Source organism: Chrysemys picta, chromosome 14 (genome assembly GCF_011386835.1).
Source record: "Chrysemys picta bellii isolate R12L10 chromosome 14, ASM1138683v2, whole genome shotgun sequence".
In the NCBI taxonomy this organism is placed as follows: domain Eukaryota; kingdom Metazoa; phylum Chordata; order Testudines; family Emydidae; genus Chrysemys; species Chrysemys picta.
In genome coordinates this window covers 8,445,776-8,500,655 of record NC_088804.1, presented here as the reverse complement: position 1 = coordinate 8,500,655, position 54,880 = coordinate 8,445,776, and the positions used below count along the sequence as shown (strand labels likewise).

Below are 54,880 nucleotides of genomic sequence, written 5' to 3'. Positions count from 1 at the left end.
GACTGCAGGGTGGGGCTGGGTATAAGGGGTTCATGGTGCAGGAGGGGGCTCTGGGGTGGGGCAGAGGGTTGCGGTGTGGGAGGGTGAGAGCTCTGGCTGCAGGTGCAGGCTCTGGGGTGGGGCGGGGATGAGGAGTTTGGATTTCCTGACTAGGGAAAGAGAGAAGGACACGCACCATCACTGCACGTGCTCCTAGGGCCCCTCTCAGGTCCAGGAAGCCCCCTCCAGTCCCCTGTGGTGGGTGCGGGGGGAGCTGCCATCACATGTGCGCCTCCCCCCTGCTGCTGCCCCTCACTGTAGCCTCACTGGGGGTGGGGATGGGGCTGCCCCTTGCCCAGCGTGGGGCAGGAGCAGTGACTGCAGGTGGGGGCCCTGTGCTGGTGGAGTCCTGCTGGAAAAGGGAAGGGTCCGTCTGAGGCGGAAGGGCAGGGTCAGGGTCAGGGTCAGCCTGGGTCAGCCTGCCCTGGCACTAGTGGTTGGGGGATGCACTAGGACCCTGTGATGCCAGGAGCCGGCAGAGCAGAGTGGGGGGGGGGGGGGAGACTGCTGAAGGACGGACAAAACTGACCCAGAGGTGATGCTCAGAATATGCAGCCAACGCTGAAGCTTAGATAGAGACTTTAGGGCGATGTCTAATTACCCCTCTCTGAGCAGTCGCCGCTACTTGTCAGTCTCCCGTTCTTGTACCGACGGCCCAAAAGGAGATGGAACAAAAGCAGAGCTCAGGGGCAGCGGAAACTGACTCCTGGAGTTTTGGGCACTAAGGGAAATGGATTCAAATATCTGAGCAAACACCCTGGAATTCTAGATCTTTCTCCTGTCCCTCCAAGCCTCAGACCTGGATGCACAATGGGGGAAATCCTGACCTCATTGAAGTCCGTTGGAATTTTTGCATGGCACTCGCTCCACAACATTTGTGAGGGTAAAGTGGCTCCGTACAAGTCAAGTTTATAAACTCTGTACAGACAGCCGGATCCCCCCATGTGCACACGGGCCCTGGTTCCCAGCATGCAAGGGAAATCGGGGATGCCATATCTGGATGCATCTTGGCACAGCAGGGAGGCAAAGGATGACATCTGCTTGTGCCAAGGGCACCGTCACACCCTGTCCAGCTGCTGGAAAAGCTCCTGAGGGAACATTGGCACATCCCCGGGGGCTACAGAGCTTCGGGAGGGTGTTCATTCCTGTGACAATTCAAACACTCAAGAGTTTTAACAAGGCAACTCCACTATGTTAACACCTTTTTAGGCCGGGGAGGGTGGCGGCTGAGTTGTAATACAGTCATTGTGCGATTCTTTTGTCTTAGCTGTTCACACACCTCTTATCAGCAGTGCTCAGTCACTCAACCACCTTAGCACCATTTGCTTTGGGGAAGTGGGGGGTGGGGACATTTTTTAACCTTTCTTTGTCGGCAGTGCTAAGTGCGCTTAGTGGCTCTTACGGAGCACTAATCGCTACTAAGTCTGAAACTGGTCAAGGTTGGGAAGTGGGGGCTAGGAAGGGTCTTTTAATCACAGGGTGGGGGCAGCTGCCTGTATTGTTACTTGAATTGTGTTTCATTTTTCTGCACATCAACCAAGCCGCAAAGACATTTATCTACATGTAAGCAGGGGAATGGTCCCGCTATTGTGGCGAACCTTCCTGGCTTATACACTACCCTGGTGAAGTGGGCGAGTGAAAGGATTTGAGTCCTCGCTCCCACTTCCTTTACCCAGAGCCCTGCCTGACCTCGAGGACTCTCCTTCCACTCTCCTGTGTGGCAGAGTCCTCATAACCCCGACAAGGCTGGGCCCAGGATTCCTGGGGGGCTCGACCCCCAACCATGTCATGGTCACTTAGGCAGGGGTTTGGGTGTCCCCACTCCGGGGTTCTCTCTCTGCACTGGATGCTTCCCTGACCCACTGATCATTACATACAGTACAAAGCAAATACAATTTATTAAACAGCAATCAATTAAAAAAATAAGGAAAACATGGGAAAGATTAAAGGAAAACACGTCACCCCGCTGTGTGGCACGGGGACATCACAACTAGTGTCTCTGGAATGTCAGAATGTCAGTCTGTTCCTCACACGTCCCAGGCCTCCTGCCCAGGCCTGGCTGTGCTGCAGGGATGTTGCTGCTCAGACACTTGCTCTGGCGGTGGCCACACGCCCTCAGGGTCTTCTGGTTGGGTGTGTCTGCGATCTTTAAATAGTCCCAGCCCTGGTATCAGGCCATACCCCCAAGGCTTCCTCCCTGGAGGCAAAGGTTTCGCCCTCTTGGTCTACTCTGGTCCCAGCTGGGCCACAAAGTAGCTCAGTTCCCCTTCTGGGGGTTTCTCGCTGTCTGATTGTAAAGCAGTTCTTCAGTGGCCTATTGGAGGAGTGGGGGAGATCCAGGCCCACCCATTACTCTGGATCCCAGTCCAGGGATCTTAAGAATAGCAACCACATGCCACCGTGTCCTTTTAATTACACAGCTTTCAGTTCCCTGGGCCACTTTCCCATGGCCCCAGCCTTTGCCAAAGCTTCACCCTCACCTCAGGGTTCATGTAAGTTCAGGCCCAGCAGCCAGCCAGGAGCCCTTTTCGCTCCCCCAGTCCCTGCCAGCACTGAGCTGTCTGTGGTGGTGCAGTTCCCTTTGGCCAGCCAGGAGCAACATGTGCCCTCCTCTAGCTCCAGCAATCTTGCCTCTGTGCCTGCCTAACAACAGGGAAAAGTCCAGGGAAAGAAAGAAACTCTGCCCCTTTATATGGTTCCCTGGAGTTTCAGAGCAGCATCACAAGCCCCTCAGCTCTCCATAGCAAAGGGACATCGCACTGTGTTTATCCAGCTGACAGACCGGCTTCCTTATGCACCCTCATTTCCGACCTTGTGCCGCATGGCTCAGTGCGGGGAGAAGCCAGACCCCAGGGACGGGGAAAGGAGAATTTTGTCATCTTCCAAGGAAGAGCGGACTGCTGGGACTAATCTTTTTCTCAGATAACTAGTGTCCACTTCCCCTTCTGGGACCTAACCCGCAAACTCCACCCCAGTTCTGTGCAGCTCCTCTTTGTAAGTGGATAGTAAAGGGGACCGGGGGGGTGGGGGGAGGGTGAAAACGAGAAGCACTGAAACTGAAGGGACAACGAAAACAGCTATTAGACAAACAACTGTACATTTTCTACAACGGTCCCACCCTCAACGGGAACTCTTCTAAACCCGCCCCCTTTGTCCAGTCTGTGCGGCACCAGGACTGGGATTGTTCGTTAATAATCTGTTTTATGGTTTCTGCCAAAGGTATAATAATGGTTGATTGGAAATCAATAAAATCATTGATCTCTAGCCGCGTCTTGCTCAGGGGCCATTTAAGGACTGAAGTGGAGTCGGGTTTACAACCAGGAATGTAGCACCAGAGCGAGAGGGATATTGGGGTGGGGGGGGTCCACTGAAACTTACCAGTTCTAGGTTCTCCTTGGGCTTGTTGCGGGGGTGGGGCGGGTTCCTCAACCACCTTCTCTGGGTAGCTCCTCATCCTCCGGCTCTTCTGGGGCATCCTCTGCAGTTCCCGCTGCCTCCTCGCCCTGGCCCCCATCAGCATCCCGTCAGCCAATGAGGCCGCAGGGCTGAGGAAGGGGTCGTGAGCTCCAGACTCGGAGCCCTTGACAGCGCCCGGTCCAGCTCGTCATAGAAGGGGCATGGACGATGATGAGGTCTCCCACAGCAACTGCTGGAGTCTTCTGCTCTCCACTGCAGGAGCCTCAAGTGTTTGATGTGCTCCACGGCCCGCTCAATGCCCACCGGCTCCAGCCTCCCTGGAGATTCCTGATACAGGTGAATGTTCCTGCTGCTCCGGGCAGTCGGGGAGGAAGGTGTTCTCCAGCCACACACTGATCAGCAGCACCCACGCGTGGCCCGTGAGCCAGGGGGCTGCTCTTGGAGCAGGATCCACATTCCCCTGTACTGACCAAAGAGTGCAGCCGAAAGCTGTTCTGATGTGGTCAGCGCAGTTCATGTCTACAGGTTTAGTTTTGCAGAAGGGAACGGACCCTGATGAGATTTTCAAAAGCAAAGTTAAAACTGCCCCTCCATTTTGCTCACTCTTTGTAGTACAACCCCATTGCACCGCTCTTTGGGAATGACACCTCTATTTTACATGGTATAGTTGTTATTCTGGACCCCAATCCATGCCCCCTCTGAGAGGATACAACTAGAATAGAAACGACTCAGACCTTGCCGAGGGAGATTCAGGGCCATGGGCATTGCTGGTCTGATACTTTCAAACGTTGAGAAGGCCGGGTTAGTGTAGAGTTTTACAGATAAGATCTGTGTGATCTGAGAACATTCAGTGTGACAGAATAGGGAACTGGGCAGGGGACACTGGCAGCAAACTCACATGTGGAACAAAGAGTCAGCAGATAAAAATACCATCGAGCAGAGGAGAGTTCGTAAGGGACAGCGCGGAAAGGGGACGGGGAGAGAGAGTGCAACAATGGCTCTGGGGTTACCTCAGCCAATGAACTGCAAGAACTAAGAGCACGGGCTGTTGTCGCAGCAGATCTGACACCTCCTCAGTTAGGGCCCCTGACAGCGCTGCTAGGGAAAGGTTCTCGAAGGAACATGAGAGCCCGGCTGGAAAGGCTCTCTCTGCTTTGGCCACTTCTCCTGTCTCCGTGGCTGGGTGAGTTTGGGGGTTTGGCTCTTTCAGAGAAGCGAGTGTTTCGGGGGGAGGAGGGAGGAACTGGAACAAATCTTTCTGTGGAATGAAAGGGCGTAGAGCGGTAACGACTGTGTTATTGGTTTTGATCTGAGCATCATCATTGAAAATCAATTTACAGCATTTACTTCTTATGTCATGTGTACACTGGAAACTCCTGCCAGCAGAGCACTGTCACTGAGAGGAGTGATTTTTGTGAAGACGTTCTGTATCAGCAAAAGCCCCAGTGTAGATGCTCTACCAGCCAGAAAGTGCTGTGGCCAGTGTAGCTTATTTTGCTGAAGGAGCTGGTGGAAGCTGTACTAGCAAGAGCACTTTCCCCCTGCTATGAGCGGTGTCTCCTCTAGGAGGGTTTGCCGGTGTAGTTAGAGTAGCAAAGCTTTTCTAGCATAGACCTGGCCATAGATTAAAAACAATGGACTGATCTGAATTCACGGCTGGCAGAACTCCACTGACGTCTGTGGGAACAAATCAGTGGAGATGTTGGCCGCTGTGTCAGCAAAGCTGGTAAAGAAGCTGTTTTACGATCGCCCTAGATTCTGCCCCCCTGCTCGTGCTGAGTAGCCCCATTGTGAACGAATCCCCTTGCCCAGCCTCCTTTTGCAGCTAACTCCAGCGTTCCCATCCCACTTCCCCTGCCAGCGCTCTAAGGCGGGTCCCCAAACTTTTTCCATCGTGTCCCCCCTCCTTTCCCATAATGGAACGTGTCTGCGCCCTCTCTGGGAACCGTGGTTGGGAGCCGCAGCTGGGAGCGGAGAGCAGAGTTGCAGGCGTGGTCAGGAGCTGAGGCCAGGGTCAGAGCTGCGGCTGGGGCCGTGGCTGGGAGTGGAGTCATGGCTGTGGCCGGGGCCGCAGCCAGGAGCAGTGCTGGGAGTTGGGTGCAGGAGTTGGGGGCTGAAGTCAGGGCTAGGGATGAGGGTAGGAGTGGACCCGCCACCGGGGGTCCACTCCCTGACTCCCTCCCTGACCCCCATGGGGGCTGGCCTTAGCTCCCCAGTAACCTCCTCCAACGGTCCTGTACAGTTTGGGGACCCCTGCCCTAAGGACTCCATCACTGGCTCCCTGACCTCAATACCGCCCCTCCTTGGGACTAGTTTATATCACAGACATTGGGCATTGACCTGCAGGGGCGGCCCTAGACTAGCTGCCAGCAACTGGTGCCCTAGGCGAACCATGCAATCGGCGCCCCCCCCACAAACCCCAAGGGCAGATCTAGGCTGAGGTTTTTGGTAAACTGGGAAACATTTTGCCCCTTTTTTCCTTTTTATGTTTTTTAACCAATGTTTCTGAGATCAGATACAATAGAGACATGAAATTTTCAGAATAGATTTGTACACGACAGCTAGATGATATTCCAGTCCAATTCCAAATAAAAATGCATTAAAATGTTAATAAGTTTTATTATTACAAATCCAAAATCATCCATTACGCTATCCTGCTTTAACCGCCATTACCACCACATCCAATATAGAAAGAAATAAGAAATAAGTAAACTCTTCAATGAACTTTAACATGTACAGAAGCTCCCTGACTTACGCAAGCGTTCCATTCCGGAATGCCTTGCATAAGTCGGGAACATATCTCTGACAATTACGCCAAAGTGCAGATTTCCGTAGGTTGGGTTTGCGTAACCCAGGGGGCGTCTGTATTTACACTCCAAATAAAAAACACTCTGTGTTCTTAAAACATGACTTTTCTCGCTTTAGGTTTTGAAAATTCAGTCACTAGTTCTTTTAGATCCAGTTTTCCAGCTATTTCATGCTCTATTGACATTGTGGCACCATTGTTGAATGCAAATATGTTTTTATTAATTTTAACTTCAAGAAGCTATGTTCCCCACTAACTATGGAAACTGGCAAAGTTAAAAGAATGCGTAGAGCTATAAAAATGTTTGGAAAACTGTCTGTGAGTTTATTTTCCCAAACTTCAGTACTTCTTCAGGAGTGGAATGTTTTTTAAGTCATCTTAAAAAAGCCTGAAGCTCACTACACAAATCTGTAGCATCAATATGTTTTGAATGCCAACTCCAGTTTTATACAAAAGTCTCTTATCTGTTTTGCTGTTTTCTTTTGCAAGCTGTGGATATCATATAGAAAGCCAAATACTGACTCTAGCTGCTGCATCTGTTGAAATCTTTCGTCAACTGAGTGAATAGCAGTATCTAGATGTGCAAAGTAGAAATTTACTTTGAACCTGGAATGGGTTATCTAGGGAGGTGGTGGAATCTCCTTCCTTGGAGGTTTTTAAGGTCAGGCTTGACAAAGCCCTGGCTTGGATGATTTAGTTGGGAATTGGTTCTGCTTTGAGCAGGGGGTTGGACGAGATGACCTCCTGAGGTCCCTTCCAACCCTGATAGTCTATGATTCTCTGAACCTTTCATAGATTCATAGATTATAGGACTGGAAGGGACCTCGAGAGGTCATCGAGTCCAGTCCCCTGCCCGCATGGCAGGACCAAATACTGTCTAGACCATCCCTGATAGACATTTATCTAACCTCCTCTTAAATATCTCCAGAGACGGAGATTCCACAACCTCCCTAGGCAATTTGTTCCAGTGTTTAACCACCCTGACAGTTAGGAACTTTTTCCTAATGTCCAACCTAGACCTCCCTTGCTGCAGTTTAAACCCATTGTTTCTGGTTCTATCCTTGGAGGCTAAGGTGAACAAGTTCTCTCCCTCCTCCTCATGACACCCTTTTAGATACCTGAAAACTGCTATCATGTCCCCTCTCAGTCTTCTCTTCTCCAAACTAAACAAACCCAGTTCTTTCAGCCTTCCTTCATAGGTCATGTTCTCAAGACCTTTAATCATTCTTGTTGCTCTTCTTTGGACCCTTTCCAATTTCTCCACATCTTTTTTAAAATGCGGCGCCCAGAACTGGACACAATACTCCAGCTGAGGCCTAACCAGAGCAGAGTAGAGCGAAGAATGACTTCTCGTGTCTTGCTCACAACACACCTGTTAATGCATCCCAGAATCATGTTTGCTTTTTTTGCAACAGCATCACACTGTTGACTCATATTTAGCTTGTGGTCCACTATAACCCCTAGATCCCTTTCTGCCGTACTCCTTCCTAGACAGTCTTTTCCCATTCTGTATGTGTGAAATTGATTTTTCCTTCCTAAGTGGAGCACTTTGCATTTGTTTTTGTTAAACTTCATCCTGTTTAACTCAGACCATTTCCCCAATTTGTCCAGATCATTTTGAATTATGACCCTGTCCTCCAAAGTAGTTGCAATCCCTCCCAGTTTGGTATCATCCGCAAACTTAATAAGCGTACTTTCTATGCCAATATCTAAGTCGTTGATGAAGATATTGAACAGAGCCGGTCCCAAAACAGACCCCTGCGGAACCCCACTCGTTACGCCTTTCCAGCAGGATTGGGAACCATTAATAACAACTCTCTGAGTACGGTTATCCAGCCAGTTATGCACCCACCTTATAGTAGCCCCATCTAATTTGTATTTGCCTAGTTTATCGATAAGAATATCATGCGAGACCGTATCAAATGCCTTACTAAAGTCGAGGTATACCACATCCACCGCTTCACCCTTATCCACAAGGCTCGTTATTCTATCAAAGAAAGCTATCAGATTGGTTTGACATGATTTGTTCTTCACAAATCCATGCTGGCTGTTCCCTATCACCTTACCACCTTCCAAGTGTTTGCAGATGATTTCCTTAATTACTTGCTCCATTATCTTCCCTGGCACAGAAGTTAAACTAACTGGTCTGTAGTTACCTGGGTTGTTTTTATTTCCCTTTTTATAGATGGGCACTATATTTGCCCTTTTCCAGTCTTCTGGAATCTCTCCCGTCTCCCATGACTTTCCAAAGATAATAGCTAGAGGCTCAGATACCTCCTCTATTAGCTCCTTGAGTATTCTAGGATGCATTTCATCAGGCCCTGGTGACTTGCAGGCATCTAACTTTTCTAAGTTTTGTTTTGGGTTCTATGGGTGTGTCTCGTCCTTCTTACAAAAACTGCTGTTTCTTTTGCCGAATGCGAACTGGCTCTGGTTCAAATTCTGTCAGAAAGTCTATTTCTTCAGCAAGCTCGAGAGAATCTACCGGTGTTCTCTCAAACCCTTCATCACTTCTGAATTCCTCCAGAATATTTTTAGTTTGCTGCAGTTTTTGAATAGCCGGATGTATGTTCTAGTTCTTTCCCTGAAGCTGCTTACTAGTGAGGTGAATCCCAAAAAGGATATTATACCACAAAATGAGTGAAGTCACAAATTTGAACTTGGAAAGGCCATTTGCAAGAGCCTCTGCATCTGAACATGCCGTATTGCCAGATGATCCAGTAAAGGTAGTATCAGAAATTTCAATTAGGGCATCATAAATGTAACCCTTCTGCCCATCTGAGTTGGCAGCAACAAGGGCTGGGTTCAGTATCTAGGAGTTTTGTTTCAATAAAACCGGCTCCCAGTGACCTGGGACAATAACATACCACCCCCTGGGCCCCTCTAAGAGGCAATACTTCCCCTCTCGCAAGCACGGAGTCTGAGTGTAGCAGAAAATGTTTAACAACATGAGGTAAATGCCTTCAGCATTAAATTGGAAAAACACCACAAACAGGATTTATAACACAAACCATGAGCAAAAGACCCACCCCAGCAAATTGGGCCGTGCCCTTTCCCTTTGGTTCTTGAATCCAGCAACCCAAAAATCACCCAAAGTCCCCAAAGTCCAACGCCCCAAAAGTCTCTTGAGTCCAGCAACCCACGAATTACCCAAAGTCCCAAAAGTCCAACAAGCCAAAAGTCTCTGCCCCTGGTCAGTGCAGCCCCAGAGTTCAAAAGTTTATCTGCAGGGTTTTACACCCCCAGCCTGGGTGGAAATGGAGGGGGGGGAAGAGGGGCAGGCAGGGTGTTAAGGGGCACCATACGTGGTTCGAGGCCGACTGACCACCTCTCCGTGGGGTTCCGCTGCAGCCTTCACCACGAGCCACTCCTGCCGCCTCACGAACTGCTCTGCTCTACCAGCCGCTCCGCTCCACTCTGTTCCTCCAGCCATCCCCGCAAACTGCTCAGCTCCATTCTGCTCCGCTCGCCGTTCCATGGGCTGCTCCACCAGCCATCCCACGAACTGCTCCACTCTGCCAGTCGCTTAGCAATATAGCTTCAGGCTCCCCCACTACTTAACACAGCACTCAGTGATCTCAGCTCTTAGTAACTTTAGTTCTTTAGTGATTTCAGCCTGTAGTAGGGGAGCCCCAGTGCTAGTGCACCATTGGCCCAAAGTGAATTCCACATAGCAGCCTGTAACTAGACTCTCAATAGAATCAAAATTAGCTCCGCTATTCAACAGTGGAGAGGAGATGGTGCAATTGGTGTTTCAGGCCCTCGGGGAAAGGGAGGGGGAGCATAAAATCAGGTACAAATACCTGTCCCCATCCTCTCTCAATTCACTGGGTTTTGGAACCCATGCCCCTTGTCTAGCGAGTGCTACTTAGTTAATGGTGAGTCCTCTGTCATACAACAGTTCCACTGGCCTTGATTCATATAATCAGGGTAAGAACACTTTATTCTTCCTGCCCCAATAACAGAGAAACTGGGGATCCCACACCAGCCAAAGTAACCACTTTTGGTTGCTGTGGGCTCATGCTAGGCGGGTGGGTGTGCCTATGCAAACAAGATCAGCCCCGAAGTTCTGTTTCCACACTCGCCATAATTCACCACCAGACGTCAGGGTAGAGCTCATTCTGACTCTGCATACATAAATGTTTCCAAGTTCATAACAAAGAGGTTTCAAAGCATCAATACGACTCTCCATCTTGTCTGACTAAGTGGTTTCACAGTTAAAGAATTCACATGGCGAGTCAGAATCTCCCAACGGCATGTTGAGCCTGAGAAAAACAGATAAACACGTTGCACCAGGTCAAAGACACTGCTTGCCTTCAAACAGCATCTAGCAGCATCATTGACAACCAAATTCAGAGAATGTGCATTGCAAGGAATGAAAAAGGCCCTAGGATTGATTTCCATCATTCTCCTTTGCACACCATTGTCTTTACCCTTCATATTACTACCATTATAATGGCCTTGGACACGTAAGTTTTCAACAGATAATGACATTGTTTCAAGCTCTTGTAGAATAGTTTCAGTCATAAATGCTCCAGTCGTCTCCTTCAGTGGTACGAAACCCAAAAAAGGTTCCTTTATGAGCACTTCAACATCATCTTCATCTGCAGGCTTTTCCATATCCACGAAACGAATGATCATCGTCATTTGTTCAACATGACTCACATCTGGTGTACAGTCCAGTATTACTGAAAACTATTGTGCACAATGGGTGGCTTCTACAATTTTATTTTTAATGGCATTTGCTAGGATTTGAATCAGTTCATTGTGCATATTTTTTCCTAAGTAATGAACCTGTGTTTCATGATCAGTTATTTTATGTAGATGCTCCTTCATGACTGGATAAAACAAAGGTAGGTACTCAACAAATTTTAAAAAGTTTCCATTACCTGGAGTCTATAATTTTTCATTTCTACTTCGGCTGCAGAATGCTAAATTTTGCCCACCGAGAACTCTCACTAAAGTAATCAGACGCTCTAACCATAGAATTATAGAATATCAAGGTTGGAAGGGACCTCAGGAGGTCATCTAGTCCAACCCCCTCCTCAAAGCAGGACCAATTCCCAACTAAATCATCCCAGCCAGGGCTTTGTCAAGCCTGACCTTAAAAACCTCTAAGAAAGGAGATTCTACCACCTCCCTAGGTAACCCATTCCAGTGCTTCACCACCCTCCTAGTGAAAAAGTTTTTCCTAATATCCAACCTAAACCTCCCCCACTGCAACTTGAGACCATTACTCTTTGTTCTGTCATCTGGTACCACTGAGAACAGTCTAGATCCACCCTCTTTGGAACCCCCTTTCAGATAGATGAAAGCAGCTATCAAATCCTCCCTCATTCTTCTCTTCTGCAGACTAAACAATCCCAGTTCCCTCAGCCTCTCCTCATAAGTCATGTGCTCCAGACCCCTAATTATTTTTGTTGCCCTCCGCTGGATTCTTTCCAATTTTTCCACATCCTTTTTGTAGTTTGTGGCCCAAAACTGGACATAGTACTCCAGATGAGGCCTCACCAATGTCGAATAGAGGGGAATGATCACGTCCCTCGATCTGCTGGCAATGCCCCTACTTATACAGCCCAAAATGCCATTAGCCTTCTTGGCAACAAGGGCACACTGTTGACTCATATCCAGCTTCTCGTCCACTGTAACCGCTAGGTCCTTTTCTGCAGAACTGCTGCCTAGCCATTCGGTCCCTAGTCTGTAGCAGTGCATGGGATTCTTCCGTCCTAAGTGCAGGACTCTGCATTTGTCCTTGTTGAACCTCATCAGGTTTCTTTTGGCCCAATCCTCTAATTTGTCTAGGTCCCTCAGTATCCTATCCCTACCCTCCAGTGTATCTACCACTCCTCCCAGTTTAGTGTCATCTGCAAACTTGCTGAGAATGCAATCCACACCATCCTCCAGATCATTAAAGAAGACATTGAACAAAACCGGCCCCAGGACCAACCCTTGGGGCACTCCGCTTGATACCGGCTGCCAACTAGACATTGAGCCATTGATCACTACCTGTTGAGCCTGATGATCTAGCCAGCTTTCTATCCACCCTGTAGTCCATTCATCCAGCCCATATTCTTTAACCTGCCGGCAAGAATACTGTGGGAGACCGTATCAAAAGCTTTGCTAAAGTCAAGGAATAACACATCCACTGCTTTCCCCTCATCCACAGACCCAGTTATCTCCTCATAGAAGGCAATTCGTTGCCAATAGTCTTCTTTTTCCTGGATCACATATACATTTTCTGCATTGATAGTTTTTCAAGTTTGTAATTCAAGTTCTTTCCAATTTTGAAAACATTCCAAATGTTCTGTACTTCTTTCATGTGAAGAGAGAATTGAAGATATGTTTTTCCAGTCCTTCGAACCATTTTCAGTAAGTGATGTACCAACTGCTTGATTTCTAAACAACTTGTAGCAAAAGCAAAAACACAGAATCCTTCCACACTGAATATTGTAACCAGTTTCAATGAATTTCTTCCCCATTAATGAGTTTCCTCTTGTAATGCTGCGCAGAGAATTTTCTTTTATTTCCATCCTTAGGGAAGGGAAATTCATAAACTTGTTTGAGTCCATGTTCCATGAGAATTTGCCGCACACTATCAGAGCATTTGGGCTATAAAGCTGGGTCCCCATACTGTAACTTGTTTGTAACTTCCTCATCCTTTCTTCCTTCTACTTCATTTACTTCAATTTCTGCATAGAATCATAGTCTGAGCCGCTGAAGTCCTCAAATCATGGTTTAAAGACTTCAAGGTGCAGAGAATCTTCCAGCAAGTGACCCGTGCCCCACGCTGCAGAGAAAGGCGAAAAACCCCCAGGGCTTCTGCCAATCTGCCCTGGAGGAAAATTCCTTCCCGACCCCAAATATGGTGAGCAGCTAAACCCTGAGCATGTGGGCAAGACTCACCATCCAGACACCCAGGAAAGAATTCTCTGTAGTAATTCAGATCCCACCCCACTAACATCCCATCACAGGTCATTGGGCATATTTACCACTAATAGTCAAAGACCAATTAATTGCCAGAATTAGGCTATTCCATCATACCATCCCTTCCATAAACTTATCAAGCTTAGTCTTGAAGCCAGATATGTCTTTTGCCCCCACTGCTCCCCTTGGAAGGCTGTTCCAGAACTTCACTCCACTGATGGTTAGAAACCTTCATCTAATTTCAAGACTAAACTTCCTGATGGCCAGTTTATATCCATTTATTCTTGTGTCCACATTGGTACTGAGCTTAAATAATTTCTCTCCCTCCCTGGTATTTATTCCTTTGATATATTTATAGAGAGCAATCATATCTCCCCTCAGCTCTCTTTTGGTTAGGCTAAACAAGCCGAGCTCTTTGAGTCTCCTTTCATAAGACAGGTTTTCCATTTCTCGGATCATCCTAGTAGCCCTTCTCTGTACCTGTTCCAGTTTGAATTCATCCTTCTTAAACATGGGAGACCAGAACTGCACACAATATTCCAGATGAGGTCTCACCAGTGCCTTGTATAACAGTACTAACACCTCCTTATCTCTACTGGAAATACCTTGCCTGATGCATCCAGTTCCCTCAGCCTCTCTTCAAAAGTCATGTGCTCCAGCCCGCTAATCATTTTTTTGCCCTCCGCTGGACTCTTTCCAATTTTTCCACATCCTTCTTGTAGTGAGGGGCCCAAAACTGGACATAGTACTCCAGATGCGTATAAGGGCTCAGGGAGGAGCTGGGTCAGAGACTCTCTCCAGCCTTGGAGAGAGAAGGACGTAGCTGCCTGGGAATAGGGTCCTTGATGCAGAGCAGTGCTGGGGAAAGGGAGGAGGAGCTAGGGAGCTCCAGCCTGGCAACTCCCCAGGCTGAGGCCTTGACAGAGGCCTATGCAGGTACTGGGGCTGGGAGGTGCAGCCCAGGGTTAGGCAGAGGCAGCTGGTCCAATCTCCTTGCCAATGATGAGTGACCTCTACAGACTGCAGTTTGCCCCAGTGAACGGGAGCTAGATGATGACTGGCAGTAGCCACTGAGGCAAGGGGGGTGTAGTGAGTTGGGGGTTCCCCTGGGAGGGGAGATCCAGAGCGTGGGGACTGATGGGGTGGGCAGAACACCAAGGTAAGGGGCGCTGAGATCCAGGAGGGACACGGGGGCCTGGCAGGCGAGACACCGGCCACCAGGCGGCACTCCAAGTGCTGGACGAGGTAATTCCCAAATGACCAGCAGGAAGTGCCACACCGGTGTGTCTCGACCCTGTTACAGGTCCCACAGGGATCAGTTCTGGGTCCAGTTCTGTTCAATATCTTCATCAATGATTTAAATAATGGCATAGAGAGTACACGTATAAAGCTTGCAGATGATACCTCTCTGGGAGGGGTTGCAACTGCTTTGGAGGATAGGATCAAAATTTAAAATGATTTGGACAAATTGGAGAAATAGCATGAAATTCAATAAGGACACTTAGGAAGGAACAATCAGTTGCACACATACAAAATGGGAAATGACTGCCTAGGAAGGAGTACTGCAGAAAGGGATCTGGGGGTCATAGTGGACCATAAGCTAAATATGACTCGACAGTGTAACGCTGTTGCAAAACAAGTGAACATCATTCTGGGATGTATTAGCAGGAGTGCTGTAAGCAAGACAGAAGAAGTAATTTTTCCACTGTACTCTGCGCTGATTAGGCCTCAACTGGAGTATTGGGTCCAGTTCTGGGTGCCACATTTCAGGAAGGCTGTGGACAAATTGGAGAAAGTCCAGAGAAGAGCAACAAAAATGATTAAAGGTCTAGAAAATATGACCTATGAGGGAAGATTGAAAAACTTGGCTTTGCTTAGTCTGGACAAGAGAAGACTGAGGTGGGGGAACATATGATAACAGTTTTCAAGGACATAAAAGGTTGTTACAAGGAGGAGGAAGTAAATTGTTCTCCTTAACCTCTGAGGATAGGACAGGAAGCAATGGGCTTAAATTGCAGCAAGGGCAGTTTAGGTTGGAGATTAGGAAAAACTTCCTAACTGTGAGTGGTTAAGCACTGGAATAAATTGCCTAAGGAGGTTGTGGAATCTCCATCATTGGGGATTTAAGAGCATGTTAGACAAACACCTGTTATGGATGGTCTGGATAATACTTAGTCCTGCCATGAGTGCAGGGGACTGGACTAGATGACCTCCTGAGGTGCCTTACAGTTCTGTGATTCTGTGAGAGGCTTGGGGAGCCTTCATGTAGTTTAGCTGGGTGTGGGTCTCCACATGCTGATGACTAAGTGATCACAGTCCCTGGAGGGGTTTGCTGCTGCTCACTGGCATAGCTCTGTGAGAGAGACGGCCCAGGCTGGAGAGTCAAGGTGGGACAGCAGTCCCAGAGTTCCAGGACCTTTATCAACCAAATTCGTCATCCAAAATATTATATCAAGTTTGTTTGTCTGGGATTAAAGTCAGACTAACCAGCTGAGAGTTTTCCAAGTCAACCCATTTACCGTTTTAAATACTGGCACAACATTAGCTTTCCCCCCATGTCCTCTGGAACTTCCCCATTGTACCAGGATTTATTAAAAACAATACAGTTCAGCAAGCTCCTCAGCCAATTCTTTTAATACTCTTGGGTGCAAGTTATCCAGTCCTGCCGGTTAAAGAAGTGCTTCCCTGTAACATTGCTAGTGTACATCCTGCCTAGTTACTGATCGAATAGAAAGTATTTAATCAGCACTGTAAGATAGGAATACATCGTCCTGCTCGTTGTTCTGCAGAGTGCTGTGCTCGTTAGCAGTACTGCTTAATAATAAATAATACTAATTAGGGGGAGGTAATATAGTCTAATGCATAGGTAGGACCAGCACTGGGGTGGGCTTTCAGGGGTTGTAGCCACACCCATAGCAGGTGCTGCTCTCCAGCTGCCCAGCTCTGAAGGCAGAGTGGAGAGAGCAGTGACTGCTGGCCAGGCGCCCAGCTCCAGCAGCAGCACAGAAATAAGCCTGAGAGAGGGACCGGGGGGGCCTGACAGCAAGCCCCTGGCCATGTCCTCGCTCGCCAGGGCGCACTGCCCAGGGCAGGTGGAGGGTTCAGGGCTCCCCTCAGCAGACCAGACTGACCTGCTCCAGTCCAGGATCCTGGGCCCCAGCCCCACAGTCACTGCTCCCCAAGGACTCTGCTGGCCCTGGAGTCAGATCCCCCACCTGGGCAGCTCTTACTGGCTGCAAACAGCCAGCGCCCCACACTGCCCGATTCCTGCTTCCAACCTGGCCAGTGGGGCTCTACGGGTGGTTGAGGACGCTAGCTGCAATGGGAATAAATAATAATGTGAATTGTCCTTTCCTTCCCTCTCAGATTTTTTCCTCACCTCACCTCACTTCCTTTTTCTCTGTCTATTTTACTTCCCATTTCCTTAGACCCCTACATCTTTCTATCCCTCTCCCCTGCTTTGCACACACTCTCTCTCTTTCCCTCAGTCTTCTCCCCCCTACACCTTCCTTTTGTCTCATGTCTCCCATCTCTAGCTCCCTTCTTTGAACCCTCCCCCCAAGTCTCTGGTTGGCCCATTGTTGTTGAGATTTGCCTCCCTGGAGCAGACACTCCACCGTGGGATCTGCAGACCCAATTCCCTGCATCTGGGTTTCTCTCTAGATCCCTAGGAGCCACCCAGTGCTCTCTCGCTGGCACTTAGGGAGAGGCCCCCTGGAGCCCGTACGGCAGGCTGGAGCCAGTGGGGCAGGCCGGCTAACAGTGCCAGTCAGACACCCCCTTCTATCCGTGCAATGGAAGGGTCAGAGTTCACCATTGAGTGTACATTCAACACAAGCAGTAATTCAACCAAGTGGTTTGCTGAATGGTATAAAACCAGAAACTATGTAACAGAAAAGTTGTCCAGGGGAACAGATCGAATCAGATTATCAGAAGATACAGAAAAGAGATGTCTTTCACTCACCGTGAAGAAAGCCAATGTCACTGATTCTGGAACCTATGTATGCTGGGTTGGGTGCAAAGATGGGACATCTCCTGGGAATGGAACCCAAGTGACCATCGATGGTAAGTACCAGCATTTCCTTCTCAGTTCTACAAAACCCTTCTGGGGGAGCTCAGGACACTGGCCTGGTTCCAGAGATCTGGGGCAGGTGGTGCTGGGGGAGGTGGAGCAGCACCAAGTGTAGAGGGCAGAGCTGTGGGGAAAACTGGGGGACATTCTGTGGTAAGTACAATGGTCCTGACCCTGCATTCCACTGATTTCTGTGGGGGTTTTGTCTGCACAAGGAATGCAGGGTCAAGCTCCAGATATTCAAAAACTGTTTTGAGATGGGGCGTGAGAGGAGGTTTCTAATTGGCTAAACCTGTGAGGCCTTACACGCAACTGGAGAGACTAGGAGGGTGAGGAAATAATCTTCTATTGAACCAACTTCTGTCGGTGAGAGAGAGACAAGCTTTCAAGCTTACACAGAGCTCTTCTTCAGCTCTTGGAAACTTAGGTCTGGTCTACACTACAGACCTATGTTGCCATAACTATGTTGCTCCCGGGTGTGAAAAATCCACATGCCTGAGGGACGTAGTTAGTTACACCGACCGAACCTCCTGTGTAGACAGTGGTGCAGCTGGGTCGATGCCGTGTTTTAAGTATAGACGGGCCCTTACTCAGAGTGTCACCGGGAAATACAAGGTAGAACGTCTGGTTTAGATAAGCAGTTAACACCTATTTCAAGGGACCATTCAAGGTAGGGTGGCCCGTTAACACTTCTGCAGTCATAGGACAAAAATGGGGGTTAGTGGGTTACAGATTGTTGTAATAAGCCATAAATCCAGTGTCTGTTCAGTCCATGATTTTTAGTGTCTAGCAGAGTTATGAATTTAAGCTCCCAGGCTCGTTGTTTGAAAGTGTTGTGCAGGCTTCCTTTGAGGATGATTCATAGATTCAAGGACTGGAAGGGACCTCGAGAGGTCATCGAGTCTAGTCCCCTGCCCCCAGGGCAGGACCAAATACTGTCTAGACCATCCCTGATAGACATTTCTCTAACCTACTCTTAAATATCTCCAGAGATGGAGATTCCACAACCTCCCTAGGCAATTTATTCCAGGGGTTTACCACCCTGACAGTTAGGAACTTTTTCCTAATGTCCAACCTAAACCTCCCTTGCTGCAGTTTAAGCCCATTGCTTCCTGTTCTATCCTTAGAGGCTAAGGTGAACAAGTTTTCTCCCTCATCCTTATGACACCCTTCTAGATACCTGAAAACTGCTATCATGTTCCCTCTCAGTCTTCTCTTTTCCAAACTAAACAAACCCAATTCTTTCAGCCTTCCTTCATAGGTCATGTTCTCAAGACCTCTAATCATTCTTGTTGCTCTTCTCTGGACCTTCTATAATTTCTCCACATCTTTCTTGAAATGCGGTGCCCAGAACTGGACATAATACTCCAGCTGAGGCCTAACCAGCGCAGAGTAGAGCGGAAGAATGACTTTTCGTGTCTTGATTACAACACACCTCTTAATGCATCCCAGAATCATGTTTGCTTTTTTTGCAACAGCATCACACTGTTGACTCATATTTAGCTTGTGGTCCACTATAACCGCTAGATCCCTTTCTGCCATACTCCTTCCTAGGCAGTCTCTTCCCATTCCGTATGTGTGAAACTGATGGAGTGATGAGGACCACTCTGTATCTGACCTGTGAGATGTGTTCCCCACTGGAGACAGGGTGGTTTTGTCTTGTATCATTTTCCTGTGTGAGTTCATTCAAGAGCATAGTGATTCTCTGATTTCACCCACATCATTGTTATTGGGACATTTAGTGCACTGGATGAGGTACCCCACACGTTGTGATAGGCCTGTGTAGGATCTGTGGCTCTTGAAAGGTGAGTTGTCGGGGGTGTTGATCATTGTAGCAGTGGAGATATGTAGCAGATTTTGCATCTGTTGTTCTGGCAGGATCTGGTGCTGCTTTGAGTTGGTGTGTCCTTGTCTGTGGGGACCTTGCTTCTGATGATGCCCTTGGAGAGGCTGGGGGGTTGTTTGAAGGTCAGAAGTGGGGGTTCAGGGAAGACTTGTTTCAGGATGTGGTCCCTATCGAGTATTGGTCATAGTTGTTTGATGATAGCCCGTAGGGGTTCCAGTGTAGTGTGGTAGGTAGCAACTGGTGTGCAGTCAGAGGAGGTTTTCTTTCTTTATTCAAGCATGTTCTCTCAGGGTATTTGGACAGTCAATTCCATGAAGCAATCTACTTCTCTAGTAGGATGTCCTTGTTTGGTGCAGGCAGTTTTGAGTGCGTTAAGGTGTGTATCCCAGACTGTCTCCTAGGAGCATATTCTGTGCTATATGAGTGCTGGGCTGTGGATTACAGATTATTTTGGTTGTTTGGGGTGGTTACTGGGTTTATGACGTGAGGTGTGGTGATCTGTGGGTTTCTTGTCTAGGGTTGTCTGTAGGGTTCCATTGTTGAAACTGATGGTGGTGTCCAGGAAGTTGATGCTAGTGTGGGAGTGTTCCACAGAGAGTTTAATGTCTGGCTGGGTGGGTAGTGGTTGTTGAAGTTGGGGTGGAAATCCATGAATATGGAGTCAAATCTGAAGTAGATTTGGTGAATCAGTTCTCTTCAGCGCATTGGCATTTTCAGTCTAAGGTAAGTTTTGCCGGAGCATTTGCAATTAGCTCTACTGTACATGGACATAGTGCGAGAGCCCCTGAGCCAAAGAATTTACACTCTAAATAGAAAAGACAGACAAAAGGGGGAGAACGGGCAGACGTCCTATCAGAAGATTGGGAAGTGAGACACACAGAGATTAAAGGACTAAATCCACACAGGGCTTTAGGCCCTTAAATCCAACTTCTGGGGGCCATGGAGATCCTCAAAACCTCTGCTCAGCTGCCGCCTAGCTCTGGAGCTGCTGATGTTTCCACCAGTAAAACCATTGCTAAAGACTTGCTGACAGTCTCTTGCTATCCTGTAAGCACAGCCCTGCCCAGAATAATGGTTGCACCCTTATCCTCACTCCCCTGCCATTGCCAGCAGAAGTGCATCACTTCTCAGAACTGCCCATTGCACGTCCTTCAGGGAATCCCATTTTTCTGTAACCAAGGAGAATTGGCCACCCTCTCTCTTGCCCTGCATTGGGCTGGTGGAGGGAAATAGGTCTCAAGAAGGGTTTGAATGTAAGGAATTTGGCAGGCATGTCAGGCGTACACAAGGTTCGGGTAAGAAGTCATATTGTTGGAGGGGGTTTGTCTAGACTGAAGCTTCTGGGGTTATCTGCTCACTAAACAGAGCAGAAAAGTCTTGACATGCACGATACAGCTCTACATGGGGCCTAATAAAAGAACATCCATTTAAACTCTTAACAATCAGGGGAAACTAAACGGCAGGACTGGCGAGATTCGTTTTATACATCTGCTCTTGTTTGCTGGCACATTGAACTGTTTCTCAATGAAGGTGCCATCATCTGTGTTTCTCTTTCTGCAGAAATTACCCACCTCATGGTGAATCAAACCCCAACCAGTGTCAGTGATTTAGAAGGCTCAGAACTTACCATGAATTGTACATTCAAGACAGTCAATAACCACAGCACCATGTATGTGCGATGGTATAACTATGGGACTGAGGGACTAAAGAAAGAGCTGGTGAATGACAGCGATGTGATCACAACCCTGCATTTGGACAATGGTTTTGCCTCTCTCACTTTGAAGAATGTGAATTCATCTGATACAGGAACCTATGTGTGTGAGGTGGGGATCACAGCAAGGAACCTCTCTGGGAATGGAACAGGAACCCAAGTGACCATCAAGAGTAAGTGCTGGATTTTTCTACCTGATCTTCTTGGGGAAATGGAGACGAGCAAGTGAGAACAAGAACACAAGTCTCCTGGAAGGTGTTGAGTGTCTTCAGTTCCACCTTCAATGGGAGCTGAGGGTGCTCTACGCCTGACCACAAGCACTAAAATCCTTGCAAGATAGAGCCCTGCAGGACGGTAGGACAGTATTAAGGGGGAACAATGTTTCCATTTTAGGTCCTTTACAGCCAAATGTTTCACATGGCCTCAAATTAGTCTCTGAATGTACGCTTGCCCATGTTGCATGCACACCCTTTGGTACGGTCCAAGCCTGCCTGCGTGCCTGGAATCTGGAAATTGTGAGAGATAACAGGGTAGTTAGACATGAATTCATGTCTGATTTGTGGATGGGTGAAACTGGGGCTGCTTCTTATGTAAGATCTGGTTCCCATAAGAATCCATATTGCAGGAGGCAACTTCTCCAGGCTGAACATTCAGGGTGGGGGGCTGGTTTGCTGGTGTTGCCAGGCATCATAAAGCTATGAATGGAACTAAGTGAAAGCATCACGTTAACCTCTGATAAGCAGGGAATGTTAAATGGCCAGGCTGGGAAAAGGACACAAAATACTGGAGGGGGAGACATTTATTTTAATATATTCCCAGTCAACACTGTGACTTTGGTAAAAATGGTGGTGGAAATGGAACCAGAGTGACCATCCATGGTAAATAGCAGCATTGTCCTCTCAGATCTTCACTGTATTTCCTAGGGAAGAATAAGGACTAGGAAAGGAAGAGCTAATGCCAATACTTTGCATGGGGTGATATTGATGGGACAGGAGTTGCTGGCAAACAGAAGGAGAAGGCAAAGCTATGGAGAGATTTGCAGTGTGAAGTCAGTGATTCCCGGTGGCTTTCCAGATCCTGCCCATCTTTTTTTTTCTCTGTCATCCAAGTACTTGCAACCTCCCCCCCCACACACACACACCGATGTCCCTCGCACAGCAGCACAGCGTTGCTGCCCACCAGAATTCTCGAAGCCACTGGATGATGGGTGAATCACAAAGGGTTCGGAGGTTCGGAGAAGCACCTCCAGGTTCAGAAGCTCTTCTCGCCCGTATTGAACAGTCAGTTTCACCATGACAGGCTCTCGCGTAAGAAGATTTCCAGGACTTCCCCATTTTGAGCAGGAAGGAAATGCCTCTTGGTATATTGCTGATTCTGCTTTCAGTCTTGAACAAAAACAAGACGTGTCTAGAGGACAGCCATAAAAACCCACTCACGGCAGCACCACTATTGTTAGCTGCAGTGTTTTGGACCATAACTGTAGAATACTGTCTTTTTTTTAAATGAGGGAAATCTTTTTGAACCTTAGCACAGGTTCCAGTTTGATTCTGGGTGAGGGGGTAAGCTACTCCTTATTTGATCCTAACTGATTAGCCCATTGCAAATACCATCTTCTGACAAATGAATCCAGCAGGTTGGTGTTGGTTATACTTCAAGTAGTGGTCTAGCAGCAACCCAGTTTGTCTTTTCTCCTTCGGCTGTTCTGCTGCGGGACCCCTTGGGTGGTGGTGGTGGTGGTCTAGTGACCTAGCTCACAGCATCGTCCCCTGCCCCTATCCAGCAGGACTCCTCTAGAGGTGGTAATGCCTGACCCAACCTATGTTGTCTTTCCCTAGAACTAGTGGTGATGGGAGTGTAATAACTCAACTTCCCCTGCCTCTGTAGCCCCTGTCTAGAAGGACAGTGGCGAATTAACATTTCTTTCAACAGCACTTGACCAAAGGCCAATGAGCTCTTACATTGTGTCTGGGGCTGTGGCTGGGACACTTCTCTTCTTGCTGGTGCTTGGTATCCTTTTGTGGAGATGGAGACAGAGCTCCAAAGGTAAGGTTTACTTGGACAATAAATGTAAGCAATTTCTGCATGAGGGGAGCTCATACAATGCCGATAGATTCTTTTTTGTGTCCTTCCTTTAGCTGAATAAAGAGTAAATTGGGGAATTTTTGTCAGTGAACGTACAGCAGCGGTGGTGAACTGGCAGCCCTAGTTAGTGAAGTCTCATACCTAAGCACAGATGCCGCCTGGGCAATGGTAGGACTATTCTATGTCTCTTCCCTGACCTGAGGAAGCACCTCAAGGTGTGAAAGGTGGATTCAGTCTCCACGTCTATTCCACCTTTGGCTGGATTGCCAACAAAGCCACCAATTATTGGCAATTGCTAGGGTGGGAACGTGTGGGCTGTAGATACTGCTCCACTATGAACTAACGAGACTGACAACTAACTCCTTCAGTTAAGTGACCCAAAGGTCATCAGAGAATAACCAGCTTGGCCACAACTTCATTTTTTTTCCAGAACCACTTCAAAGCAGGTCAGAGGCAGAGATGAATCAGATGGAGACGGTGAGTTGGAGAGCTTATCGTAAAAGCCTCATTTAATTTTTCTCTCGGGCATAGGGGAACTGGGTGTTGAGCATCAACTCCGGGAATACAAGGTAATAAAGAAATTGGTTCTGCTTTTACAGACTGCAGCTCCAAGAACTTCAGGGTAACAGAAAATGCAGCACTAGTCCGGAATAGGATCGGGGTGGTACGACATTTAAAAGTCAGAGGGGATCAAGAATTAATTAGCCTTAGAGCAAAGATAAAGAGACATAAATTAGTGATTGCACAGGATCTTCAGTGATAATAGAGAATGCAGCATTGGTTCTAGGCAGCGGGACTGGGAAGTTCAAGGCAGGGGGAATCTTATGCAGCTCCAGAAATCTCAAAACACTGGAGAATGCAGCATATGCTCCAGGAACTTTAGAGGTGTTTCAGAATATAGCTTCCTAAAAAGTCAGCACACTCTTTTACAGTGCCTGTGTCAATGGAAGATGGTCTAGCATTATAACAGTATGATATGGGCATGAAAAGAACAAGCAGTCTTCACTCATTTTCCTCTTGCTTTGCAGTCTTCTCCTCCACCAGCTGATCTGGTGACTTACGTTGACTTGAACTCCCACAAAAGGGACAAAAAAGCAGAGGAAGAGGTTGTTTACACGGAAGTGAAGATACGGCCAAAACAGAGAGATGACAATGACATCTACGCAAAAGTCAACCCTCGTCATCGCTAGGGGAAGAGCCAGTGGGAATTAACAGAGGAGTGACCAGCATTTCACATGTCCATGAAATGCAAATCTCCATGAAAAAATGAATTAGCTCTTAGTAAAAGATGTCCTTGAAGATCAAAGTCCTCTAGTTATGAACAGAGCAGGTAGCAGTGCAAGATTCCCTCATTTCCTGCTCCACCAACATGCCTCAACTGTGATCTGGAGAGACCAATTCTGTGGGTAAACGGAGAGTTCTGCTAACCCATATACTCTTGGCCTATGTGCTGTGATTGCAGCCAGGAAACGGGTTGTGCAGTGGACAGTGTTTCAATAGGAACTGAGTCGAGACCAGAAATTCATTTAACAAACTCACCAGTCATCAGAGGGTCCTGTGGCACCTTTAAGACTAACAGAAGTATTGGGAACATAAGCTTTCGTGGGTAAGAACCTCACTTCTTCAGATGCAAGTAATGGAAATTTCCAGAGGCAGGTATAAATCAGTATGGAGATAATGAGCCTGGCTGAAGTCATTAAGGTTTTCAACCATTTACACCAAGACTGTACATGTGCCTTACAATATCGATAAGAATGGCCAGGCTGGGTCAGATCAATGGTTCATCTCGCCCAGTATCCTGTCTTTGACCAGTGCCAGATACTTCAGAGGGAATGAACAGTACAGGGCAATTTCAAGTGATCTATCCCCTGTTGTCTAGTCCCCCCTTATGACAGTTGGGGGTTGAGAGACACCACACTGAATGACTAAGCTGTGTACAAAATACACAGCGGTTGCCCTAAACACTACATCTTACAGCAGAATTACTGCTAGTGGTTTAGGACATTACTATACAGTACTGCATCTACTTCTTACCACACCAAATACTTCCATTCATCCAGCCCATACTTCTTTAACTTGCTGGCAAGAATACTGTGGGAGACCGTATCAAGAGCTTTGCTAAAGTCAAGAAATAACACATCCACTGCTTTCCCCTCATCCACAGAGCCAGTTATCTCATCATAGAAGGCAATTAGCTTAGTCAGGGATGACTTGCCTTTGGTGAATCCATGCTGACTGTTCCTGATCACTTTCCTCTTCCTCTATATGACCTCACCTGCCTTGTCTCTGATATCCTGGGACCCACATGGCTACAACACCCCTGCATACACATGTAGGCAGAGACATCGTGTTTGTGTAGCACTCGGGTAAAAGGGGAGCACGGAGCTAAGTGTACAACTTGCTGCTGCAGCTGGGTAGGAAGAACTCGGCAGCTGCAGAGCGGCTCTTCCAGGAAGGCAGGCTCAAGTTCTCCTGTCCCGTTACACGTGCAGCGCCCTGCACCGGGAGGGCATTAAGCACAGATCCTCAAAGGGATTTAGGCACCTAATGCCCAGAGCAATCGATGGGAGTTAGACACCTACAACCTTTGAGGATCTGGGCCTGAATGCTTGAGAGCAGGCTTTGCCCGGCTGGCACAGGTTCTGCTTTGGAGTGACACGGTTGCAGTGATATTACCGCTGTAATTAAGGCTGGTTGGCTATTCACATTCTCTCTCTTACCGACATAGCTTAGGCTGTGCCCGTGGACCCATTTTGTTCCTTATCCAGCAAGTTTATGAAACTTCATTGACATTTGTTCCATTGCACTTTTCTTTGTTAGAGAACAGACGTCAACAGGCTCTGAGTGCTAAATTGCTAATATTTCCTGTGTGCAAATAAACATTAAAAAAAACCTATTGGGTTAATTTTCTGATCAGCAGATACAGTAGAAGAAGTAAAAAGAAGAAATGTTTGTGATTTCCCCTAAAGGCTTCTTTCAAGCAGTAATCTATTGGGAGTAGGAGGATGAGGATACAGGCCTCATAGGGGACTTCAGCAGGATCCACCCCGCAGGACCATGTTTTGAAAATGCCTAGGGCAAGTTGGCACCAGGGGTAACAGGTTTGTATAATTTTTGGTGGTGCCCCGAACGGGATCAAGTCCCACCCCCCCGACACTTGCTTTGTAAGCCAATATATATTTTTTAAAATAATGTAAAAATGTGAGGCCTCTGGGGTGGTACTGGGGATGAGCGGTTTGGGGTGTGGGAGGGGCTAGGGCAGAGTTGTGCGGGTGAGGGGTGCGGGGTGGGGCTGGGGGGTTCATGGTGCAGGAGGGGGCTCAGGGCTGGGGCAGAGGATTGGGGTGTGTGGGGGGGTGAGAGCTCTGGCTGGGGGTGCGGGGTGTGGGATGGGGCAGGGCCGGGGATGAGGAGTTTGGGGTGCAGGCAGGCTGCCCCTGGCTGGGGAAAAAGAGGAGGACACTCACCTCACACCACTGGGAAATCAGGGATGCCATATCTGGATGCATCTTGACACAGCAGGGAGGCCAAGGATGACATCTGCTTGTGCCAGGGGACACCGTCACACCCTGTCCAGCTGCTGGAGGAGCTCCCAAGGGAACATTGGCACTTCCCTGGGGGCTAAAGAGTTTCGGGAGGGTGTTCATTCCTGTGACAATTCACACATTAAAGAATTTTAACAGGGCAACTCCACTGGGTTAACACCTTTTTAGGCTATCTCATCATAGAAGGCAATTAGCTTAGTCAGGGATGACTTGCCTTTGGTGAATCCATGCTGACTGTTCCTGATCACTTTCCTCTTCCTCTATATGACCTCACCAGCCTTGTGTCTGATATTCTGGGACCCATGTGACTACAACCAGGGCCGGCCAGCATTTCTGCCGCCCGAAGCAAAAAAAAAAAAAAAAAAAAGCCGCGATCGGCAGCGGCAGTTCAGCGGCAGGTCCTTCGCTCCTAGAGGGAGTGAGGGACCTGCCGCCCCGAATTGCAGGTGCCGCCCCTCTCCTTTGGCTGCCCCAAACACCTGCTTGTTAAGCTGGTGCCTGGAGCCGGCACTGGCTACAACACCCCTGCATACACATGTGGGCAGAGACATCGTGTTTGTGTAGCACTCGGGTGAAAGGGGAGCACGGAGCTAAGTGTACAACTTGCTGCTGCAGCTGGGTAGGAAGAACTCGGCAGCTGCAGAGCGGCTCTTGCAGGAAGGCAGGCTCAAGTTCTCCTGTCCCATTACACGTGCAGCGCCCTGCACCAGGAGGGCATTAAGCACAGATCCTCAAAAGTATTTAGGCACCTAATGCCCAGCACAATCAATGGGAGTTAGGCACCTACAACCTTTGAGGATCTGGGCCTGACTGCTTGAGAGCAGGCTTTGCCCGGCTGGCACAGGTTCTGCTTTGGAGTGACACGGTCGCAGTGATATTACCGCTGGAATTAAGGCTGGTTGGCTATTCGCATTCTCTCTCTTACCGACAGAGCTTAGGCTGTGCCCGTGGAGCCATTTTGTTCCTTATCCAGCAAGTTTATGAAACTTCATTGACGTTATTTGTTCAATTGCACTTTTCTTTGTTAGAGAACAGACGTCAAGGGGCTCTGAGTGCTGAATTGCTAATATTTCCTGTGTGCAAATAAACATTAAAAAAACCTATTGGGTTAATTTTCTGATCAGCAGATACAGTAGAAGTAAAAAGAAGAAATGTTTGTGATTTTCCCTAAAGGCTTCGTTCAAGCAGTAATCTATTGGGAGTAGGAGGATGAGGATACAGGCCTCATAGGGGACTTCAGCAGGATCCACCCCCCAGGACCATGTTTTGAAAATGCCTAGGGCAAGTTGGCACCAGGGGTGACAGGTTTGTATAATTTTTGGTGATGCCCCGAACGGGATCAAGTCCAACCCCCCCGACACCTGCTTTGTAAGCCGATATATATATTTTTAAATAATGTAAAAATATGAGGCCTCTGGGGTGGTAGTGGGGATGAGGGTTTTGGGGTGTGGGAGGGGCTTAGGGCTAGGGCAGAGGTGCGCGGGTGAGGGCTGCGGGGTGGGGCTGGGGATGAGGGGTTCATGGTGCAGGAGGGGGTCAGGGCTGGAGCAGAGGGTTGGGGTGTGTGTGCGGGGGTGAGAGCTCTGGCTGGGGGTGCAGGGTCTGGGATGTGGCAGGGCCGGGGATGAGGTGTTTGGGGTGCAGGTAGGCTGCCCCTGGCTGGGGAAAAAGAGGAGGACACTCACCTCACACCACTGGGAAATCAGGGATGCCATATCTGGATGCATCTTGACACAGCAGGGAGGCAAAGGATGACATCTGCTTGTGCCAGGGGACACCATCACACCTTGTCCAGCTGCTGGAGGAGCTCCCAAGGGAACATTGGCACTTCCCTGGGGGCTAAAGAGTTTCGGGAGGGTGTTCATTCCTGTGACAATTCACACATTAAAGAATTTTAACAGGGCAACTCCACTGGGTTAACACCTTTTTAGGCTGAGGAGGATGGTGGCTGAGTTGTAATACAATCATTGTGCGATTCTGTTTTCTTATCTGTCCACACACCTCTTATCAGCAGTGCTCAGTCACACTTAACCACCTTAGCTACATTTGCTTTGGGGAAGAGCAGGGTGGGGACAGGCACCCATTTTTTTTAACTGTTCTTTGTCGGCAGTGCTAACTGCGCTTAGTGGCTATTATGGAGCACTAATCACTACTAAGTCTGAAACCGGTTAAGGTTGGGAAATGGGGGCTAGGAAGCGACTTTTAATCACAGGGTGATGGCAGCTGACTGTATTGGTGCTTGAATTGCATTTCGTTTTTTTGCACATCAACCAAGCCGCAAAGACGTTTCTCTACCCATTGTCTGTGTTGGGAGTTCCGCTACATGTGGAGGTAGCGGTGGGTTCTGTAAGCACATCACACTAGCTGCACTTTCCCCATCCTTGGGACTTTGGATATTTCCTAACCCATGTGGGGAGGGGAAGTGGGTGTGGGACAGACAGAAAAGCATTTGCAGTAAGATACAGTATTGCCAACCCCAAATATTCAACAATCATGAGTCCTGCTCACCAAAAGTCATGAGATTGGCTTTAAAACAATGTGATTATGTAAAAGTTAGTAAATTTTCTGTTGTTTTTATTTCCCTTCTGCTTTTTGAGTCTTTAGGGTGCACTGGGGTCACATGAGGGCCAGAAACTTATTTTTCTTTAAGAATGAAGGCTGAACTCAACACCGATCGTCTTGACTCCAGAAGCCGGGGCTGTAAGGAAAACAATAATTTTCACAAGACACATGTCAAACTAGTTACACCATTTCAATTCCTGTGCTGTGAATTCTGGGCCCCAATCCTGAGCCTGAAAACATCTTATGTTCATCATGGCTAGGAAGGAGGGACCTCACACAGGTCAAGGAAATGATAACATTTAATAAAAGGACTAAGTGGAATGTGTAAGGTTTTGGGTGCCAGTGGAGGGTGTGGTCCTGGGAGTCCTGCAGATCCCTCCCGGTCAGGAGCAGCGAGTTAGCAGATGGACCTCAAACTTGTTTGGCCACCCGTTCTATCAGTCTCTCCATTAGGGAATGCCCTCTTCCCTATAACAGCACTCCCAGCTATGTTCGAGACACCACTGACTTCCTGAGGAAACTACAATCCATTGGTGATCTTCCAGAAAACACCATCCTGGCCACTATGGATGTAGAAGCTCTCTACGCTAACATTCCTCACAAAGATGGACTACAAGCCATCAGGAATAGCATCCCCGATACCATCATGGTAAATCTGTTGGCTGAACTTTGTGACTTTGTCCTCACCCACAACTATTTCAGATTTGGGGACAATTTATACCTTCAAGTCAGCGGGACTGCTATGGGTACCCGCATGGCCCCACAGTATGCCAACATTTTTATGGCTGACTTAGAACAACGCTTCCTCAGCTCTCATCCCCTTACGCCCCTACTCTACTTGTGCTACATTGATGACATCTTCATCATCTGGACCCATGGGAAGGAGGCCCTTGAGGAATTCAACCAAGATTTCAACGATTTCCACCCTACCATCAACCTCAGCCTGGACCAGTCTACACAAGAGATCCACTTCCTAGACACTAGAGTGCTAATAAGCAATGGTCACATAAACACCACCCTATATCAGAAACCTACTGACTGCTATACTTACCTACATGCCTCCAGCTTTCCTCCAGACCACAACACACGATCCATTGTCTACAGCCAAGCTCTAAGATACAACTGCATTTGCTCCGATCCCTCAGACAGAGACAAACACCTACAGAATCTCTATCAAGCATTCTTACAACTACAATACCCACCTGGTGAAGTGAAGAAACAGATTGTCAGAGCCAGAAGGGTTCCAAGAAGTCACCTACTACAGGACAGGCCCAACAAAGAAAGTAACCGAATGCCAATAGCTGACACCAATAGCCCCCAACTATAACCTCTCCAGTACATCATCAAGGATGTACAACCTATCCTGAAGGACGATCCCTCACTCTCACAGACTTTGGGAGACACTTGGGAGACAGGCCAGTCCTCACCTACAGACAGCCCCCTAACCTGAAGCAAATACTCACCAGCAACTATACACCACACAACAAAAACACCAACCCAAGAACCAAATCCTGCTACCAACCCCGGTGCCAACTCTGTCAACATATCTATTCAAGGGACACCATCACTGCTCCTGATTCCTTCTGTCCATGGCAATAACCACAGAGTGCTACAGAGTCCTGCTCTGTCTGCCTCTGCTGTCTCTGGGTGCCGCTCCGGCCCTTCTAGCAGAATGGTTTCCCTCCCGGGAGCCGAAGGTCCTGCCATTTCAAAGACAAGGGTAGCATTATATGTTTTTTTCCCTGTGGAAAAAAACAAGAAATCTTCCCCCTTATCATAATTTGCTGAAGGAGGCCACAATATTGATACTTTTCAGCATTCCAGGAATGTGACTGTTAGACCATCCTTGGATCCCAGACAGCTTTTGCAGCCCATGAGGAAGGAGCAGAGGCTACTGATACTAAGATACATGTACTAAGGGTTTTAAACATTTAGAATTTTCATAGACTCTCAGGAGCCCAGGGAGTGGCAATACATTCCAGGGGCAACGCTACCAGCTTACAATTTCTTCTTTAAAGGCCGGTCAACATTTGGAGAAAATAGAGGTTGTCAAGGTACCAGCATGGAACAGGGACATGGCTTTCCAGTCCTGTGGAGGAGATCCGGCACTCTATGCCAGAGAGATGTTTCTGCAAATGGTCACCCCTCTACCTGTCACTGAATGGAGGGGTTTGATCGGCTGTGAAGGTGGACTAAGCAGATATGTTCTGCCCTTGACCATCAAGACCCAGCTTCAGTTTCTGCTACACTACAAATATGTTGAAATGTACTTACAGGCCTGGGAGGCAATTTGACTGGAGATTGACTATATTGTCATCAAGCACATGGAGTTGTCGTGCAAAGGAAAATGTGAACTATGACCCTCCTCTGCCCCACCCTGCCCCGGCATCACCAGAGAATCCTGCCTCTGTGCCTGCCTAACAACAGGGAAAAGTCCAGGGAAAGAAAGAGACTCGGCCCCTTTATTTGGTTCCCTGGCGATTCAGAGCAGCACCACAAGCCCCTCAGCTCTCCATAGCAAAGGGACATCACACTGTGTTTATCCAGCTGCCAGACCGGCTTCCTTACGCACCCTCATTTCCGACCTTGCGCAGCATGGCTCAGTGCGGGGAGAAGCCAGACCCCAGGGACAGGGAGAGGAGAATGTTGTCATCTTTCAAGGGAGAGAAGACTGCTGGGACTAACTTTTTCTCGATAACTAGTGTCCACTTCCCCTCCCTGGACCTAAGCCCCAAACTCCACCCCTGTTCTGTGCAGCTCCTCTTTGTAGTAAGATTGGAGTCAGGGGGGAGAAGAGAAGCACTGAAACTGAAGGGACAATGAAAACAGCTATTGGACAAACAACTGTACATTTTCTACAACGGTCCCACCCTCAACGGGAACTCTTCTAAACCCGCCCCCTCCCTTCGCCCGGTCAGGGGGGCACAAAGTCGGGGAGGATGGTGTACTCCGACGACACACTGATCACGCCCCCTCTGAGAGGATACAACTGGAATAGAAATGTCTCAGACCTTGCAGAGGGAGATTCTGGGCCATGGACATTGCTGGTCGGATACTTTCAAACTCGGAGAAGGCCGGGTTAGTGTAGAGTTTGATAGAGAAGAGAGGAAGTTTTAAAAATTAATTCAACAGCAATATTTTTAAATTCACTGTGTGATCTGAGAACATTCAGTGTGACAGAATAAGGAAGTTGGCAGGGGATACTGGCAGGAAACTCACGCATGGAACAAAGAATCAGCAGATAAAAATACCATCGAGCAGAGGAGAGTTCGTAAGGGACAGCGCAGAAAGGGGCCGGGGAGAGAGAGTGCAGCAACGGCTCTGGGGTTACCTCAGCCAATGAGCTGCAAGAACTAAGAGCACCGGCTGTTTTAGCAGCAGATCTGACACCTCCTCAATTAGGGCCCCTGACAGCGCTGCCAGGGAAAGGTTCTTGAAGGAACATGAGAACCCAACTGGAAAGGCTCTCTCTGCTTTGGGCGCTTCTCCTGTCTCCGTGGCTGGGTGAGTTTGTGGGGTTTGGCTCTTTCAGAGAAGCGAGTGTTTCGGGGGAAGGAGGGATGAACAAATCTTGTTACAAAGATTGTAACAAATCTTTCTGTGGAATTAAAGGTCATAGAGAGGTAACGACTGTGTTATGGATTTTGATCTGAGCATCATCATTGAAAATCAATTTACAGCATTTACTTGTTATGCCAGGTCTACACTAGAAACTCCTGCCCGTACAGCACTGTCACTGAGAGGTGTGATTTTTATGAAGACGTTCAGTATCAGCAAAAGGCCCAGTGTAGATGCTCTACCAGCCAGAAAGTGCTGTGGGCAGTGTAGCTTATTTTGCTGAAGGAGCTGGTGGAAGCTGTACTAGCAAGAGCACTTTCCCCCCTGCTATGAGCTGTGTCTCCTCTAGGAGGGTTTGCCGGTGTAGTTAGAGTAGCAAAGCTTTTCTAGCACAGACCTGGCCATAGATTAAAAACAATGGACTGATCTGAATTCACGGCTGGCAGAACTCCACTGACGTCTGTGGGAACAAATCAGTGGAAATGTTGGCCGCTGTGTCAGCAAAGCTGTTAAAGATTCTGCCACCCCTGCTCGTGCTGAGTAGCCCCATTGTGACCGATTCCACCTTGCCCAGCCCCCTTTTGCAGCTAACTCCAGCGTTCCCATCCCACTTCCCCTGCCAGCTCCCTGAGGCGGGTCCCCAAACTTTTTCTGTCACACCCCCCCTTACCCGTAATGGAACGTGTCTGCACCCTCTCTGGGAACTGTGGTTGGGAGCCGCAGCTGGGAGCGGAGAGCGGAGCTGCAATCGGGGCTGAGAGCTGAGGCTGGGGTCGGAGCTGCGGCTGGGAGTGGAGCCATGGCTGTGGCCAGAGCTGAGGCCAGGAGCAGGGCTGGGAGTTGGGGGCAGGAGTTGGGGGATGATGCCGGGGCTGCGGCTGGGGGATGAGGCTAAGAGTGGACCCACCACTGGGGCTGCGAGTGAGGCGCGCTCCCTCCCTGACCCCCATGGGGCCTGGCCTTGGGCCCACCATGCCCCCACCCCCAATGTTCCTGTACAGTTTGGGGCCCACTGCCCTAAGGTCTCCATGACAGGCTCCTTGGCCTCAGTACCGCCCCTTCTTGAGACCAGTTTATAGCACAGACATCAGGCATTGACCTGTAACAAACACCCCAACACATGGTCCATTGATCACCCCCAGTGCACACAGTCCTTAAAATCCCGCACCGTCTCGTCTAGTGACAGAGCACACATCCTGCTCTGGTATCTTCCACCACACCCAGCCTCTCCTGTCCTTCAGCCTGGACAGCCACCCCGGCCCCTCCAGCTGGAGGGGAACCCCGCTCTGCCCAGTGGGAACACCCACCCACCCCTCCAGCCTCCAGTGCAGCCCTCACTGCCCTTGGTCCGTTAACCGTTCCTCTCAGCCAGGCCAGCAGCAACTCCCTGCCGCCGCTCCACTGGCCCTCAGCAGACACAGCGGCAGAAACTTCCCAGGCTCCGGCTCCAGTTCCGGCGCTTGCTGTGAGGCTGGTTCTGCAGTGCGCTGCTCCCCAAGGCCGTCCCCAAACAGCCCCTCTGAGTGCGGACCCAGGAGGTGCTGTAGCTGCTCTGGCAGCATCACCTCTTTCAGTTACCGGCCTCACCCCCAGGGTCACCTCTTGCCCTTCATCCAGCAGCTGGGTCTCCTCCTGCTGTGGGGAGTGCCAATCCCCACTCAGCAGATCCTCATGCAGCGCTGTGAGCTCTGCACTCGCTGCGGCTCCCACAACCTGGTCAAATTCCTCGTAAGAGAAGCAGGGAGATGGGGCGTCCCCTGAGGTGCAGTTAAAATCCTTGACTTTGCAGTCGTCTGTTTTTGGCCTCTTGGTTCCCTCTCCGCATTGTTCTGCAGTCCAGTCGATCCCCAGTGCCGCCAGCTACTCACACTGTTTTGTTGACACCATCTGTGACGCATGGCTAGAAAGGGTTAAACATCCTGCAAAATAAATAACCCACAGAAGACATGTGTGGAGATCATGTTTGTATTTTTGTGTATTTACATATGTATGTGTAGGGCCAACAATGAAATCAACAGTCCCAGTCTATGCTGTATTCTGATCATTCAGAGGTCAAAAGAACATCTTAGCATTTAAATTAATTGTAAATATGGGATATCTCGGTATTCATCACTTTTTCAAATGTATAGTAAATAATCTGTGAATGGTGGAGGAACAAGCAAATGGCCTTATGTTAATTCGTATAACTAAGTGCCAGTGATAGACCTCCTTCAAATTCATCCTAATGACCTTTTGTTCCCTGAGGAACTCCCAACTTGTCAAAGAGGACATGAAATTGTATAAAAGATCCTTGGGTCCTGATTCTATCAGATCTTCTTAGGCTTCATCAGGGGAAGTTTGAGTCACACGACTGAGGTCCCAGTTATGCTGGGATGTTCTGAATATCAAATTTGGACATTGGACTGGGACCTATGAACTGAATTCTAAAGGAACTCTCTGCAACTACAAAACTCACTATCTCTGCTATGAATCTGAACCTCAATGGATTGAAGTCATGTCTGTATGTACATTGATTTTTAACCATATTGTCTCATTTTTTAATGAATTTTAGTTTAGTGAATAAGAATTGGCTGTAGCGTGTATTTGGGTAAGATCTGAAACATTCATTAACCTGGGAGGTAATGTGTCCGATCCTTTGGGATTGGTAGAACCTTTTCTTTTATAGGATGAAATAAGATTTACAAAAATTGTCATCATATTTGACGCGGGTACCTGGATGGAGGCCTGAGGCTGGATCACTTTAAGGGAACTGTGTTGTTTGGATTTCACCCTAATTGAGTGACCATAGCTGGCTCCCCACTGGGACCCCGGTCACAGTGGCGTAGTCATGCTGGGATACACATTACCACAGGTTAATTGGGGTTTTTGGATGAGAATCACACGCTTGTCAAAAAAATTAATTTTGATATTGGAGAGTTTAAGGGTTAAAAATCAGTTACAGTAAGAGACCCATGATCAAGTTCCTGACAGAAAAAGCCTAGAGGGTGTTGTCTTAAGAAAAAGGCCCCAGAGCAGGAACTGAAAAAATCTGTTAATGACCAGTGCTAAGGAAGCAGACCCAGCGAAAATGCTTGTAGTGAGAAACCAGCAGCTAGCACTTGAACAAAAGCAAAACATAGCTGATATGGAAGGAGAAGCTGCTGAAAGAGAACGCCTGTGGTTTGACCATGAACAAAGAATGGCAGATATTCAACTGCAGGAACTAGAAGCTAAGGAAAAAGTGGACAGACTTAAGCTCCAACTCAAGGGAATATAGGAACAAACGGAACTGTATCATCCTGGAAAGCCAGCTCCTCTCAACAGCAAGGATGGGGACAGAATCTATCCAGTTTGTAACAATGTTGGTATGTTGTTTGACTCTAAGCAGTTGTCTGTGTGTAACCAAATTTACCCCAACACTGCCACTTTTTATGTAAATGCTTTTACTGTGAGCTCAGGTGAAGGTAATCCCATAACTTGTGCAAGGCATCTGGTTGGCCCATTTTTGAGATTTGCCTCCCTGGAGCAGACACTCCACCGTGGGGCCTGCAGGCCCAATTCCCTGCATCTGGGCTTCTCTCTAGAGCCCTAGGAGCCACCCAGTGCTCTCTCGCTGACACTTAGGGAGAGGCCCCCTGGAGCCCGTACGGCAGGCTGGAGCCAGTGGGACAGGCCGGCTAACAGTGCCAGTGGGGCCTGTGCAAACTGCCCAGCTGAGCCCTCCCCACTCACCGCTCTGAACTTCATACCGTGACCTTCAGCAGAGAGTTCCTGCTCGGGCACTTGGCTTCCTGCTAGAGAAATGGAAACATTCTGCAGTGGATCATTTGCAAACAATTTTCTTTGATTTAATTCTTCCTCCTGTTGCAATAATTTCAAATAGTGACACTGAACTTTGTGTTTCAGGAGCCGCAGAAAATACTGCTGCTGTCTTTGTGGTGAATCAGACACCCCCTTCTATCCGTGCAATGGAAGGGTCAGAGTTCACCATCGAGTGTACATTCAACACAAGCAATAATTCAACCAAGTGGTTTGCTGCATGGTATAAAACCAGAAACAATGTAACAGAAAAGTTATCCAATGGAACAGATCGAATCAGATTATCAGAAGTTAAAGAAAAGAGGTCTCTTTCCCTCACTGTGAGGAAAGCTGACATTACTGATTCTGGAACCTACGTATGTTGGGTTGGGAGCAAAGATGGGACATCTCGTGGGAATGGAACCCAAGTGACCATCGATGGTAAGTACCAGCATTTCCTTCTCTGTTCTACAAAACCCTTCCGGGGAGCTCAGGACACTGGCCTGGTTCCAGAGAGCTGGGGCAGGTGGTGCTGGGGGAGATGGAGCAGCACGAAGTGTAAAGGGCAGAGCTGTGGGGAAAACTGGGGGACATTCTGTGGTACATACAATGGTCCTGATCCTGCATTCCACTAATTTCTGTGGGGGGTTTGTTTGCACAAGGAATGCAGGGTCCAGCCCCAGATATTCAAAAACTGTTTTGAGATGGGGTGTGAGGGGAGGTTTCCAATTGGCTAAACCTGTGAGCCCTTACACACCATTTGAGAGACAAGGTTGGTGAGGGAATATCTTCTATTGGACCAACTTCTGTCAGTGAGAGAGACAAGCTTTCAAGCTTACACAGAGCTCTTCTTCAGCTCTTGGAAACTTAGGTCAGGTCTACACTACAGACCTATGTCGGCATAACGACGTAGTTAGTTACACCGACCGAATCTCCTGTGTAGACAGTGGTGCAGCTGGGCTGATGCAGTGTTTTCAGTAGAGATGTGCCCTTACTCAGAGTGTCACAGGTAAATACAAGGTAGAACGGCTGGTTTAGCATAAGTAGTTAACACCTATTTCAAGGGACCATTCAAGGCAGGGTGGCCTGTTAACACTTCTGCAGTCATAGGACAAAAAGAAGGGGGGTTAGTGGGTTACAGATTGTTGTATAGAGCCATAAATCCAGTGTCTCTGTTCAGTCCATGATTTTTACTGTCTAGCAGAATTATGAATTTAAGCTCCCAGGCTCATCTTTTGAAAGCGTTGTGGAGGCTTCCTTCGTGGAGGAGGACCACTCTGTATCTGACCTGTGATATGTGTTCCCCACAGGAGACAGGGTGGTTTTGTCTTGTATCATTTTCCTCTGTGAGTTCATTCAAGAGCACAGGGATTGTCTGGTTTCACCCACATCGTTGTTATTGGGGCATTTAGTGCGCTGGATTAGGTATCCCAAATGTTGTGATAGGCTTGTGTAGGATCCGTGGATCTTGAAAGGTGAGTTGTGGGGAGTGTTGATCATTGTAGCAGTGGAGATATGTCTGCAGATTTTGCATCTGTTCTGGCAGGATCTGGTGCTGCTTTGAGTTGAGGTGTCCTGATCTGTGGGGAGCTTGCTTCTGATGATGCCCTTGGAGAGGCTGGCGGGTTGTTTGAAGGTCAGAAGTGGGGGTTCAGGAAAGATTTCTTTCAGGATGTGGTCCCCATCAAGTATGGGTTATAGTTGTTTGACGATACCCCGTATGGGTTCCAGCGTAGTGTGGTGGGTAGCAACTGGTGTGCAGTCAGAGGAGGTTTTATTTCTGTATTCAAGCATGTTCTCTCAGGGTATTTGGACAGTCAATTCCATAATGCAATCTACTTCTCTAGTACAATGTCCTTGTTTAGTGTAGGTGGCTTTGAGTGCATCCCAGGCTTTCTCCTAGGAGCGTATTCTTTGCTATCTGAATGCCGGGCTGTAGATTACAGATTTCTTGGTTATTTGGGGTGGTTACTGGGTTTATGAAGGGAGGTGTGGTGCTCTGTGGGTTTCTTTTCTAGGGTTGGCTGTAGGGTTCCGTTGTTGAAGCTCATGGTGGTGTCCAGGAAGTTGATGCTAGTGTTCTCCAGAGAGTTCAATGGCTGGCTGGGTGGTGGTTGTTGATGTTGGGGTGGAAATCTAGCGTGAGTTTAAGCGTTACATTTTGATGTGGTGCTGGGAGTACGTCTCCCAGACCTGAGGAAGAGCTCTATGGAACGCGAAAGCTCGTCTCCCACCAACAGAAGTTGGTCCAATAATAGCTATTCCCTCACGCGCCTTGTCTCTCTAATATCCTGGGACTGACACAGCTACAGTGCACTCAACGTGATGACATTTCTCTTGGTCTGTGACACAATAATTTGGAACCCCACAGCCCATCAATTCCAACATTTCAGGGAGTATTGGAGGCATCACTGGGCAGAACTCTGTTGATATTGGGGAAATCAGAAAACCCAAAAGGGGAAAAGTGGGGGACACATGGAGTGCTTATACTCTAATAAACTTGATAGTCTCTAAGGTGCCACAAGTACTCCTGTTCTTTTTGCCTGCTCTCTGTTTAGCAGAGTAACACCTTGGAGCAAAGCCACCTCTGTAACTGTCTAAATCAAAGAACCAGTTTGTGGCACCAATTAACACTTTCCAGTAGAAAAACATTCCCATCTCATCTCTGCTCCTTCCCCCAGTAGAGTGTAACATGCTGACACTGGATGATTTATGTCCCGGGCAGAATGAGGAGAAATAATAACAGTGGGGAAGGGAGGAGGGGAAGGCTCACAGAGCCCCAGACACAGGGAAGATCGAGGACCTGGTCTGGGGACAATGCTGGAATGAGGGTACAGCCAAAGCTCTGAGCATGCAGGGAGAATGGGGGACCCTGGAATGGTGGAAAGGGAGAGGATTAGGGCACAGAAAGCTCCTGGCTTGGGGCAGAATTGGGGACTGTAGCATGAGGGGGTGGGGGAAAGAAATGGGGGAGACAGAGCTCCTGGCACGAGGGTGGGGGCTAGGGAGTCCCTGAAATAGAGGGGGATGGGAGGGATGCACCCAGGGACCTTGTGGGGGACAGAGGGATGCAAGAGTCCCAGGTGCATGCAATGTGCTTGACCTACAGTAGTAACAAAACGTGGGCATCCCTCTAGTTTAGCCCCCGAGGAGCCCAACCCAAACCCACAAAGGGTTGAGCAGAGTCAGGATGAAGTTGTATGCTCAGTAATAGGTTGTTATTGAGTGTTTGCTTTGCAATGGTACTTAGAGGCCTCAACCAACTTGTGGGACCCACTGCGCTAGGCCCTGTACACTAGAGCTGGCGGATTCAGTTTGTGAGAAGTTTCATTGTTTTAGAATTGGCTTCATTCCAAACCAAGACGGATCAGGACTGCACCCGGGCCTGGGACCCGAGGACTTCTAGAGTCCCAGAGGCCAGTTACAAGTAGAGCAGCCTGGGGAGTCACTGGCCCAGGACTCTAGAGGCCCTGGGATCTCCAGCCCGGGTCAGTCTGCATGGCGGAGCTACCCCAGAGCTGCACCCTGGGGAGCTGGTCCTGGAACTTCCAGGCTTCCAGCTCCATGGCAGGGACACTGGAAGCGCCAAGAGCCCTGGCTCGAGCAGGGAGCCGAGCAGACAACAAGAGCCCCTAGAGATCTGGCTCTGCCGCAGCGTGGGGAGCCCACCTGCCCCGAGATTCGACTCCTGATTCCCCGAGCTGGGGCTCGCGGGACAGAAGAATATAAGAACGGCCAAACTGGGTCAGACCAAAGGTCCATCTAGCCCAGTATCCTGTCTTCTGACAGTGGCCAGTGCCAGGTGCCCCAGAGGGAATGAACAGAACAGGCATCATCCAGTGATCCGTCCCCTGTCGCTCATTCCCAGCCTCTGGCATCCCCATCCCCACCTATCCTGGCTAATAGCCATTGATGGACCATCCTCCAGGCACTTATCTAGTTCTTTTTTGAACCCTGTGGCTCTTGGAACACCAACAAAAACCACTGTGTGTTTTGACGAAAGTGGAGGCAAATCTGTAGTAGATTTGGTGAATCAGTTCTCGTCAGCGCATTGGCATTTTCAGTCTAAGCTAAGTTTTGCCAGAACATTTGCAATCAGCTCTACTGTACATGGACATAGTGAGAGAGCCCCTGAGCCAAAGAATTTACACTCTAAAGAGACAAGACAGACAAAAGGGGTAGAACGGGCAGACGTACTAACAGTAGATTGGGAAGTGAGACACAGAGAGATTAAAGAACTAAATCCACACAGGGCTTTAGGCCCTTAAATCCAACATCTGGGGGCCATGGAGATCCTCAAAACCCCTGCTCAGCTGCCGCCTGACCCTGGAGCTGCTGAAGTTTCCACCAGTAAAACCAGTGCTAAAGACTTGCTGACACTCTCTCGCTATGCTGTAAGCACAGCCCTGCCCTGAATAACGGTTGCACCCTGATCCTCACTCCCCTGCCATTGCCAGCAGAAGTGCATCACTTCTCAGAACTGCCCATTGCACGTCCTTCAGTGAATCCCGTTTATCTGTAACAAAGGAGAATTGGCCACCCTCTCTCTTGCCCTGCATTGGGCTGGTGGAGGGAAATAGGTCTCAAGAAGGGTTTGAATGTAAGGAATTTGGAAGGCGTGTCAGGCATACACAAGGTTCGGGTAAGATGTCACATTGCTGGAGGGGGTTTGTCTAGACTGAAGCTTCTGGGGTTACCTGCTCACTAAACAGAGCAGAAAAGTCTTGACATGCACAATACAGCTCTATATGGGGCCAAACGAAAGAACATCCGTTTAAACTCTTAACAAGCAGGGGAAACTAAATAGCAGGACTGGAGAGATTCATTTTGTACATCTGCCCTTGTCTGCTGGCACATTGAACTGTTTCTCAATGAAGGTGCCATCATCTGTGTTTCTCTTTCTGCAGAAATTACCGACCTGATGGTGAATCAAACCCCAACCAGTGTCAGTGATTTCGAAGGCTCAGAATTTACCATGAATTGTACATTCAAGACAGTCAATAACCACAGCACCATGTATGTGCGATGGTACAACTATGGGACTGAGGGACTAAAGAAAGAGTTGGTGAATGAGAGCGATGTGCTCACAACCCTGCATTTGGACAATGGGTTTGCCTCTCTCACTTTGAAGAATGCGAATTCATCTGATACAGGAACCTATGTGTGTGAGGTGGGGATCACAGCAAGGAACCTCTCTGGGAATGGAACAGGAACCCAAGTGACCATCGAGAGTAAGTGTCAGAATTTCCTACCTGATCTTCTTGGGGAAATGGAGGCGAGCTAGTGAGAACAAGAGTGCACATCTCCTGGAAGGTGTCGAGTGTCTTCAGTTCCACCTTCAATGGGAGCTGAGGGTGCTCCACGCCTGCCCAGAAGCACTAAACTCCTTGCAAGATAGAGCCCTGTAGGACGGTATAAGGGGGAACAATGTTTCCATTTTAGTTCCTTTACAGCCAAATGTTTCATGTGGCCTCATATTAGTCTCTAAACATATGCTTGCCTATGTTGCAATGTAGACCTATTGATACATTCAAAGCCTGCCTGCGTTTCTGGAAGCTGTGAGAGGTAACAGGGTAGGTAGACATGAATTCATGTCTGATTTGTGGATAGGTGAAACCTGGGGCTGCTTCTTATGTCAGATCCGGTTCACATAAGGATCCATATTGCAGAAAGCAACTTCTCCAGAGTGAGCATTCGGGGCGGGGGGGGGGGGGGGGGGGATGGTTTGCTGGTCTTGCCAGTCATCGTAAAGCTATGAATAGAACTAAGTGAAAGCATTACTTTAACCTCTGCTAAGCAGGGGATGGTAAATGGCCAGGCTGGGAAAAGAACACCAAATACTGGAGGGGGGAGACATTTATTTTAATACATTCCCAGTCACCAGCCATTGCCCCTGAAATTCTCCTGCATCAAGGTGCAACCGTCCGTTTCTCTCCTGCAGAATTTCCCAAGCTGATGGTGAATCAGACCCCAGTCAATATCCATGCGTCAGAAGGGTCAGATCTCACCGTGGAGTGTAGATTCACGGTATGGAATAAACACAAGACCTTGTATGTGAAATGGTATAAACATAGCGGAACTGGGGGAACGAAGAAGGAGCTGGTGAGTGAAAGAGGCGGGGGGCCAGCAGCCCTGGCTTTGGAAAAGGGTTTTGCTTCGTTCACTCTGAAGAACGTGAATATAACCAATACAGGAACCTACGTGTGTGAGGTGGGGAGCACAGCGAGGAACTGGTCTGCATCAGGAGCCGGAACCCAAGTGACCATCACTCGTACGTACCAGTATTTTCCTATCTGATCTTCATGGTGAGAGAGAGTGAATGGCAGCCTAAAGAACAGAGAATGAACGACTGTTGCTAGCAAAAGTGGGTATGAATTTTCAGGTGTGTACAGTATATAACCCATTAAAAATATGGGCTCCAGCCTGTCAAGAACTGAAGGTAACATAGTTCAAAGTACCTAAGTGATTTATGAGCCTCCAATTTTCAGAGGGGACTTAGCCAGTCAGGGCCAGATTTTTAAAGGAATTTACGCACCGAAAGTTGTAGTTTGGATTTTCAAAAGCACCTCAGCATCTAACTCCCACTTTTGCCAACAGGACATGGGCTCCTAAGTCACGTAGCTACTTTTGAAAATTTCCCCCAAATGCCCCTGGAGAGGGGTGTTAAGAACCTCCCAGGACTCAGGCCTGTCATAAGAACGTTAAGGAGGGTGATGAACCTAACTCACAACTGCACTGGATGGGATAAGAAGCAGCCCCCAATGTCCATCTGCACCTAGCGCTAAACCAGTTTTATGGCTAAAGAGTTGCTTCTTATTCTGTGAGAACATCTTCATCCATCATCGAACACATCCCTGTATGGAAAGTATGTAGAAAAGCTGGAATGGATCCAGAGGCGAGCGACGAAGATGATCAAAGGGCTGGAATGCAGCCATATGAGCAATGGCTGGTATGTGCAGTTTGGAAAAGAGAAGATTAAGGCGGGGGACATGATAGCGATCTTCAAATCCTTGAATGGCTGCCACAAAAAAGGTGGAGAAAAGTTTCTCTCTTGCCTCAGAGGGCAGGACAAGAGGCAATGGGTTCAAACTACAGCACAGCAGATTTAGATTAAATCTCAGGAAAAACTTCCTAACTGTGAGCATGGAACAGACACCTCGGGAGGTTGTGGAAGCTCCTTCACTGGCAGTTTTCAAAAGGAGGCTGGAGAGGATTGGTCTTGGATGGTTTAGCGGTTGTCAGACTGTGGGACAGGACCCCACCGTGGGTTGCTACCCCATTTTAATGGGGTCGCTAGGGCTGGCTTAGACTTGCTGGGGCCCAGAGCCAAAGCCGAAACCCGAGGGCTTCAGCCCTGGGCAGCGGGGCTCAGGTTCTGGGCCCTCTGCCTGGGGCTGAAGCCCTTGGGCTTTGGCTCCCCCCTATGCCCACACCAGTGGGGCTTGGGCAGGCTCAGGCTTCGGTCCCCCCTCCTGGGGTCATGTAGGAATTTTTGTTGTCAGAAGGGGGTCACGGTGCAATGAAGTTTGAGACCCCCGGTTTAGACACAACAAATCCTGCATTGTGGCAGGCTGGGGAGACTAGCTGACCCTTGCGGTGCCGTCTAACCCTGTGGCTCTAGGATTCTATGCCTTGGTGGCATCTGCACTATGCGGGCATGGCAATACATAGAGAAAGATTCTGCTGTAACTCTCCATGGCCATCCACTGATCTGGTTCTAGCTTTAAAGGATCCTTCCCATCTTCCAAGTGAAAAGGAAGACCTCATCTGAAAACCACACACCCCGGTCACGATAGACCCAACGTTTCTAATGCCGATTGCTGCGTCTGAGTTCACAATTCTCACTACTGGCAATGGGGTGAGCACGTGCGGCTGGGAAAACGGAGCAGTGATACATATTGCGTATATTGTTCTGATGATTTTTGGTGCAAGTGGCAGATTTGCAATTGACACCCTGAGATTGTGAACAGGAGAGTGTAACATGAGCTGCTTTCAAGCACCAACTTCTGGCCAGAGGTCACTTTTCAGCACCTTGCCTGTTTCCCCCTCTTCAAAGCCCATTAACAACTCACTCGGTTTAAAGGTAATTCAAACCATCACCTCCTGCAGTCCAATAAATCAAGTCCCCAGGGGCATATTGGCCCTCTTGGTCCCAGTGCAGCGTTTCACTCCTGATAATCCAAAACGCAGAGTCTTTCAAAAACAGAACACAAACTCACCCAGTCTTCATCCCAGTTTCAGCTGGGCACAGCCCTACCTCCCGAGGGACTGTCTTCCTGCTTCCCAGCACCTCCTACCTGGTGTTTGTCCTCCTCCACAGGCCTTTCCCACTGAGCCTGGGCAGTCTCTCCCCTGCTTGGACAGGGTCTCTCCCAGGCCTCCCCGCCTGGAGAGCTTTCCTCGCTTTCTCCTGCTTCTTGAGCTTCTCCCCTGCTGGCTCAGAACCCTGCAGGAGTCATCTCACTCGCTGCAGTTTCCACACACGTGGCCACAATTTCCTGGGCTTGCCGCCTTCTCAGCAGCTTCCTGCTTCTTTTGTAGTGGAAGCACCTGATTCCTCTCCGGTGGGACTGATCCTGTAATCAGGGTTAGCTTAGCCCAGGCTCTCCAGCCCAGGGGGCAGGCACCCTGTTGCAGATGGGAACAGCAGAGGCAGTGCAGAAAGGCAGTATATGGTAGTGGTTAGAGCTGGAGACTAGGAGTTAGGAAGTTTTCATTTTATTTCTGACCATCACAGACTGCCTGTATGACCTCAGGCAAGTCATTTCATCTCCCTGTGCCTCCAAAAAGGAGATAATATTTCTTCTCCCAGCTTCTGTCTGTCTTGTCTATTTAGACTTTAAACTCCTGGGGCAGGGACTGACTCTCTACGTGTATGTACAGCGCCTAGCACAAGATCAGGGTGTGCCTGGTAAATGCTCTGACGCCCGGCATGCCAGTATTCACCTGTGATAGTTCCAAGTCACAGCTGGAAATGTCAGCATGGGGCAGGTTTAATGCATGAACCGAAATGAGATGATTTGTTTGTACATGCGAATTTGAGGTTGTTTCCAGACACATTAGTCTGAGGACAATTTGTCTGAAACTCTAACACAAGAGAAATGGAGTTGGGTTCTCAATGCGCAGTTCCTTTGTCTCCTCTGTTCTACCGAAGCAGCTGATAGAGTGCACAAACCTCAAAGATCCAAGGACCCGAATCCCATCCCGCACTCCAGGCTCAGTAACTGTCCTCGAGCATCTTTCCAACGTCAACCAGTTTTAATTTCCTCATTGCCATTCTCCCATTCAGCTGATTGACGTGTTTCTGCATCAAGGTGAAGTCACTTGTGTCTCTCTCTCTATGCAGCTGTTGACCTGCTGGTGAATCAGAGCCCTGCCTGTGTCAAGGAAGAGGAAGGAAAAAAGCTGACCATAGAATGTAGATTCAGGGCCCTGGAGAAACCCAGCACCAAGTACTCTGTTAAATGGTATAAAAACGGGACCGATGGAGACGAGAAGGAGCTGAAAAACGAAACGGGCTCAGTCACAACAACTCTAGATTTCTCAACGGGCCTGGCTTCTCTGACCTTGACTAAAGCCAGCGTGAGTGATTCTGGGTTCTACAGATGTGACTTCGGTAAAAATGGCCGTGGGAATGGAACCAGAGTGACGATCCAGGGTAACCAGCAGCATTATCTCCTCTGATCTGCATTGTCAGGATAGTACACTGTGGTGACCACGGACTCTCACTTCCCACATGGTCACTGAAACCCCACAGCTACTTCCTAGCCTAGGACTGGGAGACGCAGTGTTATCTCAGAGATAGGCAGTGTGTAAATTATGGAGCGTTGTTGTGGCCGTGTGGGGCCCTGGACATTAGAGTGACAAGGTGGGTGAGTGTGAGGGGGTGTACCAGGCCCCATAAAAAGGAGTGGTGAAGGTGGGTCCTCCAAGCTGCCTAGAAAGGCTGCACGGAAGCAGCCAATCAGAGCACAGCAGGCTCAGTTAAAAGGAACTGCTGGGCCTGAGCGGGTCAGTTCCTGGCAGGGACCAGAGGAGTAAGTAACTTCAGCCCTGAGATAAGGGTGAAGAGGTAGGGACTACATGAGAAGCAGCCCAGGGAACAACAGCAGTTGTCAACAGAATTATTGTTTTGTGGTGGAGATGAAGGTTCTAGTCAGTGCTGCAATCTGGTGTCAGTTCCAAGCATCAGGAAGCAGTGTGGCATCTCAAACACTGCTGTGTACTGACTGGGGTAAATGCTGATTTTGTAATGGTGACCACTGGCAAGGAGCTTTAGATAATTTCTATATTCAGAATCCCCTTGTTATTCTATTGTTATGTTAAGAGATATAAACCTTGTAGGGGTTCTGGTTTCCTTCCTTCCCTACTGAGCCAGTCCCTGCCCAGTGACAGATCCATCCCCCTAGACTAGGTGTGAAGTCATATTTATCCTTTTGGATTGGAAGGGGCAGGGTTAATGAAGCCATTTCCCCTTGGGATCCCGGGAATTGGGAGAGTTTGAGAGTCTAGGATGGAAACCATAGATGGGTCAGCTAGGGGAGCATTGCTCTCGGTAAGGGCTCTGGCCAGGTCTCTAGTGTCTTGCTCTGCTGGGGATTTCCTACTCCTGCGGCAGAGTCAGCTGCTGGCTGGCCTCATGGGAAGGTTCCCCTAGGCAGAGGGCTGAACCCATCCCGATGACCCCACAGCTCCCAGCAGCTGGCATATGAAGAGGAACCTGCTGGCAAAAAGGGAGGGCCAGGAAACTGCCTGTGACACAGAAGGGGATGGGAAATTAAGGGGCGGGGGGAGAAACAGTTTTTACATCTTTAAACTGTCTCTGCCATCCCTTTATTTATCCACCAGTCTCTATCCCTCCTTTAGAGGCAAATCTGTCCCTCTCTGTCCCTGCATCCCACACTGACAGGTTTTTCTTGATTTCAGATAAAAGGAGCAATGCCTCCCACGTTGTTTTCGTCATCCGGATGGTTCTCGGGGCCCTTGTTATAATCTCGGCGGTGATGATTGTTGCAGAGTGCGTGATTTCAGAGAAGAGGGGTGAGTGAAATGTCTTCAGTGCAGTCCCTGTGCAGAATCAGCCACAGAGCTTGAGTTACACGCGAGGTCCTTCTGCCTTTTCCTTCTGGGCAACTTCCCAGTCCCAGTGCGTTGAAATCGAAAAGCTGTTTCAGACCCGGCTGGGACTGTTTCCTTGGCCTGTCTGTTCTGGTTTCTGTCTAACCAGAAATCCGGGTATCTCAGAACTAGAAGCACAGAGTTTAGGTCTCCATCTTGTAAATGTTCCTGAAGGCCTTTACCTCTCAGGTCTCCCTTTCACAGCACCGATGATCTTTTCCTGTTGCTGCGTCTGTCCAACGTGCCCTGTTTATTTCTGGCTGGCTGGCACGCACGGAGCTAATGCAACCACTTGGACAAGTGTGCTGCACGTACTGCAGGAGTATTCTTTAGGTTCTAACTTACTGAGTCTGATTTTTCCCCACAGCTGGTGTCAATCGGACAATATGAGGATTAGCTGTTATAGCGTACCCTTGGAGATGGAGCTCTCAGACACCTGTTACCCAGGCATTCCCCCAAACACCGTGTTGACCAACCAGCCTGTCAGATTCTGCACCTGCAAATAAACCTTGAACAGAAGGGAGGGGATGCTGGATAATTGGAAAGGGAGTTTGTGATGTTGCAGTCTATATGGTTTTATAAAAATATGCTAATGAGTGAATATAATGTAACTGGAATATTTGCTTCATGCAAGAGGTCTCTTGTAAGGAATCATTACAAAGCTTCTAATCTACTGAGTGTGTTCATCCTATTTGTATAAATGTACCACTCTTATCTGAAACTAGAAATATGAAATATAACTCTGAGGGCCTATTGTAATTATGTAAAGTGTGGGCCATTAATGGTGGTTTGGAATCTTGATGACTCCCATTAAGCAGGACAATTGTCTGCAGATGGCTGTGTTTACCTGTTAGTCTTCCTGTATGTGTGTGTGCTGGCAAGTGGGCAATGAAGTCTTGCAGTGACATGTGATCATGTCACCAGAACTGGAATCCATCTTTAACCTGGTGTCTTTCCATTGAGAAGGAGGGGGTGGGAACCCAGAGAGGGACAAAGGATTCCCGCCTTATGCGAAAGATATATAAAGGGGTGGAACAGAACAAAGTGACATGTTCCATCATGTTCTAGCTACCACCTGAGCTGGAACAAGAGCTGTACCAGGGGAAAGAATTGTGCCCAGGCCTGGAAGGTGTCCAGTCTGAGGAGAAAACTTACTGATGCATCTCTGAGGGTGAGATTATCTGTATTCAGTTTGATTAGACAGATTTGCGCATTTTATTTTATTTTGCTTGGTGACTTACTTTGTTCTGTCTGTTACTACTTGGAACCACTTAAAACCTACTTTGTTTAATAAAATCACTTTTTACTTATTAATTAACTCAGTATGTATTAATACCTGGGGGAGCAAACAGCTGTGCATATCTCTCTATCAGTATTCTAGAGGGCGAACAATTTATGAGTTTACCCTGTATAAGCTTTATACAGGGTATAACAGATTTATTTGGGTTTAGACCCCATTGGGAGTTGGGCATCTGAGTGTTAGACAGGAACACTTCTGTTAGCTGCATTCAGTGAAGCCTGCAGCTTTGGGGCAAGTAATTCAGACCCTGGGTCTTTGTTGGAGAAGACGGGTGTGTCTGGCTCAGCAAGACAGGGTGCTGGGGCCCCAAGCTGGCAGGGAAAGCAGGGGTAGAAGTAGTCTTGGCACATCGGGTGGCAGCTCCCAAGGGGGTTTCTGTGATCTAACCCGTCAGAGTTCACGGGTGTTCAGAATAAAGACTCCTCTGACACCCCTCTTTGAGGCAGCAGAACCTGATGATCGCTAATGACTTAGGCAGTCTCAGTGCCATCTGAGCCATAGGAAAATGAGACGAACTTTTCTGTCACCTAAAGATTCCCCATTGTGCTACCTAGCAATCACTTTAGAGCAAGTGAGGGCAAACTATGGTCTCTGGGCCAGATTCGGCCCTTCAGGGCTTTCGTTCCAGCCTGCGGGATTGCCAGCCCCATGGCACAGCAGGGCTAAGGCAGGAACCCTACCTGCCCTGGCCCTGCACCGCTCCTGGAAGCAGCCGGCACCACTTCGCTGCGGCCCATGAGGGACGGGGAGGTAGAGGGCTCCGTGTGCTGTCCTCACCTGCAGGCACCACCCCCTTGCAGCTCCCATTGGCCGGGTATGGGGAACCACGGCCAATGGGAGCTTTCTGGGTGGTACCCACAGGTGAGGGCAGCACGCAGCAGAGTTGCCTGCCCCACCCCACCCCCAGGAGCCACTGCTGGATATGCTGACCACTTCTGGGAGCAGCACGGGGCCAGGGCAGGCAGGGAGCCTGCCCTAGCCCCGCTGTGGGCTGCTGCCACACTGGAGCCACTTGAGGTAAGTGGCACCGGGCCAGAGCCTGCACCCTGAACCCCTCCTCCACCCCACCCCCCTGCCTTGAGCCCCCCTGCCACACCCCAACCCCCTGCCTTGAGCCCCCCTGCCACACCCCAACCCCCTGCCCTGAGCCCTCTCCTGCACTCTGCACCCCCCATCCACCCCAACTCCCTGCCTTGAGCCTCCTGCTGCACCCTGCACTCCAAACCCTGGCCCTGAGCCCCTTCCTTCACACTGCACCCCCTCCCATGGCCTGCACTCCCTCCTGCACTCCAATCCCATGCCCCAGCCCTACATTCACGGCCCTGCATACAATTTCCCCACCCAGATGTGGCCCTCGGGCCAAAAAGTTTGCCCACCCCTGCTTTAGAGGCTCATGGAACCCTTGAAGTGAAGATTCTCAGAACAAGGGCCAAAAACTCTTCCCTAAAATTGGTTCAGCTGATTGTCAGTCAAAGAGGAAATGGAAACGTCTGCTGGGCATTGATTGAAGTAAATTTCCCACCTTCTAATTGAGTTGAATCTCCTCTTGTTCTCATGTTGCATGACAGGGAGAATAGAAGTTTCCAATTGACCTTCTCTAGAATGGATAGAATTTTACATGTCCCCTCCTATTCAATCACCTTTCTAAGGTTTGTTTTTTCAATCTCTCTTCCTAGTAGAGTTTTTCCAGTTACCTTGATCTCCCTCACCACTGTTCTCTGAACCCCACAATATCCTTTCCTTATTCCAAATGAGGCTGCACCATGGATGTATATAAAAGCATTATAATTTATTTATTTTTGCATTATTCACCATCCCATTCTTTCTGCATCCTAACCAGAAAGATTTCTGCTGGGTCAGTGTTTGACCAGCGGCATGTGGCTTCACAGATGACAGGTCCCATGGCACAAGGATTGTATTAACTTGTACTCTGTACAAATATGGGGCCAGATTCTGCTCCCATTAATCTCAAACCCTCCCCTACCCAGACCAAAAAAAATCTCAAACCCCTCACTCTGACCAGGTCCCTGTGTATTTCCTGCTTCTATATTCAGACTCCAGCCCCTGCCCTCGCCTTGCTGCAGAACTGTGCTCCAGCCTCTACATTTCCACTAAAAAAGCATCACACCATCCTCCCATGACTGAAGCAGCTGATGGATTTCCAACCTGCTACGCCTGAGCACTGCAGAATCCAGGGACCCTCTCACAGCATTTAGATGCATCCAGCCATGGGGAACAAGGGTCCTGGGTTAGCCTGAGGCTGCTTATCACTTGAGCCTGTAACCAGCTATTTTCCTCCCTTCCCAAGTTTGACCCCCTGCATTCCAGGGGCATTGCTCACCTACCCACGGGGGTGCGGCGCTGTTCTTGTTAAACAGAGCCAACTCTTTCCTTTACGGGTCAGGCAGCGAATATGCACAAATTAGTGTGTCTGAGGGGGACCCGCTTTCTGTCTGGGCACCTGTAACTTATCGCATGGGCGCGGCGGCATGCGGCTCGCTTCAGGGGATCTGGGATCAGAATTGCAGATTTCATACTGCTGCGGCCAGCTCCTTCTGGAGAGTGCAGGCAGCACGTCAGCACTGGGTACAGAGAGGCCAAACCCAGAACCAGCCCATCCAGCCCCAGCCCCCAGGAGCTTTGGGTGGGCAGATAACATGGGACGAAGAGCCCAGCCAACGCTGAGTTTACAGAACAGACATTAAATGGATGAGACTTTCGAAAACCTCAACTAGGTCTGTGCATCATTTTGCTCTTCTTTAGCATTAAAATCACCCCCTCCACTGTACTTGTGAGTGGTCTGTATTGGAAGTGTCATCTGTACTGTCTTGGGGTCTATTTCCCCACACGCCCTGGGACACAAGTTGAATGGGGGTTACTCGTAACGTGGGGAGAGAGAATCAGGGCCCTGCACAGGGATGGCCTGATCCCATTACACTTTGGGAAGCTGGGTTCATGCAGGATCCCACCGAGAAGAAAGGAAGCTTTAGAAGTTGAGCAGCAAAAGTTTTTGCTCTGCCCCATGATTTGGGTTCAGTTTTTCACAGCCCTGCAGAGAAACTGGAAGTGGGCACAGGATGCTGTAAAAGGCAACAGGAAACCAAGATGCAGAAGACAGAATCAGCCTGTAAAAATACCCCAAAGAGAAGAATTAGCAAGACACAGCACTGATGGGGAAGTGAGGAGAGAGAGGGGGATTCAGTCTGCGGTTACTTTACTCCCAAGAACAACATCTGCACAGTCACAGTTTGGGCAACTGCACCTAGCCCTCAGTGGCCCAGCAAGGGCACCTGTTCACAGGCTGCCAGCTCCCCAGCTGTCACCTCTTGGGTGGAGACTGCAGCCCTCTCCCCTCTGACCAGGGTATTTCCAGGCTGTGCAATTTCCTGCCTTCACTATATTTCCCAGCACAGACAGGCTGTCCAAGGAGACCTACTTGCCTCCTTTCAGAGGACATTAATAGGTGTAATTGCTACAATTATAAGGTACCATGCAGCACTGCCTGTGAGAGACACCCTGCACCCCATGTTCACTGCTTTTATAGTATTAGGATATATTTTGTACAAAGTATGCCCTGTGAGGTATCGGTTGAAAAACTCATAATCTGCTTAGCATCATTGACCCGTTCAAATGTGTGTATCAACATTGTATATGGCGTTATACAAATTTTGCTATGTTTGTTAGTGGAACATGTTGTAATTCTTGGGAATGCCCACAGACTAGCTCTCCAGTGTCAACCAAAGACTGACCACAGGTGCTAGAAAACCATTATCAATTATTTCTTCAGCTTCAACCTAGTTCTTCTCTCTCCCCTTTCACCTCTGTCCCTTTATTCATCCAGTCTCTCTACCCCAACTCTTCCATGGGGAAAACCCAGTTGTGCGTTTGGAAGGACTGACTGCTACCAGAGCCCAAGACTGAAGTTGGGATCACTTCTGGTAAACTTCTTAACATGGGCATCAGTTCCTTTAGTGTTGTTAATGCTTTCCCCTTAGGAATCTAGGTGCTTGCTTAGAAAGAGCTGTTTGGTAACTTGTAATTGTGGGCAATACACTGGGCAGAGCCTAGTGAGGGAAAGGCGGCTGGGTTGTGGAGAATGTCAAAGTGTAAATCAGGGGGCTCTGCAGTCTTAACATGCCAGTCAAGGGGGAGTGTGTGTGAGGGGAAGACAGTCTCCCCAACAGCGGTGATGGCTGGGAGCTGGGAGCCTAAAGCAGGTGGACCAGGGAAGGGGAATACTGACACAGTTACCCTGGCATGTTCTCCTTGTGCTTTGCACAAACACAGAACCAGATCCTGCATCTTCAAGGTTACTATGGTTACGACCGGGGCTCTGTTTCTTGGCTCAGAGCCAAGTGTGGGGGTTCAGGGTGCTGTTTAGGGGCCTGTGATATACAGGAGGTCAGATTAGATGATCTGTGGTCCCTTCTGGCCTTCAACTCTAGGACTACAGCTCTAAATATGACAATACAAGTGTGCACACTGCTACCTATCGGACTCGATTGTTCTAGCAGAACCATCTAGCTGGTGTGCCTACCCCACCATGCCACACGGCTTCCTATGCCTTCCCAGCTGCCAAAATATCCAATTGTCCCCGACACAGCAGCCAAAGCCTCCAGCTTCTTCCCTGAAGTTACTTAATTGTCAAGAGTCTTCAGTAGACTGAAGTTGAAAGCAAGGGCAGTGTGAAATACATGGAAGGGAAAACCTGACCCACGCAGGGGCTGCTGCGCTGGTTATATTCGATTTCTTCATATTCAAGTCAGTCAAAATATTAATTATTAATAGGGTGAAGGAAATTTTTGCAGGAGCTTCAAACCTGCTATACTCATGCAAAACACAAGGTTTTTGCCACAGAATATAGACCCAGCTGGCCCTGGCGTAACCAGAGCCCTAATTAGGTCTAAAGGCCTTATCCATAATGGTTCTTTGTTTCAAAGTCATCACGTCTTCCAGTGTTATCAAACCCTTCACACTGAAAAACAATGAGTAACTATACAAATATGCCCCATGCATCAACCTCAGTGTCCAATATTTCCATAAATCAGTCATAAGGAACACTGGGGCACATCCTGAACTGGGAGAAGTAAGAAGCGGTATTTTGATATCTTATTTCCTGTTTGTGTTTTATGGAATTAAATTTCTGAGTGAGAGAATCAGAGACCATTGAGAGATCTGTCTTTCCCTCTCCCAGCCCTGCAGTTCTAGCTCTCATTAACTTCCCCTCTACAATATAGCTAAACTACTATTTCCTCTCCACTTCCTGTGGACACTCAATAGCCTCTGTCCACTTCTCTAGTTCTCAGACATTGTCCTTACACCACTGCAGACTGAACCCCGTGAAGTACAAATTGTTGCAGTGGAATTAGTTGGCAGAGCTGACTCTGCTCACTGGAAAACTCTAGAAGCCCAGCCTCCTGAAAGCTTCAGGCCAGTGATGTCAGGGTTTGATGCTGACTGGAGGGTAAGAGTATCTCCAAGCAGAAATCAATGGGAGTTGCTCCTGCCCTGGGAGTCAGGGTGAACAACAGATCTGGGAGTTCAAGGCAACCCACGTTACAGGCGGGTCATTCACAAACAAGGCTGGACAACATATGGGCCCACAGCCAATAGGTCCTTTTATCAGAGCCCCCAGCGATCAGGGAAGGGTGGAGGGATGGTTCTGGTATCTGCCCATCTCCAGCTAACACTGAAGCCCCTGCCTGGATTCCCCTGTACAGGAGGCGCTGGCTGTCAGTCCCCGGGTGGGTCTGCTGTGATCAGCCTAGAACACAAGATGGAGGGCACAGCACGGTGCCATGAAACGCAGCCAACAGGGGTAGTCCCGAGAGGGGCTGGACACCTGCAGCTCTCACTGGTTCCAGAGGGAGATGCAGGAGCTCAACATGTAGCCAGTGACAGACAGGGTCACAGACACATGAGTCGGGAGAGTGATGGAGACCCAGGCAGGGGAGGGGAGATTGGATTGAAGGCAGCATCTGTCACAGCCTAGGGCTACAGGAGACTCCTGCCAAAGAACGGAACGGGAACCGTCGCAGGGCCGGGCTTCCCCCCGCTTGCCAAGGGCTCACAGCCACACCCAGGCTCTGACACAGTTTAGTCCCAAACTGGAACAAGATCAAG

The 54,880-nt window shown here is 48.8% G+C and overlaps 2 protein-coding genes across 5 annotated transcripts; both read left to right on the top strand.

The window, feature by feature from the left end:
* The first annotated feature begins 4,392 nt into the window (after positions 1 to 4,392).
* LOC101943286 (immunoglobulin superfamily member 3-like) lies at positions 4,393 to 48,771 on the top strand. Of its 4 annotated transcripts, none has more exons than XM_065566892.1 (7): positions 4,393 to 4,639; positions 36,448 to 36,780; positions 41,247 to 41,570; positions 42,281 to 42,610; positions 45,686 to 45,997; positions 47,266 to 47,379; positions 47,825 to 48,771. In XM_065566892.1, the coding sequence occupies exons 1-7, from the start codon at positions 4,579 to 4,581 to the stop codon at positions 47,845 to 47,847; spliced, it is 1,497 nt and encodes a 498-aa protein (XP_065422964.1). In that variant the 5' UTR covers positions 4,393 to 4,578; the 3' UTR covers positions 47,848 to 48,771. The 4 variants fall into 4 exon arrangements, with proteins under 4 accessions (XP_065422964.1, XP_065422965.1, XP_065422966.1 ...); XM_065566893.1 differs by lacking the exon at positions 4,393 to 4,639 and adding an exon at positions 27,994 to 32,508 and having other exon boundaries at positions 45,686 to 45,921; XM_065566891.1 differs by lacking the exon at positions 4,393 to 4,639 and adding an exon at positions 27,997 to 32,508.
* On the top strand, positions 15,513 to 26,123 carry LOC122172816 (cell surface A33 antigen-like). Its single transcript, XM_065566896.1, has 5 exons — positions 15,513 to 17,251; positions 20,665 to 20,988; positions 22,745 to 22,858; positions 23,328 to 23,374; positions 23,926 to 26,123. Exons 1-5 carry the CDS (start codon positions 16,981 to 16,983, stop codon positions 24,085 to 24,087), a joined length of 918 nt encoding a protein of 305 aa, XP_065422968.1. The 5' UTR covers positions 15,513 to 16,980; the 3' UTR covers positions 24,088 to 26,123.
* Positions 48,772 to 54,880: the final 6,109 nt, after the last annotated feature.

Excerpts from the sequence above, each read along its gene's own strand:
- LOC101943286 (XM_065566892.1), top strand. The coding sequence starts at position 4,579 with ATGAGAGCCCGGCTGGAAAGGCTCTCTCTGCTTTGGCCACTTCTCCTG. Across the intron at positions 42,611-45,685 it reads AACCCAAGTGACCATCACTC|CTGTTGACCTGCTGGTGAAT; the intron begins GTACGTACCAGT and ends CTCTCTATGCAG. Across the intron at positions 47,380-47,824 it reads CGTGATTTCAGAGAAGAGGG|CTGGTGTCAATCGGACAATA; the intron begins GTGAGTGAAATG and ends TTTTCCCCACAG.
- LOC122172816 (XM_065566896.1), top strand. The coding sequence starts at position 16,981 with ATGGAAGGGTCAGAGTTCACCATTGAGTGTACATTCAACACAAGCAGT. Across the intron at positions 17,252-20,664 it reads AACCCAAGTGACCATCGATG|AAATTACCCACCTCATGGTG; the intron begins GTAAGTACCAGC and ends CTCTTTCTGCAG. Across the intron at positions 23,375-23,925 it reads AGATGAATCAGATGGAGACG|TCTTCTCCTCCACCAGCTGA; the intron begins GTGAGTTGGAGA and ends CTTGCTTTGCAG.